General features: G+C 42.9%; 3 protein-coding genes across 5 annotated transcripts in view; 1 reads left to right on the top strand and 2 right to left on the bottom strand.

Moving 5' to 3' along the window:
• scarb2b (scavenger receptor class B, member 2b) overlaps positions 1 to 18,830 on the bottom strand; it is a 22,473-nt gene extending 3,643 nt beyond the window's left edge. The window contains exons 1-12 of one of the 2 annotated variants that reach the window (XM_076283525.1): positions 18,361 to 18,830; positions 12,608 to 12,768; positions 11,205 to 11,352; positions 10,864 to 11,058; positions 9,058 to 9,149; positions 8,393 to 8,512; positions 4,248 to 4,426; positions 1,657 to 1,775; positions 1,235 to 1,308; positions 1,097 to 1,148; positions 749 to 901; positions 137 to 184 (exon numbers count right to left, since the gene is read on the bottom strand). In XM_076283525.1, the coding sequence (XP_076139640.1) occupies positions 137 to 184; positions 749 to 901; positions 1,097 to 1,148; positions 1,235 to 1,308; positions 1,657 to 1,775; positions 4,248 to 4,426; positions 8,393 to 8,512; positions 9,058 to 9,149; positions 10,864 to 11,058; positions 11,205 to 11,352; positions 12,608 to 12,768; positions 18,361 to 18,483 (1,464 nt within the window). In that variant the 5' untranslated portion in view covers positions 18,484 to 18,830. The remainder of the gene's footprint in view (positions 1 to 136; positions 185 to 748; positions 902 to 1,096; positions 1,149 to 1,234; positions 1,309 to 1,656; positions 1,776 to 4,247; positions 4,427 to 8,392; positions 8,513 to 9,057; positions 9,150 to 10,863; positions 11,059 to 11,204; positions 11,353 to 12,607; positions 12,769 to 18,360) is intronic. The other variant, XM_076283526.1, reaches the window with a different exon arrangement.
• A 31,713-nt stretch (positions 18,831 to 50,543) lies between these two features.
• Positions 50,544 to 51,503, top strand: LOC143122339 (liver-expressed antimicrobial peptide 2). Its single transcript, XM_076283155.1, has 3 exons — positions 50,544 to 50,609; positions 50,948 to 51,084; positions 51,467 to 51,503. Exons 1-3 carry the CDS (start codon positions 50,544 to 50,546, stop codon positions 51,501 to 51,503), a joined length of 240 nt encoding a protein of 79 aa, XP_076139270.1.
• Positions 51,504 to 52,170: 667 nt separating this feature from the next.
• scarb2c (scavenger receptor class B, member 2c) lies at positions 52,171 to 68,056 on the bottom strand. 2 transcript variants are annotated; one of them, XM_076283524.1, is made up of 13 exons: positions 67,935 to 68,054; positions 67,632 to 67,839; positions 67,216 to 67,373; positions 66,659 to 66,803; positions 66,053 to 66,244; positions 65,526 to 65,617; positions 65,303 to 65,422; positions 64,534 to 64,712; positions 64,129 to 64,247; positions 62,715 to 62,788; positions 56,767 to 56,821; positions 55,127 to 55,279; positions 52,171 to 54,875 (listed from the first exon to the last, which is right to left on the bottom strand). In XM_076283524.1, the coding sequence occupies exons 2-13, from the start codon at positions 67,749 to 67,751 to the stop codon at positions 54,837 to 54,839; spliced, it is 1,446 nt and encodes a 481-aa protein (XP_076139639.1). In that variant the 5' UTR covers positions 67,752 to 67,839; positions 67,935 to 68,054; the 3' UTR covers positions 52,171 to 54,836. The 2 variants fall into 2 exon arrangements, with proteins under 2 accessions (XP_076139639.1, XP_076139637.1); XM_076283522.1 differs by having other exon boundaries at positions 67,632 to 68,056.
• Positions 68,057 to 72,089: the final 4,033 nt, after the last annotated feature.

Here is a 72,089-nt window from a genome sequence, read left to right as displayed (position 1 = left end):
AACGATACCCAGTGACACCCAGAATCTACTGCATTCATATGCATATTATGAACAATGTGCTGTTCAAAAAGAAAGGGACAGAGGAAGAGAAATTCACACCAACAGTTGTCAAATGTAGCATTCAGTTAGGACTTACAGGTAAGTAAGGGTAAGCTTCTGAAAAATCAAAGCGTTTCACTTCAATCTGAAAGGACATAGAAAGGAACCAACTAAGAAGCATCAAAACATGACATTTAGTCTACTGGCAAGTGACAGTTAGTACACAGGGGTTAGTCATGTAATTGACATGCTATGAAAAAAGCTGTTAGAATCATGAGGAAAAGACATAACAGCCATAAAGGAGTGTTACATGCTATTGTTATAATGATTAAGTTAACTGAATTGAATATCACAGAGAATTAGTGTTTGATAAAAGAGCAATCAAGAGTAGCCATACATTCATGAAAAAAGATTAGGAAACATATGAGTATAAATTAGGACAAAAGCTACTTTTAACCACTTCCACTTACCAGTGTGATTGCCACCTAACGTCTATCCCAATAATTCCTTAAAAGTGTGATAACTAATCAGCCTGAAACTGTAATATTCCTGTCATAGAAAATCTAACAGGAAATGGAACAAGCCACCAGGGGGTGCTCTTAAGTAAAGTATAAATTTCCATCCAAAACTTGGACACTTCCAGGGGCATAACTGGCTGTCCTGAGCATTTTACCCATTTTCCAACAGGACCACTGATGCAGTCACTTACCTTCTTCTTGTGGAGACGAATGATGAGGATGAGGAGGATGATGACCAGCAACGCGCCGAGGGCAATGATGAAGATAGGGAAGTTGGAACCAATTTTGACGATCAGTAACAGCTTATGCAGCCTAGCTGCTGAGGCGTCATCAACCACCACAGTCTGGCCAGAATGAACAAGATTAATTTAATTGTAGCATATAACCTGAAGGACTGAATGTATGCCCCAACAACAGAACAGGACACCGAAGACAACATTTGTGATTAATATGTGAACATGTTCCTATTGATCTGCACAATAGAATACATAGCAACAGAATGGAGACAACAGTTTGTCGGCTAAATAAGGGTCATTTACCTCATTGAGGAAAAACAGTGGGAAGACTGTTCTGTCGAGTCCACTGGTTATGCTGTGAGAGGGAGAGAGGAGTGTGACGTTAGTTGCACTACCCCATGCTGGGTCAGACTCAGCCTGCTTACAGAGGTCACTACTTACGGGAAACTACTCAGTCTCTCCACCAGGATGTTAAATTGTGCCCTCTTGCTTGCACGAACGATGATTCCAGTGGTCTGTTCAGGGCAAACATACACAAAAGTGACAAGGTGACTTAGGCACTTAGGCAGGGAATTAGGCATAATGCAACCAGTCATTGAAACCCTCCCTTTAAACGGATGGAAGTTAATTATTAACAGCCATAGACCAAACAAAGGACATCTACAAGGGCACATTTTAAAGTCACAGAGGTTCACAGGAATAGCAAGTCACTCTGCCAACAGAAAGCAGTTTTCAACTGTTCTAGCTAATAAATAATCATATTCATAGGTAAATGGAACAAAAACTATTGTACTTCAAATCATACAACACTAGGGGGAGCAATTAGATCTTTTACCACTCAGTCAGAATATTCAGAATCCTACCGGGTTGAGGTCCAAATAGGTCTGGTGGTGCTCCTTCACTGGTGAGATACCATCAATGGCATTGATGTAGTCGTCAGCCCCCAGGTAGAAATGGGGGAATGACACCACTACTGGAACCCCTGAGTTAACACAGGCACAAACAAATATGTCAAACCATCACAGCAGCCAAACAATGTGCCTCAATGGCAACACTTTGCCTTCAGTCAAGTTGCAGTAAAAACTATGCTATTTTACAAAGATGGACGGTAAGTAAGTATTTTATTTTTTATTTATTGAGTGCAACACAAAGATGAAAATGTGGATGATGATGATGGCCTACCATGTCTATCCATGAGTAAAATATATTGTAGAAGTTGACATGTAAAAATAGATGATGTGGAAATGTGAAACCACAGTAAGGGAAGGGCTTTGACGGGCAATAGAAAATAAAAATGTTAAGGAATCTTGTTTACCTTTCTATCTCGCCACAATACTCAATTTCTATATACGGAGGTGGACTGACACGGCAAAACAAACCCCTTTCTATAAATTCCCGCAACATGGCAATTTATGCTCCTCCCTGATGTTTAACTCATAAGCTCAGGGGTACTAAGCGGACTCCTCTAATGGCTCTGTTGACAAAGATAGATACTCAGTCATCGGGTCACAATAAAAATGGATGTCCTACACACTACAGTTCCTTCCTGAACAGATATACAAGCATCCACAAGAATGCTCACGCCCGTCTTATCACAGGGGGCCTTCCCTTTATCCCAGAGGTCACTCTGTGCTCAGTGCGGTCATTTAAAGAGCACCGCGGAGGGAAGCCGAGTGAGGCAGGGGTGTAGATAACTCAGTCTGGCTTATCCATTACAAAAGCAACAGCAGGACCTCTGTACATGGTTTTCCCACAACACCGGTCACGACATGGGCTGGCCACCAGTTCCGAACATTGTGGTGTAAGAAACATTCCAACCTTGCACCCCATGACCTTTAGCCCAGAGAACGCTGGATCCCCTGAGGGGAGATAAAGTGGTTTGAGGGTTACTTAAAGTCATCGCCCGCTATTCTGGTGGAGTTAACCACCAGGCCAACCAAAAAAGGAACTTTTTAAGGACATTTTCAGGAACTGAAACTAAACCACACGGGGGCAAAATGCAAATATGGCAGATTCATAACTAGAATTAGATTCTGCATCACAAATTTGGTGCATGCCCTGTGGCACGTCATGACGAAAAATATGGCAAAAAACTTTGCAACAGCTGAATATAATATAATAACTATGTGACAGGTCCCAAATAACAAAGAGCCTTGTCTATTTCCAACATGAATCCTGAAGGTCATGGCTCTCAGCTGAGATAAAGTCATACCGTCACATGGCTATGTCTGCGCATCTGTGAAACACTCAACATTCACAAAAAATGCTTTAGGGAGTGGACTTCTCTCCAACAGACTTGGTATGTATTTGGACAGTTATTCAATACTTCTCAAATACGGGCTTCAAAGAGCAACAGGTGCTCTGTGGCTCCGCAGGCTGGCGGCCATCTGCTATGCCGCTTCACATCTTCCTTCTCTACCCGCACAGGTGGGGAAAGTGGAACAGAGGTGAGAGTTTTCCCTCCTGCTGTGTTTGACAACAGTGAGTGTCACGACACTCCTAGCATGGTCACCTGAGTGATGTTTCTCTGACAACATCGCTCAAACAACGTCTAGTCAGCAACAAAGCTTAAGGTAATGGTGTCAGTAAGAGTTCAAAAAAGGGTGAGGACCACGATAGTCACACACCGCTGAAGACATTCGGCTCATAATTGGGCGGCTAGGGGGTGGGGCATTATGGCCTTGAGGTAAAAAAAAAAAACAGATTTTCTATTTCACAGACTCTCAAAGTCACATAGAGGCAAAAGCAAAACGAACAATATCTCATTCTGAGGGTAGGTGTCAAGTTACACCACATCATAGAAACATGACTGCTAAATTGTTTCTCTTGTTCTTCTTGTTTCTAAAATAGGTCTCTCCCACATATAAAACACGGGACTGTTTAATAGGAAGTGTTTAATGTCATGCTTCCTGTTTTTCAAAGGAGTTGTATTTCAAATGTGGTGTATGTACCCTTAGATAGTCAGTGGTGTCTTTCAAACACAAAGTTGGCTTGCACTGCTTTATCAGGATGCATTGCTACAGAAACATGGAACATGGGTAGTCAGTCACAACACTGGCATTTCTCAGCTAAAATATTAAATAGCTTATATTAATAGCTATCATAAATAGCTATAGTATCTTCAAAATACACGGCCCCACGTTTGGAATCAAAGAAAGGTGCTATGGTCAACTTTAAAACCCACACCCACACACACACACACACACACACACAGCAGCGATTATAGCGATCCCAGAGCTGAGCTAACATCAGGTGATGGGGTTTAGCATGTTGAAACGGAGCCAGTGGGGCCTGATCAGTTAGCAACGACCCAAATGGCCAATCACATGCGTGGACTCCGAGCAGCAAAGGAGCTCAAGTTCAAACAATTAAAGGTGCAGGCCCCTACAGTTGTTCTCAGTGCTCATGTTTTTCTTTAAAGGGGTCGGGAGGTTTGTGTCCAGACTTAACCTACCTTTCTTACACACGTCCACCTTGAGCACACCAGAGCCCAAACAGTTCTTGGATGACAGGCAAAAGCCTGCGTTGTCAGGGTTCTCCTCGACACTGGCCAGCACAGAACGGGGAGGAGTGAAGCGGTAAGCAGGGATACCCTTCACCTCCACATCCTTGTCAAACTTCATGTAGATGGACCTGTTGTACATAAGATATACAGGACTTAAACCATGTAGCCACATAAACACAAGGCATATCCAATGTACATCTAAAGTAGAAGTCTATGAACTTTCATTCTGCAGAGCTGGTAAGTACCCCTTCCATACTCACTCGGGGAGGGTGAGTAACCCCCAGCGTTGATAAACAAACAAGTTATCTATTATATCTGTGAGATTACCAAGTGCCGACACCATGAAATATCTCCCCATAGCAGTAATGGACCTGAAATATCTCCCCATAGCAGTAATGGACCTGAAAGAAAACAGGATCCAAACAAGGCCCCCATCAAAGCGCTCTCTCCCAACCCAACCCACCACAAGGTCATTACTAGATATAATCTGCTACACTGCCTGGCCTTGCACTTTTGAGATTACCGTGCCAACTATGTGTTCATAAATGCCTTTGGCCGAGTGATTAAGCCTACATTGCATGTACCAAAAACTGGGTTCTCCCACATTATGTCTAAAAAGGCAAAACAAGGGGAAATGTTGTTCAGTACAACAGTCAAACATAGAACATACTGTGTCTGCAATACCATTTTTGATGAAATGAGAGCAAAGGTGAAAATTGACAGGAAATCTCCCGGTGGTGATTTGGCTGATGACCTTCCTCTGAGTACACAAGACTAGGCTAAAGTATTTGGGGGGGGGGGGGGGGCTTGACCAGCATCCAGAAAGAGCAAATATGTATGCCATACCAGCAGAGCAGATTCCTTCCACCTTGAACAAAAGAGGGAGGGTGTGTACGTGTTCAATATCATTGTCAGTTTTTTAGGTCAAGGTTCGCACTCAGAATAGACCCCACCACCACACTCTACGCTTGACCAATAACATCACAAGCATCTTCCATGTAGGTGAAAAGTCATACTGCGATTAGAGGAAGCGATACGTTATGATCTGACATGGAGCACGTATCAAACTCAACTCATGTCTACTAAGGCTAAGCCATGGTAGCAGAGGGACGACCAATCAGCACTGAGCCTGGCCGCTCTTACAAGCAGGCTGCCCAAACAATCACCACACATGATGTCACCCCGCTGTTTTTAAACAACAGATAGCATTTGGAGTCAAACAGTGCAACTACCACTATTACTTTTCTGATATAATATCCATTGAATTATTCCTAGAGAAAACAAATGCACACACACTAATTCTGGCAATGGGCTGCTGCCACAAAAGTATTTCTGCCGTTGCCTCAGAATTAGGGCAAGTGCACACTATTGTCCCATTTGCATTGTAAGTCATCATGCCAAAGTGTCCTCCTACACTGGTGGATGCTCCTTGTGACATCCAGTTTTGCAATAACTACCAGAATTACAATAAAATTATTACAATTCTCGTTTATTGCAAAACTGGTTGCAAAATGTGTGTTTCCAACCAGTTTTGTAATAAACCAGAATTGCAATAAAATATTTTCAATAGTAAAGAAGTCAGTTGGAAATCACTAGTCGATAAAATAGGGAATCTATTCATCATCTAATTATATATCATTTATGGTTGTTTTCTCAATCATTTAGATTTGTATATTAACCGTCCTACACAACTCTAAATAGTCAATATTTCAATAATTTCAATAATTCGGATCTGTTTTTCATATGTCCTGTCCTACGCAGTAACATAAAAAGGGACATCTGCATACATTCTACAAACTCTGAAATAAAGTTATGAAATCTTGTTTATTGCAAAAATGTTTTCAACCCACTTTTGCAATATACCATAATTGTAACTAAATATTTCTTTCAGGAATCACTTATGCAACTCAAAAAAAGCTGTGTTAGGAAGGGTACAGAAGAAACAGCAAACACAATCAAATTTAAAGGCATATGACCATGTTGTCTGTACAATGACAGACCTATATTCCTATATTCTGTTTATGTAGGCTAATAATTTGTGAATGTAGACGGCACAATGAAAATAAATAACTTATAGAAATTAACATTGTGAGACACTTATCTCTTCTATGATCTCATTCCAGAAAGATTTTCTTTGACTTGTTAGTTTTTTGAACATTCATATTATCTAATGACATAGCAAACTAATTGAATCCACATATCCTTGCACTATGCGAAACTATTTTCCACTAGCCTAAAACCGTGAGACTGAAAGCTAATTGCGTTCATGTTCTTCTTAAAGTGACAGGCACTCAATTAGACTTACACACCACAAATGTAATGATATTAAAGACAAGTGTAGCCTAATAATTTAAATATCAATATGATGTATTCAAATGACTGAATATTTTTTGCTATTCGTAATTATGCAGATCATAAAATACTATAAATAATAAACAATATATATAAAGTGTATATGAATTCCAAAATATGAAATAGAAACCTATGACAACCATCATTTTCTGTGTGTGTGTGTGTGTGTGTGTGTGTGTGTGTGTGTGGAGGGTCAATCAAATTCTATGATTGCCAGTGATGTGAATGATCACACAATATTCAATATTACTGATAGCGTCAAGGTGGTAGGGGCCCCCAAACCAAATAAAAAAAAATTGCAAAAGTATTGAAATCGAGATTCTTCACTTCGTATTGATATTGAAACAATAATGTTGGTATTGTGACAACAGGAGTGTCCCCACCAAAGCTTAGACCAAACCTACGCCCTTGTGGCATAATACATCGGGTAATTAAATTTATCTATTTCAACTTTCATAAGACAAATATCAAATTCTGAAAATATCAAAGAAGCAAGATGCTTCAAACACATCTTGAAGCTAAAGAACCATTTTATTCCATTATATTAAGGTTGAAAATTAAATGCAATGTAAAATAATAATGTAACTGATTGATTAATATGTAATAATGTAATTTATTTCCTTTGACAAATATTTTGTTAACAATATTTGCGTAGTCCCTCAGAGTGTACAACAAAGATATATATCACTAGCACATTACAAGCCAGGGAATGCTCTGAGCTGTTCAACAAAATATCTGCATGTCCTTATCCTCCTTGGCTGTTCTGGATTAAAAACTGCAGTTTTTGCAAAAAATCATGGGAGACAGCTGACATTTAACATTGAAAGATAAAACTAGCGAATGGAAATCCTGGGAATGGCCTTCAGTATATTTAATGAGTATATTTAATGAGTCCATCAGACACATCTTGCCCAGGCTTTATTGCTTGCAAAAACAACTTCCATGAGCCAGGTTTGTGCTTTTTTAAACAAGATCATAGAGATAGTCTACAGGCTTCCGAAAAGTGTTTAAATAATTCCCATGCGTCCAATAAATGTATCCGTCTCAAAACAAAAGAAAGGATGTTTATAGAATAATCTGGCCACAGAGCTAAGGTACCTTTGACACCATTCACTCTCTCACCGGGTACAAAGTGATTTCCATTCCATGGAAAACCCTTAAACTGAACATTTGCTGCCAAGTGTCAGAAACACCCATCAGTAGCTATCAGGCATGCAAACTAGTCAGGGGTGCAAAAGGTGAGAAGGGCACGCAAAGAGGGAAATAGTCGTTTCATAGCATAACAAGCGCGAATGACATTGTTGGCAATAGTGCATAGCTTCCAGTGGCGCTCTGACAACACCAATATGTGTTTGCGTCTGCGCGTAATTTGTACAATAGTAAACTCAGCTCACGTTGACCCCCCCAAATATTTTCTCTTCGTATTTGCACAAACCACGTAAGTCACTCATTTTGAATTCAAAACGCTGAATTTCGCCGAAAGGTGAGGAGTTTGCATGCCTGAGCTATGGTGGTGACTGAGATCCTCAGTACATTTATGACGGTATGTTAAATCTGCTAAATCTGCTAGTCTGCCCTCTAGCCAGTTTCAAATTGGTTACAAATGTTTTGGCTTCCCATGCAGTATCGGCCAAGCAGTTTCAGTCATTCAGTTCTGAGGAAATTGCTGGACTGGAGCAGCTGCTCGCAGGTCCAAGATCAGCCTCTGCGCTGTGTGATCACGTTTATGAGCCCCAACATACCTGCACAGGTCTGGGGTGAAAATATTAAGGGTTTCCTCCTTGGTCAGGTACGCGTGGAAGGCACTGCCATCTGAGCCCTGGATCAGGTTGCTGTAGTTTGATCCCCAATATGTCAGCTTCCTAGAAAAAAGATTTATACAGAAAGGCAGATTCATGTAAAAGAGAAAAAGTGCAACACCCGTTTAATAGCTACAAGGCCACACATAACTATCCAACAATGGATACAATAATAAATAGACAAAAGCGTATTAAAGATCACAAGGACAAAGTATCAAAAATAAATCCCTAAACTCAGAAGTAGGCCTTCATGCCTCTTGATGACTCCCCTCCCACCCGACTTCCAACCACCAGAGGATGTCTGGCCATTAATACCATGGAGACTGGAATGCTGAGGCCATTAATACCATGGAGACTGGGATGCTGAGGCCATTAATACCATGGAGACTGGGATGCTGAGGCCATTAATACCATGGAGACTGGAATGCTGAGGCCACAGCCTAAGGACCTCTGGCCTCAAGAACACTAGAGGCAAGAGTCATGGGAAACAGCACTGACCCTCGAGGGAAACGCATTCCACACTGATTTTATAGAAAGATTGTAGCACAAACTGTGCTCAGAGTGCACTGATGTTAAGATGCTCAGACGACAGATGAAAGGTCATTTACCTTTGACCTTTCCAAGTGTCTACACGACCATAGTCCAGATAGTCTTCCTCTCCAGTGAGGTACACAAATTCTCCATCATGGGATCCATTTTTCTGCAGAGTGATGAAAGAATTGTGCATCAGCATTATACATGTGCATGTACATGTGTATTTCTTATGTTCATTTGTGCTTTTGTACTCATGTGTACTGTATCTCTTGTTTCTTTATGCGGTGCATTCTTAGGGTTCTAATCGAATGATTAGAATTCAATAGGAGACTTTCCAGACACCTTTGTTTATTCCCAGGTGTGGCTCTTTGTCTGTATACTACTGTAGGTGAGCAGGGATGTGGGGGCTTTCACACCCCCCACGTATGGCTGCTAGCATTGGCCCTGTGCAAGTTGGGGTGCTCCTAATTAAAGACCGTCTAGGAGGCTCAGTTAGAAGAAGGAGTCAAGCCCCCCTTGTTTGTAACATCCTTAAGTAGGGATGCACGATATATCGGCGGCCGATATATTATTGGCCGATAAGTGAAAAAATGAAAATATTATTATCGGTCCGATAACAGAATATGCGTTCATTTGGGAATCTGTGCATCTCAAAATCCTCTCGTGAATGATCCGCCATTTAACCTTACCAGAGCAGAGCTCAGGCCTATCTAGAGTCATCTTGTGCTGATGTGTTTGCACTTTACCGCGCTGGTCGGGGAAACAAATAGCCTAAACAAACTCGTTAGTGGGACGAGTAGGCCTACATAAGTAGGCCTAGTTCTAAGTTGTGTTTTAGTATTATATTTGCATTACTTTAGCTTGGGTTTTGTATTATTACCTAGAAATATGCTAACCATTCCTGCTTCAGTTCCAGACAGGTCATCATTATTAAAACCTTCGGGGCTAACCCCTTTCATTTCTGCTGCAGCAGGTTGTGCGCAACAGAGTAGACGGACATAAGATACAGTCTGAGGAGTTGCAGCTTTATTCAGTTACCCGCAGTTGAAACTAAACCTAAGTTTACCTCACAAACTCTGATTTGGTCGCTATACTGTAGCTTATTCCCAGCTGAGCCGTTTATGAGTGTTTAGTCCTAAATGAAAACAATTCATACTCTCTATCCACTCACTCGCAATTCACTGATGTCAGGTTCACTTAAAGGAGCCACACATACTGTAGGGCTAGGCTACTGTTATGTTGACTGCTGTACTATTGAGGACTATTATGAGTTCTGTCCATCATTTGGTGGTAGGTAAAATTACTGCAATAAAATTATGCTTATTAAATGCTTTCCCCAAATCACTTTTCACAATTTTTTTTCAAGAGTAATATTATCGGTTATCGTATCGGTATCGGCCACAACAAACCAATAAATATCGGTTATCGTTATCGGCCCTAAAATTCCATATCGGTGCATCTCTATCCTTAAGTTTAGGATTTCTCATGTATAGTTAGAGATGCTGGTGAATCTTTAGGGTGAAGCTTGTGTCTCTCTCGATGCACATCATTGAAAGAATAAAGCCTGTTTCCTGATTCACCATCATTCTGACTGAGTTTCCAGACAACTGTGGTACTAGGAAAATGACCATCAGTGATAACACACACACTGTGCAATACAAATGTGCAATGGATAAGATGGTTCAGGCACTCTTTACACATCATAGCTTACACATCATAGCTTATTCAGATTTTCACAAGAATGTTTACGCAAAGGTCACTTGTTGCAGTAAAATTAATGCATTCTCAATATCTGCCTTCAATATGAATTGAAACAAAGATCCTGTGATTCAAAGGCTGAACAACAGTCTTGGATGAGATCTGTGAAAAAAAAACCTTACATTTATCATGAAGCCGAAGTCCTTCTCAACATCTTTCTTTAAGGCAGAGACCTTCTTCAGAAGGGGGTCTTCATAACCCCACAAAAGCTCGCTGACAGTGCGTGTTGTAAGTATTCCAGTAATATTAAGCATCTTCATCCAAGCTTTGACTGCTGGGGTGATGAAGAAACTACCTTGCACTTTGTTCATCACGGCCTATTGAAGAGCAGATTTCAAAAGAATCATAAGTAAAACCAGACTAAAGAGACATAAACTGATGGGTCAGAAATAATACCAGGAAGAGATGAAAGCATGCACACACACACATACACAGTTGTAACAATGCTTATTACAGGTCTTACCACAGCCGGGACATTGACAGAAGTAATGAGATCAACCTCAGGGTTCCCCTTTGATTTCTCAGGCAAGAACACAAAGGTTTTGGGGGTATAGGCTGCCACTTTGGTCCCATTCGCCACAAACGTGACATTTTCTTTGGACCTATACTCCCTAGTGATGAAAAGAGAGGGGAACTATTTGAGGCACCAAGAAGGGAGGAATGTGTGTGCATTATCCTTAAAAGACACAGAGAACCAAACCATGTAAGGCATACCTATATCCATCCATCCTTTCATACATACATGCATGTATATGAAGAGTTTGGTTCCAAAATACTATATTCTCCATTTCAATGAATTTTCATAAATCATTTTTTTACATTTTGTTTTCCAGATAATGTCAGTGGAACTGTAATTGGGTTATTGCTATTGATTTCCTCTACTCAATCAAAACAGCATAACTGCAATTTTATTGATATTACCTGAAATACACAATTAAATAACTGTCTTGACTAAATGACTTATTAATGTTTTTAAAAAATGGAGATATAGTGTTTTGAAACCAAACTCTTCACACGTATATTGTCTGTAAAAATTAACTCATTTTGTTTCCCACCAGTTACTGTGACTGTCAGCTCACAGCCTTGTGGGCACAGCACAGGCCTGGCTTTTCAGAACTTCGCCATAGAGCAGGAAATGACATGTTTATTACATGCCTGGAGTTACTGCGAAAGCATATTGCCTGCCAACTTATCAGTGGTGTAAGCTAAGCTGCTAGCACCAGGAATAAAAGGATTAAGAGACAGGTCAGATTGCATAACGTGTAGCAGATCCTTGGCATGACTCACACACACGTAGAGCTCAAACAAAGTTGGGGGAATGTCCATGTTTACACAGAGGGCCATGCGTGAAGAAGTGAGGCATGAACCTGTACCCCTAACTGTCACATATCAAGTTCTTGGCTTGCATTTTCCATACCAACCACTAATACAAATGATATATAATGCCAGTATGTCCTCTAAATTGCAGAATAGTATTTTTTTTTTTTCAGGACGATTTCCAGTATTTACCTCGGCACGTTCCTATTGGTGTTCACCAGAGGCAACAATGACTCACGAAAAGGAAGCTAGAGGGTAGATTATGGCTGTAATACCCGATGTAAGACGGCTTTGGCAGACGCAGCACCTTTTCACCAGTGCTCCTTCACAGTTCTAGCACTTGTATACCTCATCAAAAAAACACACTCAATACATTTCTATGATGCATCTCAGAGAACAATCAGAAATGTACAGTCTAGAATTTTCAGTGACTGACATCACTATGAATGGACAGGCCATGACAAAGTACAAACAGTCTCCTTTGACCTAGGCAGACATCAATAAGTTGAGAGGTTGTTACTATGACGACTCATGTGTTGTCATGCCTACCTGTAAGTATATGGTCCAACCTCAACAACACGTGGCTTGGCCAGTCCAGCAAGATATTCATCCGGGTTGGTAACATTGAAGAAAAAGAACTCCATGAAAACTGGGGGTGGAGGATTCTTCCAGCTGTCAAACACCTTGCTGCCTTCAGTAAGGGTGATCTCCTTTAAAAGTAGAAACAAACAACAATTCATGCTGATGACTTGTAAGGCTGTATTTCAGTTTGAACTTCAGGTCTTTTACAAGACACCAACAGGGACATGATCACTATTGGAAGTCCTGGTGCCCACCTGTAAACTATATATAAAAAATGAAGACAAATTGAACAACCAATATGTTTGCAAAATTATATGAATACTTTATGAATGGTTTGCCAGACAGTTTTATGAATGGCTTGCCAGACAAAGTCGATATGTTGGGTTCTGTCTACAAGCATATTAGGTGAAACACAGCATGACACAGTACTACACTGCACAGTACAATACTCTGATACAGGCTGATGGAGTAAATACTGGGTGCAAACCATACTTTGTTTACAGTGATTAATAGAACAGTATTTTTAAGCCATTGTCATTATGCGAATGGCCCAATAAAGCCGAGCGGCATGACTTACACAGCAGTGGCATAAACTGCCAAGTCAAAGAAAACTCTGGTCATTGGAAACCCATATCCATAAATTGAAAGAATAACTTCATAATCCATTTGGACACAAATGACTGCACATATAGGCCTACTGTATAATCTACAAAATCCAAATACTAACTAAATACCAGTCAACAATATAACAAAATACTACCTCTGTATGCCATTGGCAGCTTGATATACGTGACTTTACCAGGAATCTATGTTTATGACACAAAATGCTATAGATTCTAAGGAAGAGCAGTTCCTTAGGGCTAAAGATATCTTCTTTAGGCCTGGTGTAAGCCAGAAGTTTAAATAAATTCACCTCTAGGCATTAGTAAGTAGACAGGTCTTCTCAGCAGACACATCATTTGCATTGCCATATACCTGAATTATGGTTGAATGTGGGTCAAGAGTTCAAAGCTGGCATCACATCTCCAATGCCAGTCCTAAAGCCAGGCTGTTTTAAACAGTGGCATAAGACCCACCGTCGAGCTACAGTAGCCTAAAAAACTTGAAGAGTGATTGTGAATTTCAGTCTGACATAGCACAAACAGAACTTATTTTAATGTCTAAAGCCAAGTGGGCTGTATTCTAATAAATAGTCTGGTCCAAAATCCAAAGTTTGGTGGGGGGCTGGCACACAAATAATCAAATACAAAAAGTAGGGTAACCAAACATTACATAACCTAAACTTGTTTTAGCAGATAATGACCAAATAGAGTAAACTCTGTTTTATATTTTTTTGACAGGCACGCGTGCTCAGCAAATGAACGAATGCAGCGATGAGCTAACAAAACCTGGTCAAGTGAGAGACCAAAGCGTTTCACAGACCATGACATGCACCATCTACGTGGTGCAACTCACAGGTTTGCCCTTGACTCTTAAAGTGAATGAGCTGGACATTGATCACAGGGGGCAGTTGCCCCTGCCAGCTGCCCCACCACGTGGACTGCTGGGCAAGAAACACTCTGAAACTGGGCCAAAAACTATGAGAGGTAATGATTGTGACATTAGATTGCTTGTGTTGACATACTTTGTGCCCATTTATTACTACGCCACTGCTCCTCTGCTACTTGAAAGGAATGCAAATGCACACACACCTGACTTAGTTTTGACTGAAAACTTTGAATACAGTGTGCTACCATTGGTAAGCTGTCTTTCAATTGCAAATTACTAGTATCGCTGTAATGATCTTTGCAACATCCTTTACAGACTAGAGGTAGCAGAGAGGAATCTTACTTTAAAAGCATTTCAGCAGTTTCAGGAGTTTCTGGATGTTGGCTATAACCCAAATACATTTCTGTTGCTGTCAAGCCTGGCTTTTTTGATGAATTAGGTGAGTTTCACGGACATGGATTAAGCGTAGATGTAAATTAAACGAGAATGTAAACGAAGATGTCCACAAAAAAAGGCTTCAGCATGGGAATAAATGGGGGAACTCTGTTCCCCGTTGGTCGAAAGGGGTGTTCCTCTCTTCAAAACCTCCTTAAGATACCAATTCTTCTGAGAGTACACCTCCTCTCCTAACCCTAACAACTGTACTTCTTCATGCCTTGATTTAACTTTACTTGAACGGCCATTCTATTGTATGCCTTGATTTAACTTCACTTCAGAACGCTCATTCTATGTTATGCGAGTAGTACTTATTGCTGCACTAACATGTCCTAGTCACACTGTAAATTGACTGTCCACTTTTTTGTAAGTCACTTTGGATAAAAGCATCAGCTTTATTACTAAATGAAAATGTAACCATTCTATGTTTGATTTCATGATACAGTAGGACTCTGAGATCCGTCTCTTGACTCCATAAGCAAGCCTGCCACAATGGTTTACAAATTAAGAGCAAGGTTATCAAGCGGCAAGGTTATTAAGCTGCAATTGTTAGATTTAGCCATTTTCACAACAAAAAATGTCAAAACAACTAATCTGAAGACTCTCACAACTTTGGCAGCATTCATTTCTCTCATCAGGTGACAGAAAAAAATCCCCTTTCCCAATCTGCCTTTGGTGTTATAGAGGAGCCTATTAAGCTACAAATCTATTATGCAGCTCTGTCAGCTCTGTTGTGTGAGTGCAAACCCCATGCCATGCCTTATTGCTGTGGTCTCAGCTCAAGAACACTCTGTATCCAAAAATATAAGAATGAATACCCCTATTGTAACCTATAATAATATATCTGACATTCATCATAATCACTAACCATAAATCGATGTGCCTTTGTGTTTTGGTTTGACTTTTGGTGTGCTTTGCCTTTGGCCCAAAAAAGGTTGAGAACCTTTAATGTTTTTATTAAACAATAAAGTTACAGCCTGGGGCCTTTATGATCTGATGAAACACACACATGATTTCCACCAGTTCTGTGATTTGGGTTGGACAACTCGGCAAAAAACTTAAAGGGACCATATGTAATATTGTGGCCAAAACTGGTACTGCAATCACTTTCAAATTACTGTAGAGTGGTGTATCCCCTCCCCCTCCCCCCAGACTCGAGGTTGCCAACCCGGATGCCGAAACACTACTGACTTTGTGATTAGTAGATAGGTAGAGGGTGGCGCATCAGGCCAAAACTCAACATGACATGACAAAACACAACATCAACATCAGTTGAGGGCTGCAACTTTACTTTTTAAATGACAATATCCTGGCCGGACTACTGTTGTCAGTGATATAAGTATTTGAAATTTACATGATTTCTTAATGTCTAGTGACATATCAGGGCCATTTTATGAGGAATTGAAATACATTTCTTACATACGGTTTCTTTAAGAAAAGCTTTAAAAGCATGACATTTCCAAATATATTAAAATACATAAGTTAGCAGGCATGGCAAGTGTTTGGCTGTGCTCTTGTGGGTGTGTGGGTGCTGTTGTAGGTGTGGGTGTAAGGTTTTTGCAAGCCTATTGGATGGTTAGATTACTAGTTTTTGACCAAACGCCTAATAGCTGCTTTATCTACTGATTACTACAAGGCTATGACGTCTCTATACTTTACCAGAGATACAACTTCCAACAGCCAATGATAATGTAATACAATTGTTGTCCTTCCTGTTTTCAAAGAGGACACAGGCCCTTTCTTTTTTTCTTTTTCTTTTTCAGGAAGTATAAGGCCAACAGCTAGACCAGAAAATCAGTCTACAGTACCAGCCTACGCTTTGAACACACAGACTGACTTTGCCACTGCCAGTCAGTAAGCAAGTTTTCCATGAATGCTGATTCTAGCGTGAAACCTGAAATTAAGAATGTACTATGGATTGCACTCACTCTTACACAAACATAAACTCAGCAAGTTTACAGCCACAACAGTATGCTAAAAACAACTGTCCCAAAAAGAGAACAGAGAGCCAAAACAAGTCTTTATTTGATGAACATACAAGTGTGACACTTGGAACTTGGATGAACAGATGTGTGTGCAACAGACTAATACGTGCAGGGTAACCAAGTTGAGGGGGACAATGAGGATGAGAGCTAACTTGGTAGAGTATACCTTACAGTAACAGGCCCGATGTGATTATGTGATTACACTTCATAATCACACTGTGCATGCAGACATTGTGAAACACACTAGCATTCACTCTAAATGAGCATATTACAGCTCTCAGGCTTCTGAAATGGCATAGTTAGCATTACTTTATATGCACCCATTGTCCTGAGATCACATGACACTGTGCACCACCATTCTCTGATAAACTAGGCTTACTTTGCTTTTTGCTTCTTCCATGTAATTTTCCTGGAAGGAAAGTTCGTCCAAACAATTGCCTTTACTCTGTTTTTTTATACAAACTAATCTATTCTAATTTCTAGATCTTAGGGCTTTCCTACAAGACCTAAACAGAGCTATAAAAAGCCTGTAATGACAAATGAAGGCACAGAAATAACCGGCACCTGTGTCATTTCCTCAAACCCTAAACTACTTCTTTGGGAACTCTAACCAGGTTGGCAGGAAGGTGGCACAACAGCAGCATTCTAAGACCTCTGTACCCAATGAATTTACAGAGCAGTAGGCTAGGGTCTCAATAAAATTAAACCAGAAGTTGAATCAGTAAATGAAAAATGGCAAGTTAATACAGGGTTTACTTGAGCAACATGATGGTAGCGTAAAGAAAAGGGCAGAGTTTTCTTCAGTGGTTATATACAGTGAAGTACTAACCCTAGTTTTATTACAGGCTGCCTTCACTTGCCTTTGCAGCTATTCCACCGCAAAGGACTTGAAAGAACCAAAAGAGGGCGGGGAGACCCCCAGATCCCATTTTTGCAGATTAGAAAGCAGCAAAGAAAAGCGAGTCATGGGGACAGGGCAATGGGAGGATGTATTGAATGCATAACAGTGAGTAAACCAAGAAGGTCTGCATAACTACATTTTATTTGCTTGAAAGTCTCAAGGTAGCCAACAGAAGTTATTTGTCCATCGGAAAGTAGCCTATGTTGGGAAAAGTATACAAATATGTGATGTAAAGATGTGTGCAATAGATAGGAACAAAATCACTGAAGTTCTCCACAGGGACACTACCACATAGCTGATGCTCATCCAGATACATTATTGCCTCTCTCAAGCTGGTTGTCTTGCATGTGCTATGCCTACTAAGTAGATGTAGCATAGCCTAAATATCACCCCACTTGCACACGCCTATGCACATGGCAGAAGAGGAAGAGCACTATCTCTGTACGATGTGTTGTACGAGCAGGTGGGCTCCCTACGTACAGGCTTATCTCAAGAAAGAGGTTTGATATAGGCCTAATGGAAATTGAACTCTGGAACTTATCACCATTCATCCACTGACTAATTTACGATTAAGGATATACTGCCGCACACCTACCCACTCCAATCTGATTAGACAAACCAAACCAAGTTTGGCGAAACCACGCTGCAAGCGCTCAAGTATGTTTACACATCTCGTTTAAGACTGCACCAAATGGGCTAACATTAACATGCTGAGTTAAAACAACAACGGATGAAACAAATCTCTCTTTATCACATTAGTGATGGATAACAAATCAACAAGCAAGCTCAATATTATATTGTTATTGTGACTAACATTATCCGTAGGCTAGCATTCTAAACGTTAACGTACAGTGGGTCCTACAACCTGTTGATCAGCCCACACATGTGAGTTAATGTTTCATTCAACTTACCCCCTTCAGTCGCTTGGTCATTAATCCTGGAAACACATCTGCGATCATCAGAGCAATGCCGACTATTAACAAATGTGTTGCGATAATGCCAGTTGCATAGATGCAACAAGATTTCCGCATCATGGTTGAATAGCTGCTAAGTGTATGTTCGAACTTTTTTAAAACCAGTTAATGGTGTCTAACATAGGCTACTATGCTTAAGTTACAACGTGTATCGCCAGAAGTCTGTTAGTTCGAAAAGTTTAATTTGGTGTTCAGACGTTGGGTGGAAAGGGGAGAATATAGCTAGGCTACGCCACTGAACTGAAATGAATTGGTTGCTCTAACGTTATTCCACGTTGACCTAACGGTATCTTTTTTAATAGTCAGCTATCTCGCCCGCCGAGCACCAAGCGTTCGCGCAAGATTCAGCCGAAGTTAGCCGAAGTTATCCTCAGTCCCCCTTCACTGAAAACACAACTGACAGGCACGGCCGTTTTGTCAATGTAGAGTCTGTGGGCGTATAGTATAATCCAGCATGCCAATGAATGTTTGCAGTGGGCTGCGAAGGTCATACACTGTGAAAGAAGGACTCTGATTGGACTTGACGGCAACGTGGTTCCTGCCCCCAGAGCCCTGTAGTGGACCGTAGTGGACTCGTGCACTCAGTCAGTCATCTCTCTCAGCACATAGACGGTATAACCAACCCATGATGAGAATGTAGGCTACATAAGATAAGAAGAGACCCACCTCATATGAACTGATTGTTCGTGGAACTGACTGTTTAATTAATAGTAATTTCACTGTAGCCTATTTACTGGTGTGTCAAACTTTTGTAACTCGCAACCACAGTTTAGGAGCTGCTGAGAACAACACCTAACCTATTAGTCTTGCAAATTTGTTGGTTCTTCAGACTATTAAAATAATACTTTTTTATTTCCAGAAAAATAATTAAATGAAAAACAATTTTCTTATCTGCAAGTATTTAGTATGGAAAGTTTATGAAAAAGAGAGAAATTTGTCCAAAGATGACAAGCATGTTAAAGGCTATCAGACCACCTCCAAGAAGTCATGTTCCTGTGACTTCAACACGTTTGTTCAAACAGGACTATAGCTAAGTGAAGTCACGATCCTTCAAGGAGAAAGTACCTTTGGACTTGAAACTGGAATTTTGGCAGGTCACATAGACCTGGACACAGAGATGGGCAAAAATACATCAAAATATATTTTCAAATAAAATAATATCCTAATTTTAGGTGTATCAAAATAAACTACAAAATACAGTAGCCACTATGTATCAAAATAAAATATTGTATTTTGAAAATACTAAAATTACCCCCTAAAGGGAGCACAAAATCATTTTATAATCGTTCCATATCTGTCTTAATCTATTGTTTCATCACTACAGTGTGAGAGAGCAACAGATTTTCTCTGCCTACAAGACATACCATAAATCTGCAAACAGTCAACAGATCAACTACGCTGACCTGCCTGTATACCTCAATATCTACTGTATCAGAGATACTCAAGAAGTCACAACTGAACTTAAGTATAAGTATATTATAGTATAGTATATACTCTTTTGATCCCGTGAGGGAAATTTGGTCTCTGCATTTACCCCAATCCGTGAATTAGCGAAACACACTCAGTACACAGTGAACACACATGTGATCGCAGTGAGCTGCCTGCTACAGCGGCACTCGGGGAGCAGTGCGGAGTTAGGTGCCTTGCTCAAGGGCACTTCAGCCGTTTATTGGTCGGGGATCAAACCGGCAACCCTCCGGTTACAAGTCCGAAGCCCTAACCAGTAGACGCCCTCTATGGCTTGCACTTTAGCGCCTCCCTGTGGCATAACATATAGGCATACACAATACAGAACAGTACAGAATTACATACAACTGAGGACATAATGAACATATATTTACACCCCTACTTGTACTCAGGTTGCTATACTCTAAGCAAAAAGAAAACAAAAGCAGAATAAATATGGACCCTTGTCATACACATATTCATCTCCAAAAAGAGCACCTGCAAACCTCTTCAGTTTCAACTTATTTACAGGTTTGGTCATTAAAACCCTTAAACAGGCAACGTGCACATACTTTTTAACATCCTGTGGGGGGGATTTCTAAAAACAAATTCTAAATCAAGTTATGATTGATCAAAAGTCCTGTCTGTTATCAGTCTCTAGGTCACATGACTTGGTTCAGGTTGTTTGTCATTATGTAGCTTGGTCAGAAATCAAAATGGCCGCCAGCGGTAGCCAGATGCTAACCAAGTGGTGAGTAATTACATATAAATCATAGTTATTTTCAATAAATCAATCATATTAACTCATATACCTGATTATGACTATTGTCTAAATATATTGATAAAGAAAAAAAGCCTAACTGTGTATGTGGATTTAGTTTAGTAACTTTGAAATGTATGTATCCCCCAAGATACTGTAATGATCTGAGCCTAGCTGTTATGACTGTACTCCCATAATGCTGTGCGTGTGTGTGTGTGTGTAATGTTGATGTTGGTTTTAGTATGAGTAATGGCGTTTACCTTGTCATGTATGTGTTAGCTGGTATAGTCTTTCTTTATGTTGTACCTCATGTGTTTACCCCGTGTATTGTATGTGACTACCCTGTTTGTGTATCGTGCTTGTTTAATTGACCTCCCTTGTGTTGCCTGTTTAATGACATTTGTGTGTTTTTGGTGCGTAACCAATAAAGACCATTTTGAGACAACCTTGCAGTTTGTTACATTGGTGTCAGAAGTGGGATGACGACCCCTAATGGACGGGAGGAGAAAGCTGCAACTGATTGCGCCACCATCTCGCTTGTGCGCCCCGGTCTCTTACCCGGCACGATGGTAGCCAGACCCAGAGGCTGGGAAAAGACAAAAACGCGCATCACAACAGTTACCGGAGAGCGAGCGGAACTGTATGGACAAAAAGTGGTGTGCGTGTGCATCAACGGTGAGACGTCGAGCCGCCGGCTTTGGTTGGCTAACATTCAGGATGATTGCATTCTCGGCCTGGACGTGCTAGAGAAATGGGGGGCTGTGGTGGACATTTCCCGGTTCACACTACACTTGGGGACGAGCAGCGTAGTGTTGCACACGGCGGGGAAAACAGAGCATGAAGTGCGGAGAGCTGGCGCGACGAAGAACTCTCCAACTCGCTCCACACAAGTCCGCAGGAAGCGAACTCGCAAAGAGTACTCGTCATCCCAGACTCCGCCCCTCCCCACACAAGCCCGCGAAACTCAAGCCCGCGAAAACTACAGGTCTCATCCAGGTCCGCTCGCTGAGGCCGCCACTCCTCAGCTTACGCCAACCAGGGAGGAGCCAAGAGAGCGGGTTGAGCAAACACCACTCTCCGCTCAGAGAGCGCGGCCCTCTTTAGAGACAAGGCAAGCCGTAAATGAACTCTGCACTCGTAGCTGTGAGGGGCTGAGTGAAGCACAGGGTAGCCAGGTGCGGAGACTACTAGCAGCGTACACTGACATCTTCGCTGCAAGAGATGAGGACTGCACCCGAACGAGCCTGGTCCAACACGATATCGACATCGGAAATGCTCGGCCCATCCGACTTCAGCCTCATCACTTACCGTTCGCCAAACGACAAGCAGCTGAAGAAAAGATCAAGGAAATGGCCGCGGCAGGAGTGATAGAGCCAAGCAGTAGTCCCTGGGCTGCGCCGGCTGTACTCGTCCGGAAGAAGGACGGCTCGTGGCGGTTCTGTGTTGACTACAGGCGCCTCAACCAGGTAACCCGGAAAGACTCCTACCCGCTCCCTGCATTGACGATGCGCTGGACAGCATTGCCGGCTCCTGCTAGTTTAGCTCGCTGGACTTACGCAGTGGCTACTGGCAGATTGAGCTAGCCCCGGAAGCTCGGCCGAAGACAGCGTTTACCATCGGGCAAGGGCTGTGGCAGTTCCGGGTACTTCCGTTCGGCCTATGCAACGGGCCAGCGAACTTTGAGCGGCTGATAGAGCGTGTCCTGGTGGGCATTCCACGAACATGCTGCGTGGTTTACCTGGACGACATCCTGTGTCATGCAACAGACTTCACCGGTGCCATAGGACATGCTGGGCTCAAACTGCACCCGAAAAAGTGCCACCTGTTCCGGAGGCAAACCGGATTCCTGGGGCATGTCGTGGGGGCCGCCGGAGTGGCCACCGACCCAGCTAAGGTGGAGACGGTGAGACGTTGGCCTGTTCCGCGCGATGGTGCTGAGCTGCGGAGCTTCCTGGGCCTGGCGTCATATTACCGGCGTTTCATCCGGGACTTTGCTACAGTCGCCAGCCCGCTGCATCGTTTGGCGCACAAAGGCCAGCTCTTCGAGTGGACGTGAGAGTGCGACGCGGCATTCCGGCGGCTGCGGAGGGCGCTATGTGAGGCCCCAGTGCTCGCTTTCCCTGACCCTCAACTGCCGTTCATCCTGGACACCGACGCCAGCGACGTCCTCTCTCAAGCAGGCGAGCAGGGCGAGCAGGTGGTCGCATACTTCAGCCGCTCACTGGACCGAGCGGAGAAGAACTACTGCGTGACTCGCAGAGAACTGTTGGCTGTGGTGGTGGCAGTGCGCCATTTCCGAACCTACCTCTACGGCAAACGGTTCATGCTGAGAACGGACCATGCATCGCTCACCTGGCTGCTGAACTTCAAAGAACCAGAGGGCCAGCTGGCTCGCTGGCTGGAGGCGCTCCAGGACTACCGGGCGGGTCGCCTTCACGGCAACGCGGACGCCCTGTCCAGGCGTCCGTGTGCAGCAGACCAGTGCCAGCACTGCCACCGGAGGGAGGAGAGGAGCCTGGCCGCGGCTCAACCGGAGCCCGCTCGTTGGCTACAGGCTGCATCACCGCTGGCAGAGAGAGAGAGAGTCGCTGTTGTCAACGCTCGCCAGCAGCACGCCAGCGAGAGACTCAATGCTCGCCAGCGCCGCGCCATCAAGAGAGCCACCGCTCGCCAGCTTCACGGCAGCAAGAGAGTCAACGCTCGCCAGCAGCACCCCGAGGTCGTCTCGCCGCCTTCCGCTACCAGCTACAGTGATCAAGAGACCGGAGACAACGCACCGCAGCCCAACGCCACAACGCAGCACTGCAGAGCGGCAGCTGGGGCCATGGACGCGCAGTCGCCGGTGGACGTGATGTCAAGGGAGGAGATCCGGAAGGCGCAATCGGAGGACGCCACGCTCGGCCGAGTGTGGTCATGGATCGAAGCCGGTCAGCGACCGCCATGGACTGACGTATCAGCACTCGATCCAGAGACCAATGCGATTTATTCACAGTGGCCGGGAATAGTAGCACGTCAAGGACTGTTGTATAGACACTGGCGAGCCCCCGATAGACAATCTGACATTTTCCAGTTGTTGGTTCCTGCTGGATTACGAGCCCGTGTACTGGACGTGTGGGGGCGGCTCATTTCGGCATCGCAAAAACTCTTCGTCGGCTGAGAAGCCACTTCTATTGGCCCGGGATGCAGGCTGGACGTTGAACTGCATGTTCACTGCTGTGACGCCTGCACAGCGAAGAAGGGCCCCACGCGACGCTCGCACGCTCCGCTCCAGCAATACGCAGTCGGGGCTCCCATGGAGCGGGTAGCCGTCGATATCATGGGCCCACTGCCAGTCACAGAGCGGGAAAATCGCTACGTGCTCGTAGCTATGGACTATTTCACTAAGTGGCCGGAGGCGTATGCAGTGCCAGATCAAAGCGCCCACACGACAGCGGACAGACTGGTCACTGAGATGTTCTGCCGGTTCGGGGCACCGGAAGAGCTCCACAGCGACCAAGGGCGGAATTTCGAGGCGGAGGTGTTTGCTGAGGTTTGCCAGCGCATGGGCATCCGGAAAACGAGAGCGACACCTCTGCATCCACAAAGCAACGGGCTGGTCGAACGGTTTAACCGGACGCTAGCAGTGCAGCTGGCCATATTGGCCGACCACCGACAAAAGGACTGGGACTTACACTTGCCCCTGGTGCTCTGGGCATATCGCACAGCGGTGCAAGAGTCAACGAAATGCACACCGGCAGCTCTGATGTTCGGGCGAGAGCTACACATGCCGGTGGACTTGGTGTTCGGTTCGCCTCCGGAAGCGGAGATTGGAGGTAAGCCAGGGCTGGAATACTACAAGCAGCTACGCGAGAGACTGAAGGGAGTACACGAGTTGGCCCGGCAGGCTATGAGTGAAGCTGGAATACGTCAAAAGCGAGCTTACGATACGCGCTGTCGCGGCCAGGAGTTCCAGAGCGGCGATAAAGTGTGGGTGTACTGCCCGGAGAGAAAGAAAGGCATTTCCCCGAAACTCACTAGCCAGTGGGTCGGCCCGTGCGATGTCTTAGAGAAGCTGTCTGATGTGGTCTATCGTGTGAGACTGATTAAGCGTCGGAGAGTTGTGGCTCTCCACCGTGATCGACTGGCCCCGTATCGACCCCTGGCCTCAGCTGAGGGTCGTGGAGACTTTGACACTGACTCTGTGAAACTTGGTGACAATGGAGCTGTGGCTCTAACACCGATCACCGTGCAGCCTTCACCGGAAGTCACCGCCGCGACAGCGGGGCGCCCACAACGCCAGCGTCGCGTCCCAGCCAGGCTCATGGACTGACGTAGGGTAAGACTTGAGTCAAGGGGACATGGACTAAGTCTCGGGGGGCTGTGTAATGATCTGAGCCTAGCTGTTATGACTGTACTCCCATAATGCTGTGCGTGTGTGTGTAATGTTGATGTTGGTTTTAGTATGAGTAATGGCGTTTACCTTGTCATGTATGTGTTAGCTGGTATAGTCTTTCTTTATGTTGTACCTCATGTGTTTACCCCGTGTATTGTATGTGACTACCCTGTTTGTGTATCGTGCTTGTTTAATTGACCTCCCTTGTGTTGCCTGTTTAATGACATTCGTGTGTTTTTGGTGCGTAACCAATAAAGACCATTTTGAGACAACCTTGCAGTTTGTTACAATTCGTTGCCAGATTAGGGTATAAAATTTGGTCAATGGGTATTCTGTGTAGTATTGAAAATTAAGTTTCAAACAGAAAGATATACACTGCAAAAACACAAGTGTAGAGGTATGTACATTATGACAGTACAACCATACATTTCCCTTCAGGGTATCACAGTTAGCTCATTTTATGGCAACAGAAAGATGAATAGAAGAGCGAGAATGAGCGTGATAGAGGAGATCCCTGAACACTCTTCAGACATAGGCACTAGTGATGAAGATGAGGATAATCTGGTAGAATTGAGATAGAACTAGAGACTGTGAATATTTCTGCTGAGGAGGAGGAGGAGGAAGAAGAGGCGATGGAACTTAAAGGAAAATTCCGGTTTTTAGCACTTTAAGGCCCTTTTCTGGTTTGTTTTGGATGAACTAGAGTGGTGGACACCGAAATTTTGACTATTGGTCCTGTCTCGACTTTTCTGACTCGTTTTGAATCGCCTTTTCACTTCTCAGAGGGGCTGGCAATGGGCATACTGTAGTAGGCTACTCAAACATGTCCTAAAACAACCCTTAACATTCGTTTTCAAAACTGTGCAACTCACCGAGTGGTCACCGAGTAGGAGTTCGTTGACTATTAAAAGCAAATATATCGGCAAATATATGTAATGTATGATTCGTATTTGAACCTGAAGCATAGACGGTGGCGCAACGTGCAATGAGTCTTCCAACAGAAATCAATGGGATTTTACAAAATGCCAAATAAAAGACGACAGAAACTGTATTTCGCTACGCTACTTGTTTTGGAACATCAACGAACACCACTAACCACTTGGTGAGTTGCACAGTTTTGAAAACGAACGTTAAGGGTTGTTTTAGGACATGTTTGAGTAGACTACTACAGTATGCCCATTGCCAGCCACCCTGAGAGGTGAAAAGGCGATTCAAAACGAGTCAGAAAAGTCGAGACAGGACCAATCGTCAAAATTTCGGTGTCCACCACTCTAGTTCATCCAAAACAAACCAGAAAAGGGCCTTAAAGTGCTAAAAACCGGAATTTTCCTTTAATGCCTAAAAAAGCTAAGGAATTTTGGTGCTTAAAGGAGAATTTCGGTGTGATTTTGACCTAAAGTGTTTTGAAACATGATACCGAGTGTGAACGTATGTCTCATAGCCCATCTCGGCTTGTCCCCTGCACTCCGAAATCTGGCGCTAGTTAGCCGATGCTACCAACAAGGCGGTCAATGGTGGTGCCTCGGGCATCGGCATAAATCACTGTTTTACACCATTTACGAGGCTCAATGTATCTCCACACTTCATTGGTAGACTTCCGAGGGCCCTGACATTTAAAACGAGACATTGAGAACTTTGAAAAAGCACTGGTAGTTTACTTACTAGACGATTTATACAGACAGTATCTTCACAAAGTTTAGCGTTTGCAGCCATCTTGAATTTAGTCACGATAAGTCGAGCGACGAGTAAGAATGAACAGGTATGATAAGGGATCAGATTCCAAAAATAATTCTGTGGAAATGCATGGATTACAGTTTCTTCCAGTAGCAGCAACTGGAATCCATGCATTTCCACGGAATTATTTTTGGACTGTGCTGAAGTGAGCAGGCCAACCATCTTAACCAATGAGCAGTCCCTTATAGAACTCAACAGTCACCACCTACCTCCCCAAGGGGTCAGGTACTGGAAGTTCCCCATTAATTTCTCCATTTGATGTCTGGAAAAATCTGTATGAAGTGTTTTAGGCCAGGGGTCCCCAACCTTTTATGTACCATGGACCGGTTTGATTCCTATTTTTTTTTCACGGACCGGGGGGGGGGGGGGGGGTTCGGGGGTTCCATGTTCCATATGTGTTGTGTATGCATAACTTGAAAAGAACTAGCTCCAGTTAGGAACAGTGAAGGTAACGATCTCTTGTGAAAAACGTGAACTTGAAGAAGTGAAAATTGAACAATATGAACTATGAATATTGAACAACTTGAAGCTACATCTATAAGTGTGAACATGCTTAACAAAATATGGGAACAAAACATGGGCTATGTGCGCCACGGTGGGCTTTGCCGCGATTATGGACACGTACCAAATGCGTCATGTGAAACGCCTGTGGGTGCATTGGAGAAAGCCATGAGCATCCCTCTCGCACGATAAAGGTGTTGAAAACGGCCAATAAACTCCTCTAAGCAGGCAATAGATGGCATGGGCATGTCACATATTATTGTCTTTTTGATTAGGCCTACAAAGCACAATATTCACGTTTAAATGAAGGTGGATAATTTAAAACAAAAGCAAATTGTCCTGAAAGCATCCGATATGTCGCCCTTGGATTGAAAGTCAAAACTTTGAATGCGTCTTATGAAGCATTGGAGAAAGCCATGAGCGTCTCTCTCGCAAAATAAGTAGGCCTATAGGTATAAGTATATGCTCTTTTGATCCCGTGAGGGAAATTTGGTCTCTGCATTTATCCCAATCCGTGAATTAGTGAAACACACTCAGCACATAGTGAGGTGAAGCACACACTACCTGCAACAACAGCGGGAAAAAGATGGGGACTAAACGTGCATTATGAATATAATCAGTGGGAGCCCTGTGCTTGTTTCCCTGCAACAAGAAGCTTCCATCTGGGGTGATAGAAGACAGTGACACCCTCAGTGTGTTTGAAATGTCCAGTCGATTGCGCAATTTGGTCTTAGTTGCAGTCATTGCCGAAAACCCGGCCTCGCATAGATACGTGGTGGGAAACGTTTTCAGCGCTTTTACGGCTATCTCGGGATATTCTGCTTTGGTTTTGATCCAAAAACCCGCCAGAGAGGTTTCCTTATACACACTCTTAAGACCACCGTCATTTGCAATTTCGATCAACTGCTCTTCCTCCTGCGCTGACAAGTTAGGACTATTCGGGATATTGACATGGGTTGCGGACCCACTCATTGGTTTGCCAAAACCCCCACTACTGTTTGGAACATATCAAATACACCCCGGTCCACTCGTCGTCCCCACAAATCAAGCTTAACTTTAAATGCAGCGACTTTATCTGCCAGTTTAAAGACAGTCGTCATTCTCCCCTGGAGTGACAGGTTGAGGTCATTAAGCAACCCGAATATGTCACACATAATCCTCATCACTAAAATGTGCAGCTAACGGTGACTTTTTTCTGTGAGAAATCTCTGCAGCGGCTCTCGCAACTCTGGCCAGTGACCTGCTAAAGATGCTTGTTTTTTGTTGTTCATTCTAGCAGTTTAGCTAAATTCGTGTGACACTACCGTTCGCCAAGAACTGATCAAGTGAAGTGAGCTGACCTGAGGCTGCGCAGCGCTGAAGGCAATTACTGTATGTAAAAGTGTTGAAGGCGGGACAGACAGACGTAAGAAAATAGACCTTGCATAATGCAAACATGCGTGCAATCAAACAACTGCATATAGGCATATGCCATGTAAAAACGTGACATTATTGCATATTAAATTTAGTTTAGTTTGCATGCATTTTTAAAAAAAACTCATGTCGTAGGCTACGGCCCGGTTAGGAATGTCCTGCGGCCCGGTGGTTGGGGACCGCTGTTTTAGGCCTTGCCTTAGGCTGACCAGCTATGGTGTGAATCGTGATCGTGCAACATTTAATTTTGTGCGGAACAAAACGCTGGTTACAACTGTAACCGTGGTTCTATGAATAGTGGAAGACCGCCAGAGGCGATGAAAACATAGTGGAAGAGATCATGCGCTCGCGCATTGGCTACGAGAACTTATTGATTGGTTGTCATCTGGTGACATCATGACGCTACAATATATAAGCCTACAGATTCGTCATGATCTTTCTCCAAGGTCATTCTCGCCATCCGAGTGACCAAGGACTCTGGCGGTCTTCCACTATTCATAGAACCACGGTTACAGTTGTAACCAGCGTTCTATTTCATAGTTACAGACCGCCAGAGGCGATGAAAACATAGTGGAAGACTTATACCACCAAGTCACGAGGAATAAAGACCCACAAGCATCACAGTTCAGTTCAACAACTTTATTTAAAGCACACAGGTTAACGCAACAACCCTAGTCCTCACTAGGGAGTACTGCTGCAGAGACCGGAGGAAGCGGAACCACGTTCAACCGGTAAAACCTTGAAAAAGTGCAGGGTGTAGACCAAGCAGCCGCAGAACAGATGTCGGCAAGAGTTATGCCCTTCAGAGCTGCCCAAGAGGTCGCGATAGCACGCGTCGAGTGGCACCTCACAGATGTGGGAGCCGTTTTGCCAGCAGAATGATGCGCAGAAACGATAGCGTCCGACACCCAGTGCGCCAGCCTCTGTCTCGAAATGGCCGCCCCTTTCTGACAGGCCCCGAAGCGCACAAACAGTTGGTCTGTCGTGCGCCACTGCGCAGTCACTGAAAGATACAGCCGTAAGGCTCGCACTGGACACAATGGTAAGCGTGATCCTTCATCAGGCTGAAATGCAGCCAAAGTAATAGGCTGATTGGCAAACTGCGGGGACAGCACCCCGCACCCTGCAAAAAAGCAGGGTTAGGCCACAGAGTAACCTGGTTGTCATCTGGTCCCCATCGCATGCACAGAGCACTTACTGAGAGGGCGTGAAGTTCCCCAACTCTTTTGGCAGATGTGATTGCCAATAAAAAGGCTGTTTTCAATGAGATCCATTTAATGTCAGCATGTTCCAGCGGCTCAAATGGAGGCAAACATAGACCGTTGAGAACAGTGTGCAAGTCCCAGGAGGCAATGGCAACTCTCGGCCGTGGGTGCAATCTTTGTGCGCCTTTCAAGAAGGCCACCACTAATTTGTGAGCGCCTAAGGAAGCCCCGTCTATAGGAGCCCTATGGGCTGACAATGCAGCGACATACACCTTCAACGTGGCTGGAGTCCGTCCTTCATCCAGGAGGTGTTGTAAGAACTCAAGCACTGCTGCCACAGAACACTCAGCAGGGCTTAGATTGTGAGCCGCGCACCAAGCACTGAAAAGCTTCCACCTGCTAGCATACATTACCCTCGTGGACTGAGCACGAGCATTTAGAACAGTGTGTTGAACCCCTTCTGAACAATCCATGATGCTCTGGTTCCCCCTAGCGGCCAGACCCAAAGTTTTAGCCTGTCCGGGCAGGGGTGCCACAGAGAGCCCTCCATCTGAGACAATAAGTCCTTCCTCAAGGGCAGAGGACTCGGTGGTCCCATTGTTAACTTTTGCAACAAGTGAAACCATGGCATGCTCGGCCACCTGGGAGCTATCAAAAGCACCCTGTGGCCTGTTTCCTGGACACGACTCAACACTGCCCAGATCAGTGGTATCGGAGGGAAGGCATAAAGCAGGAGGTTCGGCCACTCGTGGGCCAGAGCATCCCTGCCCAGAGACTCTAATTGTTCCCCATACCACAGGGGACAGTGTGTGGTCTGTTTCGAGGCGAACAGGTCCACTGCTGCTGCACCGTAAGTGTTCCAGATCATTTTCACCACCCCTTTGTGTAAACACCAATCCGCTGGCCTCGGGCCCCCCCGGGACAGAGTGTCTGCCACGGTGTTGAGGCGGCCGGGAAGGTGTCTCGCACGCAGAGAGAGAAATCGTGTCTCCGCCCAAGTCAGAAGTGCCAGTGTCAGCTGAAGGGAGGGGAGGGACCTCGTGCCGCCCTGATGATTTATATGAAACACTACTGAAGTGTTGTCTGTCCTGACCAACACATGCTTTCCCACCAGAACATGCTCGAAATGTTTCAGAGTCAGGAAGACTGCCTGTAATTCCAGAAAGTTGATATGGCATCGTTTCGTGTGAGGACCCCACTGACCGCTCACTCCTCGATGCTGCCACACGCCGCCCCAGCCCATGAGGGAGGCGTCCGTCGTGATTACCTCCCTGCGTGCAGGAGGTGGGCCCATAGTCACTCCAGACAGCAGGAAGTCCTCCCGACGCCAGCGAAGTAGACATGAGCTGCAACTTTCTGTCACTCGTACCAAGGTCTGCTTGTTGTGCACTGCAGACAGGCGTAGCGCAATCAGCCACCGTTGAAAAGGTCGTAAGTGCAGTAGTCCCAGCTGAATGACTGCGGTTGCTGCTGTGAGCAGCCCTGCCAGTCTCAGTAGTTGAAGGTAAGGTATCCTGCATCCTGTGCGGATTCTTGTAAGGGCATGTTGAATTGAATCCAGTCTGGTTCTGGTGAGAGTGGCCCGCATTGTCCTGGAATCCAGGTGCATGCCCACAAATTCACCGATTGGGAAGGAACAAGGCAACTTTTCTCCCAATTGACCCTGAGGCCTAGGGCTGTGACATGGCGTAAAAGGCGATTGGCATTGGCTGTCGCCTGCTCTGGGGTTGCTGCACACAGTAGCCAGTCGTCCAGGTACGGTAGCACTAAGATGCCTTCCTGTTGTAAGGGTTCTAGAGCCACCTGGATGAACTTTGTAAAGACACGGGGCGCAAGGGAAAGCCCGAAGGGGAGTACTTTGAACTGATACGTTTTTTGCAGAAAACTGAACCGAAGAAACTGCCGGTGCTCCCCCGCAATGGGCACATGAAAATAGGCCTCCTCTAAATCTATTGTGATGAACCATGCACCTGGTTCTATGGCTCGAATCACATCTGCTGTTCGCAACATGCGGAATGGCAAGCGCTTGAGGAACATGTTCAAGCGTCTCAAATCCAGGATGGGTCTGAACCCCCCATCCTTTTTTGGAACCAGAAAATAATGGGAGTAGAATCCCTCCATATGAACCTGAGGGTCTACTTCCTCTATCGCACCCTTCTGTAACAGCTGCTGAACTTCCGCAGTAAGGGCAAGAACTTGAAGAGGGTCCTTCACTATGGTGGGACGAACATGAACACACGGTGTAGGTCGGCGGCGAAACTGCAGGCGGTAGCCCTTCTCGAGAGTCTCGAGCAGCCAACTGTTTGTTGTTATTGCCCTCCAGCATTGCAGCTGAAGTGTTGAAAAACAAGCCACCGCCGACCTTGAGCAGTCAGTAGCGTCTACCTGTGGATTCATTGGCCTTGGGGGGGCGCCGAATGGGCGGCTGCCTTGCAGGCGGTGGTTGTGGTCGTGCGCCCATAGCTGCACGGGGTGGCGGCGGGGCGGACCTGCGGTGTTGGCCATAGGGGTGCCGGCCAAGATTGTGCATTGGTGCACGCCGCTTAGTAGGCATCTGGTGGGGTGCTGATATGCCTACCTGTGGCTCCTTGAAGGGCGGCCGGCGCTGAACATGTTGCGAACGCGACTCGGTCACCCGCGTCCTCCTTTCCAATGCCTCCTGCGCAGCTGGCCCAAACAGGTGGCCAGGCAACAGCGGTAACTGGCGCAAGTTGTTCCGACACACTTCTGGCAGGGGTGACTGTGCTAGCCAGACCTGTCGTCTCGCATGGACAAGGAGACCCAGAGCTCGCCCGCATTCGCTGGCCATTGCACCAAGTGCCTGTAGAGAGACATCAAGCAGACCAGACGTAGCAACGTCTGGAGTGGCTGTGTCCAAAGTAGAATGTAAGGCCAGGAGCAAATGCCCCATTGAGTTGCCCACACGTCCAAGTCTTGCAACCGTGTTGTAGGTTTTAACCAGCATGCCATCAGTGCGCCTGCATTCCTTGTTGGGGCATCGCACATCCTGGCGTAGGGCTTCATCGGGCGACACGATGAGAGAGGCTACACAGGGCTCCAATGCCGGCATTGATCCAAGACCGATGGTATCTGGCGCGCTCATGGCCGCCAACGTGCGAGCAGCACGATCAGGCCGAAAATTCAAAGCTGACTGAAATGCTGAAGACACAACTTCAGTGAAGTCTTTGCAGTGAGGCACTTGCACGTCCTTTGGCCCTGGCACTGAGCGGCACAGGAGGTTGGTAGGGCCCACTGGGGCCTGGGGCAAGTCCAGTTTCAACCTGGCAAGCGCCATTTTGATGTTGTCACGGATTGATAAGTGTACGGAAGATGTGTCACTTTCATACTCACTGCCACTCGCTGAGTGCAATGAGGACCGCTGTGATGGCGTTAGCGGTGTGTCAGTGGGTGGCTGACCATTGGGATCAATAAAGAGAGATTCTGAGGCTGCCACCGACATAACATCCACTTCTTGTGGCTGCCGGTGAAAGGAATCATTAAGCAATGGGAGAGTGTGGGCACTATGCTGTGCTACACCGCCAGTCTGATCGGTGTGGTCTTCAGCGGCTTTGATGACAGGATCCGATAGGAGTGCCTGCAATTTCAGAACAGTAGTAGCAAGCTCATCCATTCGCTTTTCTAACTTAGCAGAAGAAGATCTGCGCTTGGATGTCGTTTGCTCCAGGTCTTCAGAATGTTTACGTTTGACACCACGCATATTGCCTGCAGCTTTAAGCGAAATCTCCGATGCCTTTGGATAGGCAACTGACAACCGGATTTGCCGTTGTTCAAGGGGCATCATGCTACACTCAGGGCAGGGGTTAGATAGCGCCTCCATAAGATGCTCCATGCCCAAACAGGATGGACAGCGGTCATGGCCATCCAACATGTCCATTCCAGCAAAGCATTGTGTGCAAAAGGCAGAGTGCTCCATGTCACGGAGGTTCAGCGCTGACACGGCGGGTAATCAAGAGTCGAGCTAACTTAATTCACAATATCCACTGAAGCTAGGCGGGGCTAGCAACTAATAGCAGATGTAATAGCTGTGAGCTATTATCTACACCAACAAAGGAACCCTGGAAACCAAGGGTGTTCGTTGGAATAGAAGTAATTGTTGGCTTGCCCGATAATGTAGCTAGCTTACTCACCTTCGTTGCAGCTAGCACTGGTCATAAGTTAGCTACTACTGTCAACAAACGAAGTGACCCTGGACACCAAGGGTATTCGTTGGGAATAGCAGTGAAAAACCAAGCGAGGGAACCCTGGATACCAATAGGTACTCGCTGGCCGAATAGTGTACTTACCAGAGAAAAGTTCAGTCACTGCTACTGTATATCCACAAGCCGGTAACGTTAACGTCTCCAACCAGATCCTGGAAGCTGAGGGTAGGCTATCCGTCGGGAGACGCGAAGATTCCGAATCTGATTGTGTTGATAAACAACAGCTAATGGGGGAGCATGTACTACTCAACCCAAGTTCAAGTCAAAAACAGTTCTCAGCCAGGCGAGAATGAAAAAGAGAAAGATCATGACGAATCTGTAGGCTTATATATTGTAGCGTCATGATGTCACCAGATGACAACCAATCAATAAGTTCTCGTAGCCAATGCGCGAGCGCATGATCTCTTCCACTATGTTTTCATCGCCTTTCAAGGCTGTATACATTTAATTTCCAATCGAAGGACTACTAATCCCATCAGCTATTGCGAATAATGCATTTTCCAATGTTTGCCAACCTAATGATAGTTTAACACACTTATTTTTGAATGTAGGACAAGATGACTTACTCCACAGTTTTCCACTTCAAGGTAAGCAAAACAGTTTTCACTGGATGGCCACACATAGACCTGTGAAGTTCTATATGAGCATCAAGGCCGTAGCCATGATGTCAACATTGGGGGGGACCAAATCTGTGGTGCGGTGTGAATTTCAATAACAGAATTTTAATACATTTCCTGCCATGCAAAAATATTATTAAAATCACAAACAAGTCATTAGTTAAGTCAGTCAATTAGGATATACCAAACTTTTGACGGACATAGGCACGGATGGATTATGAAGCCCTGGGCATAGATGCAAAAAAACCCTCCTCTGTTAAGATAGGGGGGCCCGGGGGCATACTTCCCCGGAAGACTTTAAAAAAAAATGACCCTTTATATTATGACGACTTGTGAGTTTTGTGGAAATAGAAGAGAAGGGCGGAAGCAACTTCACACAGTCTTAGGCTTCAGGGCCCCCTGAGCTCTTGGGCCCCGTAGGTCCATTCAATAATTGATCCCTGGACATAGACCTGTGGTATGACTCCATTTGTCTCCAAAATGTATATTTTAAAAGAAAATACAAACTAGAGTATCTTTGATAACCTCTATATTACACTGAATGCTTACTCATTTGTTTGGACCTAGCCCAATCATATTTTGTATTTTGATTTTATTATTCTGGCGGCTAATCACACAATTTTAAGGTTGTTTGAAAGGGATGGGATTCAATATAGGCTACTAAGACAGGTCCCTCTTCTGTCTGACTCACCTCAAGTTACCCTATGCATTATAGGCTGGTTTCTGACAGAAATTACGTTTTGTGTTAAAATGTAGAAACACAGCCTTTATTTGGTGAATGGAGGTGGAAATTCCTTTCTTTGGTTAAGGTCCGCGATTTACATGAACTGTAGGCTATCACCGCCATTGTAAACGTTTTTTCAACTTTTGTGCCGTCGCCACATTTGAGTGCTACGTTTTGCCTACATGGATGCGCGATTGTGTGCGCATCTAAATGCAAGATGCAACAGCCATTTCTAAGAGGCTTATAAACCGGTTCATTTCTGACATTACTACTAGCATATGAATGCATTATTTATGTTGTAAGACATGTGAAAGAAATGAATGACACAGGCACGCACAAATTCAAATGAAAGGACACTACGTTTCACTTTCGCTATCATTGCGAGAAAATAGGCTACAATATGGAAAATGCTTCAAAGTTACCTTTGAGTCTGATCAGCTTCAAAAATGAATGGGGTTTCCTTAGACAGTGCTATACCTTTCCAACAAGTTTTGTGAGAATTGTACCGGTATCTTTTGCGATGTTATTGACAGCCCGCACCACAGTAGGGTGCAGAAAGCTTTTGATAGCGCACGCCTCAAACGATAAACGCAAAACCTCCAGGACAAACCACTCACAGTTTACTCTCTGAACCCATGAATAGGTCACTAATTTGTGTGTTATTTACGTTTGATTGCATTTCAGATGGCGGGACTTGTTGGTTTCCTGTAGTAGCCTATAGCGTTTTTTTCTTTATTTTTTTGTATGTCCAAATATTGGGGGGGGGGACATTTTGGTCACATCTGAATATTGTCTATGGTGACTACGGCCCTGATGAGCATATATAATCGCTTGATCATGCCATAGCTGATTTTAACCATAGATTGTATAAAATAGTTTTTAAGTCTACCTTGGATGGTTACGATTTTATGACTTGTAATCAGTTATCAAAGGAGAATGTGAATTAGATTGTTTCTTCCGGAACCTGAGTGGGCTGTGACTGTTAAGGTCTGGAACAGGCGGGTAGGCAGGGGCGTCACTAGACCTTATTCACTGGGGCACGTGCCTTAGCAAAAGTCTCCAGTGCCCCAGTAAAATTCTAGCGCTGCTCTCACTGGAAACGGCATTCATGAGCGCATCTTCGTGCCTGCTGACTCGAGACTGTCACTTACCAGCCAAGAAAAAAAAAAAAAAAAAAAAAGGGGGGGGGCCATAATAGCCAATCAGGAAATAGCACCTCTGTAGCTGGGTAAGATTGAACGCAACAACCAATTAAAATCGGTCACATGATTCTTCCGAGTGTTTCGTTGTACAGTGGAGTCCGCTGGAGCTCATCACATCGCTTTGAGCGCAGAGTAAGTCGTCCCCTGTTTTGATGTTACAACAAATTCACAACTTGTTTGACAGAAAATATGACAAGTTGATCGCTGTTAGAGAATGTTGCCCACATAATTAGCATCTGTTTTTCAATGCTTAGCGTCATTGTAGCCTAAATTTAGCAACAGTTTACCAGCTTGTGCTCTCTCCCTGACACACACACTCACACCATGCGTAGGCTGCATGCACACATGCGGACAATTAATAATGATTTACGTATACTGTAGAGAGAGTCACTGTAAAAGTAGTAAAAGTATACTGTTTGTGAAGCTGTCCTACTGTAAACATAGCCTTCTGATAAACTATTCAGAGATGGACATCAGAAAATTCTTCCTGAACAGAGGCAGAAGGAGAGGAACAGTGAGGAGAGATGAGGAGGACAAGGGAGGTATGATAATTGCCCACATTAACGGTAACATTAACATTTATGTTGGTAATAGCCAGTGCTGTGATTTGATCAATAGTTTAATGGCAAACTTAAATAAGTTTGCTGCATTTGCAAATGTAGCCTATAATAATCCACAGACTCTGTGTAGATTATAGGCTACATTTGGAAATTATCACCAAAAGTCAGTATGAAGGCTTTAGTAGGCTATTTAAGCTACAAAGAACTGCAGTATTGCCAAGATGACTATAGAAACCTTGCCTGGGAGGGAAGTATATCTCAATTTTGACTAAAAATAAGCTTTCCCTTGTGTTAGTAGGAAAACCTATTAAATTAATGCAGTGAGTATAGGCCTACTTATGCCTATGTGTTTGGATGTTGCTGGATAGTGACTCTTACAACAATTGAGGGAGAGAGTGCTGGTCCTACAATTTGACAGTGACAATAATGATTTTGAAGCTTGTAGCCTACCCGTAGGCTATCCATTTGTTTCATATTGCGCGCACATTTAATTATTTTATTTTTTTAATGTATTGGGAGTTGGGGGCCTGTGCCCCAGCAGAGCTCTAGGTCTAGAATCGCCCCTGCTCATTTCCAAGTTAGCAAGTGTGATATTTATCAGTGGAGACTGTTTTCAACACGTTTCATCCAGTCCTTCTAATTGCAGAGTTTGCAGGTGCTAGGCTAGCGCAAGGCATCGGTATGTGTTAGCCTGCCACTAAAAACAGTCTTACCCACTCCAAAGTACACCTCCACTGATAAATATCACACTGGGATGTACAAGAATTGGCTGCTTGATTGGGACATTTCGCTCAAGTTCTCTTCTCTGCCATGGACATCTTTGTAGGCTACTTCACTACATACGTTTACGTTTACTACATACGGTGTGATGGATCGCGTACAAACAAATAGGGTGTCGATATGTTTATACTTCTCGTCCAACCACAATCAAATTCTCTCTATCTGGATGGGGCAATTTACCTGGATAGGTTTTCTTTTTAATGATGACAAGCTGGAAAGAATGAAATAGAAGTAACGAGGCTATTTTTTAAATGTAAGGAGTAGAAGTAAAAAGTCGGCTCAAAATAATTACTCCGGTAAAGTATAGACACCCAAAATTTCTACTTAAGTAATGTAACAAAGTATTTGTACTCCGTTACTTGACACAGACACAGACACCATAATCTTTTGAAAACAGCTAGGGGTGGAGCTAAGTCCAAAAGGCATACGCGTGTAGCGGAACACACCTGCATGAGTCACAAAGGCTGTGAGGTTTCTGCTGATGGGGTGAAGCATAGACATAATATACATAGACGCCGCATTGGCTGGTGGAAACAAGAAATGCGGCCGCCATCTTGGACCGGTCATACTCCTCGTTGCGTTGCAGCAGAAAACACAAGATGACAGCACTGTGCAGCATGTTCCTGCTCAAATCGGCGGACCATACTCGGGGGATTAACTTTTCACAAGTAAGATTTAACATTACCGTACTATTGGTTGTATTTTGTATTTTCGAACAATGTGGCCTGTATCATAGCTACATGTATGACCTTTGCAGCAAAAAAAAAACGCGTGAAAATCTGTTCGGTATTCAGTGAGATATGATTAATTAAGTGCGCTGACAGCTCATTGCACCGGCCAAACAGATTACACTGAGTGGAGTGGATGACCGGTCCAAGATGGCGGCTCCAAATCTCGTCAGCACTAGTAGGGAGCAACGGTCGATGCGGCGGCTATGTATATTATGTCTATGGGGTGAAGGGGCACCTGGAGGTAGCCCTGTCGGAGGTCAAGTTTGGAGAACACTGTTGAGCCATGGAACTGAGCGGCAGACTGATGTAAAGTGATTCTGCTTACCACAGTTGCGGCACGTCTGCCCACGGGCTGGGCAGTTCTGTGCTTTTGAGGCGCGAGACAGAGATCCACAATTATCACAGGGCTGTGGCACGTGTGGGCGTGGTCGATGACATGTTGGCACCGCAGTAGCATGACTGCTGAAGAGTCGGCTTCAAGCATGTCGCTCTGGCTGGGCGGCAATGTCAGACCCAGATAGCAAAGGGGCGTTGAGGGGCGTTGAATCCACGTTTGTTTGAAGCGGCGGAGGTTGATTCAACGTGGATTCAACGCCCCTGTGCTATCAGGGGAGCGGGGAAAGAGAAATGGCTGGGCTGGCTGGTACTACTTGCTGTTTAGTTAGCGCTGATGCATACTGAGCTGCACTCTCTAGCTGTAATGCAATCGTAACTGCTCTGGACAGTAATAGATCATCAGGTTCGAGTAAAAGAGTCTCCCGTACTTTTGCATTGTTGGAATGTTCGATTTACTGGTCGCGGATCATCTCATCCTGCAGCGCACTGAACTTGCATGTGCTTGCCAGCCCCCGTAAGCTATCCACATATGTTGCACAGACTCACCAGGCAGTTGATGTCGTTGGCGGAATAAAAACCGACACAAGAGAGCACTCTGTGGGGCAGCAAAGTGTCCGGTCAGTAATCCCACAGCTCTGTCATAAGTGGTTACGGCGCCCGATTCAAGTGTCCCAAGCACATGCTGACCCTCGGCTCCCAATCAATGTAGCAGCAGCAGCGCCTTTTTGCGGGCTGCACTCACATCGGTGAGGCCCACTGCCAGCAGAAACGTTTCAAAGGCGTTTAAGCAGCCAAACAGCTCTGGTTCGAGCATAGTTGCTCCACAACGGAGCAATGCCCATGGAGGTATTATATATAACTGGAGAGTGTGATTAAGTCCCGCCCTCCATACAAACGAATGGCGGAGGCTAGGCTAGTAAATCCGGGCAATTCATAGTCAACGCCATATTGAACACTGGGGCTCGGATCCAGCGCCAGTCGACTCTGACCATGCGCCAAGTGCCAAAGCTGGAAATGACACATGGGCCAACGTCGATTTTTATTGGACATTCTGTAAAAAGAGAGGCGTCCTCCTATTCAGAGGGTGGCGATAATGCACATACCTTGCTTGCCATGTAACAAGAAGAAGAAAAAGTTGCTCGGGAACGCGCGCATGGAGTCCAAGTGGAGTCGCCCGTTTGGCTGAAGCCGCCGGATAGGTATCCGCCCACCAAAATGAGCTCGTGCCCAACATGGACTATGTTGCATGGAGCTGGTTCCAAATGCTCCATGCGGCACCATACTTGAAAATGGTGTATGCTAACATGCCGAAGGATACTGTGATCTCCGGTACGTGAAGGTGGCACACTTTGATTTTTGCTACCCCAGAACTAACTTAATGGCAAGTTACATCGCAAGTTAGCTCTGAGGTAGCAAAAATCAAAGTGTGCCGCCTTCACGTACCGAAGATCTCAGTAGCCACTCGAAGGCAAACGAAAAAAGGAAGTTTGGGAAAAGTTTAACAGGGATCCCAGACGAGGAAGGCAAGCTTACTTCTCAGATCTCATCATTAAAAATCTAAATAACCCCAGGGTACTCTTTTCCACTATTGACAGTCTCATAAATCCAGCTCCCAAACCTCATACTATCACCTCCTTAAAATGTGAGGAGCTCGCTGCCTTCTTCAGGGATAAGATCCTTAATATTAGGCTGAATCTTAACCGTACCACACTGAATGACATTGAGCCCCAGTCTCTGGTCACTGTCCCTGGACCCAGAGCCACTATGTCTGAGTTTGCCATGATTGACAAAGACATGCTCAGGAAAGTTGTTATGCAATTGAAACCTTCTACATGCCTGCTTGATTCCATACCCACCAACTTTTTAAAGACAGTTTTCAGCTGTTTTGAAGATGATGTGCTCTGGGTAGTGAACTGCTCTCTCAGCACTGGCGAGTTCCCTCAGTCGTTGAAAACCGCAATTGTAAAACATCTCCTAAAAAAGAGCACCCTGGATCCACAAATTCTAAATAACTACCGTCCCATCTCAAACCTCCCTTTTCTTGGTAAAATCCTTGAGAAAGTTGTCTATGAACAGCTATATGACCACTTAAACTTGAACAGCATTTTTGAGAAGCTACAGTCTGGTTTCCGCCCCCACCATAGCACAGAGACAGCCCTACTTAAGGTAGTCAATGATATTAGATTGAACATGGACAACCTTCCCTCCATTCTTGTACTCCTTGATCTGAGCGCTGCCTTTGATTCGGTAGACCATGCCATGTCTCCCTTAGTGACCACTCCTCTGCCACCACTCCCATCACATGCGGTGTCCCTCAAGGGTCCATTCTCGGGCCAGTTCTATTTAGTCTGTACATGCTCCCACTGGGAAACATTATCAGGAGACATGGGATTGACTTCCATAGCTATGCTGACGACACCCAGCTTTACCTCTCTGTCTCCCCCAACGACACCAGCCCTATTGCCAATCTCATTCAGTGTATTGAACGAATGAATACTTGGATGTCTAATAACTTTCTACAACTGAACAAAGACAAGACAGAAGTTTTAGTCATTGGCCCTAAGCCTCAGAGGGAACTTATCAGTTTAAACAATTTAAACACCCTGGCACAGAACATCAAACCCCTTGCCAAAAATCTTGGTGTGCTCCTTGACCCAGATCTGAACTTTGAGTCACATATAAATCATGTCACCAGTTGTGCTTTCTACCATCTCAGAAATATTTCCAAAGTGCGGCCTCTGCTCACCCAGGCTGACACAGAAAAGCTGGTACATGCTTTTATTACTAGCAGGCTTGATTATTGTAACGCCCTCTTCACTGGCCTATCAAAAAATAAAATTAACAAGCTGCAGTTAATTCAGAATGCAGCAGCACGTGTGCTGACCAAGACCAAAAAGAGAGCTCATATTACCCCTATCCTAAAATCCCTTCACTGGCTCCCTGTCAGTTTTAGAATTGATTTTAAGGTTTTACTTTTGGTTTTTAAAGCCCTAAATGGACTTGCGCCTGTCTATCTATCTGATTTGCTTTCACCGTACCTTCCATCATGGCCACTCAGATCCTCAGACTCCAGCCTCCTAGTTATTCCCAGGGTGAGGACCAAGACACATGGGGAGGCAGCCTTCGCTCACTATGGTCCTTCCCTGTGGAACAGCCTGCCACTTGCGCTAAGGATGGTCCAATCAGTTGAACTTTTTAAGAAACATCTTAAGACATACAGTACCTTTTTAGCCTTGCCTTCTCTTAAATCCCTGACCGTTCTGGAATTGTAGGTCTTGATGTGTCTGTTCTGTATGCATATGCATGTGTGAAGATAGTTTACTTCATTGAACTCACTGTTCCTTGGGAAGACAGAGTGGAAGTGGCCAATGAGCTGAAGAGAGCTAAATATACTGAAATAGCAGAGGAGGCAGCTAAGTGAGGTTGGAGTGCACGATTAAGGCCTATTGAAATCGGTGCACGTGGGTTTGTGGCCATTTGTGTTGTGTTTGTGATGGACTGTGCCTAGGTTGATGGTACTTGGCTAAGGTTCTTTATGGTTTATGGTTCAGTCCGCATCAACGGGACGGACCGACCTAGCCAACTTAGACCATGCCTAGGTTGGTTAAGGGTATTTGGATGCTTGTTGTGGTAATATGGGACAGCATGGGGCGTAAGCTAACTGCTAACTGCTGGCTAATTTGTTTTGTGTTTGGGATGGGGCCTAAGCTAATGGGCTAAGCTAACTGGCTAATTTGTTTTGTGTTTGTGATGGGCTGTGCCTAGGGTGATGGTTGGTTGGCCAAAGTTTTTATGGTTATGGTTCAGTCCACATCAACGGGACGGACCAACCTAGCCAACCTTGACCATGCCTGGGCTGGTTAAGAGTATTTTGGGTATTGGATATTTCAATGTGGTAATATGGTGGCAGCATGGAGGGGAGTGTCTCCAGGACGCTGGTTTCACTGTTAAAGGACAATTCCGGCGCAAAATGAACCTAGGGGTTAATAACACATGTGTACCGAGTTCGACCGTTCGCTGGGATTCGTTTTCATGCTAGTCGAATGTGACCAGTTTTATTGCAAACCGCTTATTAGCGTTTAACGCTAGCCTTCGGGGCACACGTACAGTAGAAAGAAATAGCTATTTCTATACCACTAACAAGGCTCAAAATAGCACCACACTTACACAGTAGCATAATGAGGGTCTCTACATCCGGTCCTTCTGGATCGCCGCCGCCTGTGTGGTATTGACTACAGGTAGCTTTTAGCTCTCTCTCTCATAGCCCTTTCACGGAGCTCCCGCAGCTCTTCGTTGGTATATTCCGACTCGAAAAGATAAGGACGTCCAATAAGGGTTCATCCTCGATGTCTTCAAATTCGTTCAAATAACCTGCCATCTCTTATGTCTCCTGTTGCGTTCAGTGCTTCTCTTTTGCACAGTCCTTCTGCAACAACTTTTCACCCGAGATTCACTTCACATCCCAGAGTTGTTTAACCAAGGCGCCTGCCTGTATGTGAACCAGACGTCAACGGTAATGTGTTTCTTTTTAATAAACTGCCTGTACACTTACAAAGTTCTCAATGCTTCGGTTTACATGTAGAGACCCTCATTATGCTACTGTGCAAGTGTGGTGCTATTTTGAGCCTTGTTAGTGGTATAGAAATAGCGATTTCTTTCTACTGTACGTGTGCCCCGAAGGCTAGCGTTAAACGCTAATAAGCGGTTTGCAATAAAACTGGTCACATTCGACTAACAAATCCCAGCGAACGGTCGAACTCGTTACACATGTGTTATTAACCCCTAGGTTCATTTTGCGCCGGAATTGTCCTTTAAGCCTTCATGAGGTGTCGTGGGCCTAACTTAACGAAACATCGTGAATGAGGGTGCCCACTTGATAACCCCAATGACATGCCGCATACTATATAGGCTACTGCTGTTGGATAGGCCATTTGTATTGTGCTTGTGACCATTTGTTGGCGGATTTGTGGGTAGTGTGCTTTTTAAAGTTAAACTTGAGCAGGGGCTTCTGAATGTGTTTTTACCTTGGATTTTGGCACAAGGGATTTTAACATCTAATCCTGTGTATTAATGTAATGTGTATACATCTCTTCATATTTTATGACTTTTGCACATTGATTTTTATTTTTATTTTTACACTTATTTTATTGCTTTTATAATTCTTTTTGTTTTATCTTATTTCTAAGTGCTGTTGTTAAGCACCTTGTATTGCTGTTTGCATGAAAGGCGCTTTATAAATAAAACTGAATTGAAATTGAATGGAATATTTTTGTGTTATATTTTTTTGTCGCTGTGTTTAATTTTTGTCCTTGTTGTGTTGTGCTTTATGTTGCTGTATAATGTGGTGTGAATTGTGTGGTGGTGTCATAATGTTATGTAATTGTGGTGTGCTCTGTTTGTTGCTTTTTGTGTTCTTTGTCTGTATTTGCTGCTGTTTATGTGTGCATGGTTTCTGTTTGTTGTTGGTTCACTGTTTGTCTTTTGCAGGCCTAGATGAGGTTTCTCTATTTTTACTTGCCTTACTTGGCCAGGGACCATTTGAAAAAGAGACTAGTCTCAATATGACCCCCCCCCCCCCCGGTTAAATAAAGGAAAAATAAAAAATAAAATAAATCATGTCTGACCTCAACAATAATGACTCCCTGTATGCCTATACAGTTTTCTTGCATAAAATGATTCCGCAGATTTTGCATCAACAAGCCAACAAACACGGGTATGTGGCTATTCAAAATTAGATAAAAAGTAGCCTAGGACTATGCAATAAACAGACGCTTCAAATAGCCCAGACTACTTTGGACTCAAAACTCTGAATAAACAAACGACAATTTCGACTGCAAGGTCCCAAATTGAAGAGCAATAGGCTAATGGTCCCGTTTAACGACGTTTCAAAAGACCACACAGCTAGACAACAAGTGGCAGACAGGGGGCGACGGCACTCATGTTGCCTGTTTTTGAGTCACATCGTTGCAAATCTCATATGATGATGCACCTTTCTACAGAATGGTTTGTCTTCTGTATCGTTAAGCTATTCAACAGGCTAAACAATGCCTTACATCAAAGCTTTAGGCTTATGTTATTTCGATCAGAAAACAAGGGGCAGACAGAGCGTGATGTCGCCTAGGCCTACCAGAGAGTTGCAATATCGTTGCAAATTTCAAAAGAAGTTATTCAATTAAACCTCATCTACCTAGTTCAGTCATTCCAACTATATTAAACCTCATCTACCTAGCAAATAATTTAACCTTTTAAACTATCCACCTAGGTTCAGTCAATTCAACTATATTAAACCTCATCTACCTAGCAAATAATTTAACCATTTAAACTATCCACCTATTTAACTGTCCAGTCATTCCAACTATATAAAACCTCATCTACCTAGCAAATAATTTAACCTTTTAAACTATCCACCTATTTACAGTTTTTCTCAGTCGCTTTGGTGCTTTTCTCACATCACTATTAACATTTGCACAGCAGTTAGTGCATTTCTCAAAACAATTAGTGCAAACTGCAAAACCTAGTGGATAACCTGCAAAAGCATGCCACTTGCTCAAAATGGATAGTCCATTCCTCAAAAGCAAGTATTCATGTCAATGAAACTGTCAGTGTCATCAAAATGAGAAGTCTTGACACCATCGTTTATGAACAAGATAGTAAAATGGCTTTGTCATGTTTTCATTAAGACAGTTTATTCTGTCAGTTCCAATGCAAAAAAGGTCAGAACTCGGTGAACATGCTCAAGACAGCACTATACACTTGTACAGCAATTTGAAAACTACAGTAAAGTTACACATTGCTGTAGTTAGGAGAGTAAGTGAGTACAAGACACTGAATTCGTACATTTCATATTTTTACTGTATATGCTCTTTGCAATTCTACAGCATTGAGACAGAATTTGATAACTAGTTCACCAATTTTGTATGAAATGACTCAAGCAATGAAATGAAGACTATACGTTTTATTGGGAACGACTATTCAGCATCCATAAGTATAGTTCATTTTGACTGACATGACATAAGCAAATGATAATGTTATAAAACAGCAGAGAATTGTATGAAAGCAACTGATACATGTCCAAAAGCATTTGCAATTTGTTCAGAGGAAAGAGAAATTGCTACTATAATGTGCACAAATTACTAAATGTTGTGGAGGTTGAACTAATAGTTATGAGAATTTTCATTCTGATCTGAGAAAAGCACCAAAGTGACTGAGAAAAACTGTAACTGTTCAGTCATTCCAACTATATTAAACCTCATCTACCTAGTTCAGTCATTCCAACTATATTAAACCTCATCATGTTGGTTGCCAATTAGCACATCATCTGTTTTAACAATATATTTCACACCATATGTTTTGCATTTTCATGCACTAGTAATTCCCTGGAATTGCGTTTTCTAGTTTAATTTATATAGTATATTTAGTATTTAGTTTTGTTATTTTTCTTATCTCCTACTGTCTCTATTGTACAGTAGAGTTTGGTTATACTTATATTTACCATTTCTGCTGGTACATGGTGCATGTTGTGTGTGATGTCTGTATGCTACCGAGACCCTTTGAATTTCCCCTAGGGATCAATAAAGTATCTATCTATCTATCTATCTATCTATCTATCTATCTATTTATCTATCTATTAATGGATGAAGATGCAGCAGGTCCATCCCGGGAATGTGCCAATGACTTGATTTTACTTTCAATTCCTTTTACATTCTCCAAGGTATTAACATTAACATTTTTCATAACTCCATGTAGGACGTTTATGGGGTCTCAAACACCCGGCCCGCGGGCCAAATCCGGCCCGCGTCCGGCCTAATTCCGGCCCGCGACGTATGTCAAAATAATAACGTAATCCGGCCCTTGAGACTTTTTAATTGCGACAAACAACGATACTGATTAAAATAGACGATAGTTCCAAGTACGGTGACGCATCTCATTTGTACTCTGCTCCACTATGTGCTAGACATCCAGAGCTTCATTCAAACCCAAAATCGCTGCGCAAAGTTTTCAGGAAATACTTGTATTACACGCGAGAAACACAAAGATGTGCGTTTGTAATGATGCGGAAGCGATGCAGGCCATAGTGTTGCATAAATTGAAGCAGAAATTAAGCAGAAATAGGCCTACACCAAATGTTGAAAAACGTTTGAAGGAGAATATCCTTTTGGAGATTATGATCGATCGTCTATTGAATGGAGGTGCGTCTGCGTGTATACGATGGTGTCCACTAAGCACCATGCTCATTTCGACCCTCTGCCCAACATAGCTTGGGGGTTGCAGTGGTAATCGTGATGATAGTGTCCGTAATGGACGTGGTACAGACAGCAGGGCTAGTAGAAATAGGGCTCTAAACTACAAAGTCACCCGCAATATGATGCAAACTTCTGGGTACTCAGATTACCCGCGATAGGAACTGATTTGACCAGAATACTTTATTGTAGGCCTTGTGGTTTAGAAAACATATACATCTTAGGTGTTGGTATACATCTTAGGTGTTTTCCTGTTAATTTGTTATGTGGGTAATATGAAAAAAGGAAAGTAAACCTGCTCAAATATGTTCATCCAGTATTTACTGAAAGGTGCATAATTTGAGGTGCTTGCCATCCAGTGGCAAATTAGATGGGTAAATGTACCCCCTTCATAAACTTTTGTTTTACTCAAAGATTTTTACATTTACAGTAGGACTTTATCTCTGACCACTTTCAAGCCATGGTCTTTTGAAATTTTGATATGAAAATCCAATGGTGTTGCTTTCTTAACCCTGACGCCTATAGTTTGCCAGGTTTAAAAAAGTTATGAGAGAAAAATATTTTTATTTGGTGTGAAACACACACATACCTGTTTTTATGCTTTTCATTTGTTTTATAATTAGTATTGATATTTATTTTATCAATATTTTATTTATAAGCTAAGGTTGCTAGCACAGGTGTCTAAAACTAGATAAAAACACTTGCACTTTCTGTTTGCAGTTTTGTGTGGTACTTGAAAAAAAAGAACATTGCATTTTCAGAATTAGCCGGCCCTCCAATCAGATGACGTTGGCAGAAGTGGCCCCCAGCTCATTTGAGTTTGAGACCCCTGATGTACATAAATGTAAGCACTGTGGCAGTAGTAATGCAATATTTAGAAAATGTACTCTTGTACTCTTGATACTCAAGTACTTTTAAAAACAAGTACTTCAGTACTTTACTTAAGTAGACATCTGACTGTTGTACTTTTACTTGTACTTGAGTAAAATTTAGCCAGGGGTATCTGTACTTTTACTCAAGTAATAAAGCTGTGTACTCCGTCCACCTCTGGCTGGAGTTATATACAATCTAGTTAGACATTTATACTGCAGTATAGTTTTGAGTTTGTATTGATATATTGGGTCTGAGCACTGAGACATGCATCTGACCATTCCTCCTCTGTTAAATCCTCCTCTGTTAAATCCAAGTCTGTTTTCCATGCTTGTAATAAGTCTGTTTTCCAGGCTTGTAATAAGCGTTCAGATGACTCTTTAGACTTACAAACAGCTTATACAACAATGAAATCTGGCCCCTGGCATGTAAAAAAGCCAAAGTGTAGTCTTCCAGGGAAGATAGGGGAGGAGGTTTCATACTATTGCTCAGTTTGGAGAGGATGAAGCTCCTTAGATGCAACTATTTAAAAAAGTGCTTCGCAGGAATATTTTGACTTAAGCTCTTCAAATGAATAGAATGCAGCTGTTCAAAATCACTCCAGGACTGGTATGTCAATGCAGTACAAGTGTAATTATTAAAACTTGTTTTCTTGACTTGTTTTCTTGTGATCTTCTCTTTAATCACAGGTAAGTTATTCAGCAAAAAGAAATACAACTGTTTATGCTAAATGTAAGACTTTAATAGCTAAATATAATGTCCTCTCGCTCTTCCATAGTGAAGCCTACTGACATGCTCCACATTCCAAACACATCTGTGGTCTACACAGCACCCACAGTATCAGTTGGGAGTACCACTCGGAGCCTTGACCCTGGGGTTTCTCAACCTCCAGTCTTCTTTGAGTCCAAGTAAGCCATGGCCCCAGTACCGCACAGATAGCACAGTAAGATGACACAATACATAGTCTGCTAAGTGTCTGCTAAAAGTAATGTAATAATATGTCTGAGGCCACAGTTTTTCAACCTCAGAGGCTTGCCCACCAGCTTGGGTTCCTTTCTGATGAATTTCCACAAAGCATTTCTGCCTTTAATATACGAGAGGTTTTTGTCTTGTTGGGTAGTCATGCAATTCAAGAGATAGTGTACAAAGCACAGTATCAAGGAAAATCTCTAAATATATCTCTTAGAAGTACTTACTCATCCTCCCCCCTTAACTGCTCAACAAATGCAACATACTGATATCCAAAATATGCAACTCACATCTTTTATCTAAATTATTTCCGTATTGGGACTTCTTTGAAATTCCCCTTTCTTCTCAAAAAGAAGTAAACAATCTTGAACAAAATGCTAGTGTTTGGAAGAGAGGTCATTGAAAAACAGCACCCAGATATTCCCAGAGGTTTTCCCAACTGTAAATCCACAACAATATTTTAGTAATTCAATGTCCATCTGCAGTCTGTCATTGAAATGTCAAGGATGAATGAAATAGGCAATGCAGTTAGCATGCAAACCCATGTGGTAGCAGTGTGGAGGTACAAAAATGAAAGGACAACATGCAGATATAGAAAATGTATCAGTACTAGATTAAATACAGTGAGCGGAGGAGTCTCATTTATTTGTCCCAGGCAAGCTACTGTTACCACTCCTCAAAAACTAGAGATTAACAGCCGGCGAATATCACACAGTATTAGAGGTTGATTAGCACCCCCTACTGTAATTATATCTCAATGCAGATCTCTCACATACATTGCATATCTTCTGTCAAACTCAGACACTAAGGACATAGTAATTAGTAAATACATTAGGCTTGTTGATGGTAGGGTGTCATTAGGATAATGATATTTTGTTATTGTGCTGCCACTAAGGCATCATGTTGAGATCAGAAGTGGTGATAAAATTTATTTTACTTTTTTTTTACTTTCATTTTGCATCTCAGCTAAAAAAAACTAAGTAAAACAAAACTAGCTGTTTATGCTCACAGAACACAACATTAGCCTTACAGATGACAGATTTACAGATTAAGATTTATGAGCTGGTGACATATTTTATTATTTTCTCAAACAATACAATCATTATGGCCGCTCAACTCAAGTTTGCAAAGATTTTAAAACCTCTCCAGTGCAAATCTGTCACTTCACTCGATCATCTGGACTGTCGGCACGCCCTGGTCCTCTGGGCTGCCTCTGTAGGGCACAGAGATGTCAGGGCAAAAAGAGCAAGCGGGGACGTGGAATCACCCTGGCTACCCCACCCCACAGATGAGGCGGCCTTTGCTCACCTACACACCATGTGTTCAGTGCCCTCACAGAGCGCTTATCAGAAGATAATCGCCACTAATATAAAGACAGCTTGCCTTTCTCACTTTGTCATTGTGGTACACACGACATTGCTTCCCAGATCCTGCGCTAACATGAAGACCATCGATCAGAGGGTGATTGCCCTCTGTTTGGTCCTGACCCTGATCGCCGCTGTGCAGGTAACAATCAGCACTGCATTTCCAAAAGGCCATGAACCAAATCAACAGTGGAAGTTGTGGATGCCATTTGATTTTTCATAATATTCTTTTATGTTTTTTAGAATCTGAATGTTTTTGGGTCAGTTTGTATTTTTTGCACTCAAGTTTACAGCACTTGGTTGCAAGACTGCAATCACTAATAGTTGATTAGCAGCACTGTGTACAAGTGACTTGTAGGTTTTTGCTCTGCTTTGTTGCATGTGATGCTCTTCAGAGTAGCTTTCTGTTGGTGGTGAACTGTGCAAATGAAATATAAGGCTACATGTGAAACGTGTGTGTGCGGTGTGTGGCAGGTGAAGGCGGCTCCGGTGGCCGAGGACTGGGCAACGGGTATGATCCACCGAGCCAAGCGCTCGCTGCTCTGGCGCTGGAACATGCTCAAGCCCATGGGGGCCAGCTGCAGGGAGCACTCTGAGTGCGGGACAAAGTACTGCAGGTAAGAACTGCCCCCAGCGTCCAGACCACCATCTCTTCTGCCCCACAATCTTTCCCTCCTCCCCTTAGTGCCACTGCACTGCCTGGCGCCATTTACATGTACGTGTGCTAGACAAGAAATGATCTGCATTATTGTTATTCCGGGTAAAGGTTGTAAGATATGGCAGGCTATAAAGTGCATAATCAACTCCTGTTTGCGTCTTTTGCTGTTTCCTATATGTGTATGTTTAGTCAGCTTTCTTGACTTACAGTATGTTGAGTCAACATCCACTGACATTACTTGACATATACTGTAACAGATGTTACAGCTATTAATAGATTTCAAGTCTGAATGTCAATTTATATACTTTTTATCTTATCTTTTTTACTTTTTATCTTCGCAGGAAACACACCTGTACATTTCGCAGCTATTCCTCTTGAATATATGAATTTCACGACTACCTGGACAGATACATTTTTTGAACATTCAACCACATATCACACTGAGCTTTTAAAGTTTGCCAGTCATAATACCAGTGGAGCGGAGGACCTTTGTCATCTAAATGGACATCTAAGATAAGGACCATACCCCCTGTTTTCAGAATCTCCCATAAGCCATATTGACTGTTTTGAGAATATTAAAAGGGACAAAATGACAACAGTATTGCAAGAACCTTGTAAACACATGCAGTTGACTGAGACCAATGCAGTAAAAGCCAACCATGAGTTGGAAACAATTTGTTATGTATACTAAATAGTAAATTTTAGGCTACTATACCGCCTGGAAACATTTTAAAGTGAGAGCAGTCACATATTTGGAATATGAAACACAGTCTCTCTCTTGATGGTTTATGTCCTTATTAGAGACTTTAAAAGCATTTTTATGAGACACTGGTCACATCTAACTTCTATGAAGGAGTGCTAATTAATGTCTTTTGTGCCATATTCTAAATTACAAAACTTAATCGGTTGACAAGAGGTTAATTGTATCTTGTACTAAGCACCAGGCCTTTCCGTGCCAGGTATGGACAACCCAACACTTCTTCTGTTCCAGGACATGTTGAAGTACTAAATACATTCATGGGAATTCAAAACAAGTCAAAGCACATTTGGTTCTTGGAAAGAATTTATTTGTGATATCTGATGTATTTGCTGTTATTTATTTGTAAATATGAGATATGGGTAATGTACATAGTATCTTTTATATTGCCACAGTTATGGTGTTTACATTGTTTGTTTTTTTTAGAAAAGAGCAAAGAAAATCCAATTTTGCACAATGCAATAAAAGAAAATATCAATGTCAAAATGTAAAATTGACATAATTCATGAATTGATCACAAGTCAGTTTTCTTCATTAACACTAGAAGCAGTATCCCATATTAACAGTCTGCTCATAACATGTAAATCTTTCCATATGCATCCTATAGTGTAATTACTATGTGCACATAAACAATCATTTACACACATTGTTACAAAAAAATACCTGATGGAACTGAAAGCAAAACTCAAAAAATGTGGCTTTAAGTAATTTAGGCCATATTGTGCTAAACACACATGTACTTGGAGAATGTAGTGCAGATTAAAGTAGGTAAATAGACATCAGACATGTACATCAAGTCAGAACACAACCTCAGTTGCTACACTGAAACATCTGTAATACTGCAATGCACACAAAAATGGATGTATGACTTTGACCAACTATTACATGTTCTTAGTCCTATAGCACAAGGGAATGCTGCATTGACAGTATTGTAAATGAGTGCGATGTCCGACGCAGATTAAAGCATGAGAACTTGGCAACAAATTTGACTATAACATAAAGAGCTCCCATTCACTACATACTGTTGAAAACAAGAGCAAAATCCAGAGCAATGTTTCTTTGTTTATTCCTTTTTTGAAGATTGCATCTCTTAGTGGGAGTTGACATGGGAGTTCCCTTTGAATGTGAGGGTTAGTGTATGCACAGGAGAACTGTGTGCTGCACTCTGGAGAGATACTGTCCAACACGCCCACTACCTACTCCAGTCTTCCTGATAAGATAGTGGAGGTCACTCATGGGCAGGTAGGTGTAGTGAGGTCAAATGAGCAGAGTAGCAGGGTAACAGTAACTGAGCTCATTGAGCTCACACCAAGCAACGCAACATAAAGCCATCAATCAGTGGGCACAACTGCGATCACTTGGAACACAAACTCTTACAAAACAAAAAGTCATTAAAAACTACATGTAAAAAATAAAGCAAAAATAATATAACTCCTGAATTACTACAGGGGACAGAATGACTAAGTGTAGTCTGGGAATGGTTTCCTATACTCCTTCTCCTCTAAATCTAGAAACCTGTGTGGGAGAGAACAGTGGGACGAAACGCTATGTGTGAGTGACCTATTGCCCTTAACTGTGTTGTCCTGCTCAGCATGGGGTGACATTAATCAGCATGTTCACACAGAAGGTGGAAGGAAGCTCAAGGCTTCAAAAGAAATATCCAGCTGTACATGGGAGTGGTTAACTGTTACATCACGACTGGTAAGTCATGATGCTTCTCAGTAACTGATTCCTGTGAGTGTGTGAGATAACGGAGTGTGTGAGTACGAGCACAGCTTCTAATGTATGTAGTAAATAAGTCATTGACACTGTAACCACTGACTACAAGAACTCCTATCGGCAAGGCTATTGTAAAGATGGGTCAATTGACATCCTTCTTGCATGGACATGCTATAGAAGTAGGACATCCAAGTTATCAGTGACTAAAACGTGAAAGAGAACTGAGATCTGATCGTGATACAATCGGGCATAAAATGTTTGTGCACTTCTTGTAGCGTTGAAGAATATCTGTAGTACAAAGCCTAATCACGTTTCATGTCAAACAAAGAATGAAGCAGCGAACACAAGAGACGAATTTATGGGGTTCCCTATCTCTGGTCAGCACTGAATAATGCTCTTCAAAGGAGATAGAGGGTAAAAAAAAAAAAATAGAAAGTAGATTCTTACAAAAATGGCTCTATATAAAAATAAAGAAAATCAGAATTTTCTTTCTTTATCAGCCTATCTAATTAATAAAGTTAGTGGCAAAGGACTGTACCTTTTGCTTTCCCCTCTCTACGACTAGTGGGTGAAAAAGGGATTTAAGGATTCCTTTCTGCCCCAGATACAGTATGTCACAAATACGTCACATAGTGCATTATTGCCTCATACCTCGTGGACTATCTGTCCAATCATTCACCTCCCTCTGTTCTGAAACGCTGCCAGGTGAGGAAGACCCTGTTAGCCAAAGCCAATATCACAGGCCTGCAAAACTAACAAAGCCACTCAGGATTACTGTGTCCTTTTTTAGAACTCAAGTTAAAGGCTAAAATCAGTAGAGTAACAAACATATTCCTTTCATTCTTTCCCAAAGCGTGGGTTACTTTCATAGGATCTTAATTTCTCCCTCTTGAAATAAGCATAAAAAGCAGCTCTTTCAATATACAGTGATTGTTAAAAACACATGATTGAACAAAACAAGACAGGGTTATTCATCAAATTAAAAAGATAAAAAGAACTACTGCACTATTACCTTCCATCCGCCCATGGACCGCTTTCAAATCAGTGGTTTGTCAGAATGGGACAGGACCTCTGGGGACGTGGTAAAGTGCCATGCAGTAAAGCGTTGAAAGATGAAGGGGGGGGTGAAGAAACCATGCTCGTTTAAGAATGGTGCCGCCGACGCTGGCCTGCTAGCTGTGAGGCACGCTCAGTCAAGTTCGTCCAGGCTCCCCCGAGGACCAACTCCACCATGGCTAGGGCTTCAGCAGGGGCTGGCGCTCAGCAGGGGAGCTCTACAGAAGCAAACAAACAAACAAACCAAGGAGGTCATGAGCTTCTCCACAACACCAGCACCACCACCACAATCACACTGACACACACTCACAAACATGATAGTCATGTGAACATGATAAGATAGATAGTTCGATACTTTATTGATCCCCAAGGTATCTATCTATCTATCTATCTATCTATCTATCTATCTATCTATCTATCACTATCATGACATGTGTGGACAGACACGTCGTCACCTGACAAGGCTCACCTCTGGAGTTCTCTGTCTGCACATGAGCGCCATGAAGACCACGCCCAAGAGGATGCCCAGGCCGATGATAATGAAGGGGATGTTGATCACCACGTTGCCCTCGGCCACCACAGCCAAGAGCTTCTTAGCCGAGTCGTCATCAATGACAACGCTCTACACAGAGAGAGGAGCAGGACACAGAGGTGAGGGGGACAGCAAGGTGGAGGCCTCACTCAAGGACGCCAGAAGATGGGTGCTCAGGGTGCCGCAGGACACCCAGACTGATATGAGGTGGAACACATGGTGTAAATAGTTCTTTATTCTATTAGCACTAATGTACACTGAGCACTGAACATACATTTTTTAATATAATATAAGGTATACATCAGAAAAGAAATTTGAAATATATGAAATATATAAATTATTTGAAATGTTTCAAATGTGTATATTCAAGTGGATCTATCCATCCATGTGATGTCAGAAGCCAGATGGGAAATTGGCCTTATTACATCAAAACAGAAAGAAGCAAATATACCATAACAAATATGAAAACACAATGGATAATAAAGGTGATTATTCTCTAATGAAAACATATTAATTATCAGTAGTACATTTCTGCTAATAGAGCCCCTATATAGGCCCTGCTGTATATTTCTACATTTACATTTAGCTTCATTGGTCAGTTCTGTCAGAGTTGCATGTAGCAGCTGCTTGATCATTCAGTGTGTGCAATATGCCATCACTGCGCCGCCTTCTCAAGAGAACTCATACATGACCACTCTGGACATAAGGCAAGATCATGTTTTTCCCAAACCTCATCCAACACTAAGAGACCAGAGCAGATATCCTGGTATCTGTGTTTGCAGATGGCTGGGAAAGCAGAGACCCTGAGAATCACGCCCAGCCCATCCTACCCGTGACAAATTGGCTCTCCTCAACATCTGGCAGCCTATGAGGAAATGCTCTTGGGTGGGGGTTATGAACAGGTCTGGAAAATAACTTAGGCAGGTCTCCTGTGGTTTGATAAGGTCTGTTGTGGAATGAGGTGACCTCTGTTCCACTTAAAACAATGCTAACCTCTTAGTCCTCAAATCCTCAAAGTAATCCTCAAAGTAGCACTTTATTGTAATTGTTGAAAGTAATGACACGTATGAGACATTTGTGAATAGAAATAAATACAAAATGCAAATACTGAATGATTGATTTGTAGTTATATTGTAGTTTGTGGGATTAATACACTGTATACAATCAAAATACCCGTATCAAACATTACAACCACTGGCCAAGGGAAATATTTATAGATTGGAAATACATCACTAATACTGTAATTAGGCCAAAGGTGAGCAGAACTAGGACATTGCCAAGGCAGACATTTTGTTTTGTTTTTAGAGACATCCTTCTACTCTATTAATATTCAGAACCAACACTGCGTGTTATACAGACCCAGCAGGGATTTCCTGACCGAGTAGCAGGAGAGAACATCAATTAGTGAGACCTTCACCCTGCAGAGACCCCTAATGGCATGTAACAATCGCTACATAATTTCTGACACTGAACAATAACAGAGAGGGTAACAATAATAACAAATGACTTGAGGCCACATGAGAGGAAAGCCCCTTGGAGGTTTTCCATATGTCTAGGTTAAACAAACACGCACTTACTTCATTGAGATACATCACAGGGAACACCAAGGTCCTGACATCACCCGTCTGACTTCTGTATATAAAAGAACAACAAAAAGAACATTCAGACACACAAACCTTTGGAAACATGGCCATTTTGTATTCAACAAAAGCCCTCATTCCTATCCTTACTGTCATTAAAGAGTGTCAAGGAATTGGTGAAATACATGATGTAGTTACATATTTATCTGTAAAACTAGATCCCACAAGCTGCTGCTACTTAGAGGAAGGCAAAGATGTTTTGTGCCTTGGTCCTTCAAGCTTTGTTTACCATAATTCTATCCCTATTGAATAAAACCTGAATGTTTATTTGCCGTATTTATTAGGGATGTTTACAAAAATTCAAATAATTACTGTATCCTATAATTAACTATTCAAATACTATTTTCCCTATTTGGTTATGTTGTACATAGGGTGTTATAAGGAAATATGGAATACCAGATAAATAATTATAACAATTACAAAAAAGAACTATATTGTAAATTTGTGTAGATGATAAACAAAGTTATTGTAAAAGTACTGTGTCCAATTTGGGGAAAACAACATTTTTGAAAAACATGTATTCACCAAATCTCATACCCCCTTACTCAGTCTGACACAAACATATAAACAAGACAGGCAAAACTATAACCTGATATTGCATGTTTAAACGGCCAGAGCCACAATCGCTGTTTGCCACTTATCACTCACAAATGGCAACTCCACGGCTGTTTCAACTCAATAAGGAAGGGTGCCTGGTCCGCCCCACGCTTTGGGAACCACTAGTCTACAAACTCACAAGGTTGTACTTCTTTTGCAGATGCATGTCCATGTTCTGTAGCTTTATGGTCACAGTTACGATCACTGCAACCCAATAGCTGTTTGTAGACACAGTCAGATATTCAAATATCACAGAAGGCACACCCCTTGTATTTATAGACCTTTGCTACATGGCATCTAGTGGGAATGGGTGATTGAGTTGCAGAATTTAAGCATTCTGCTCCAGGTCCCAGCTTTCATGTGCCTGGCCGAACTTGAGTGACATACTATGCCAGTGACATGGATCCGCCACTCGTGCCATTCCTTATGGAGTTGAAACTGCCATGCCAAGACACCAGCACCACCAGCTGTGTAAGGGGGGTTAAATATGAGGACCTAACATAGCGTGGAGTCAAATTACACTTGCAAAGGCTTAAATTTGATCTCAAACTGGAATCCAATCCTTTCTGTTCACACTTTATCTGACAAGCCACTGAGAGATATGAAGTAACCTTTTTGATTAATGGCACACACATATACACAATAGACACAAGCACGCACATACACATTAAGTCTCATGCCCTCACCACAGGTGTGCCTCAGGGATCAGTATTAGGACCCTTGCTTTTCTCTATTTACACCACTTCCTTAGGTGATACTATTCGCTCCCATGGATTTGACCATCACTGTTATGCAGACGACACTCAACTTTACCTGTCTTTCCCACCTGATGACTCTAGTGTTTCCCACCGGATTTCTGCATGCCTTAAGGATATTTCAGCCTGGATGAAAGATCGGCACCTTCAGCTTAATCTCTCAAAAACAGAGTTTTTGGTGTTTCCAGCTAAAACAGCTATTCCCCAACAGATTAACATCCAGCTTGACTCAACTTCACTGACCCCAACTAGATCGGCACGAAACTTGGGCGTTGTAATTGATGACCGACTTAACTTCTCTGAGCATATAGCTTCTATTGCAAAATCATGCCGGTTTATGCTTTACAACATTAGGAAGATCAGACCTTATCTGACACAAGATTCCACACAACTTCTTGTTCAGACCATGGTCATCTCTAAGCTGGACTATCGTAATTCACTGTTAGCTGGCTTACCCGCTTGTGTAACAAGATCATTACAGCTGATTCAAAATGCTGGAGCACGCCTGGTCTTCAATCAGCCAAAGAGGACACATGTAACTCCTCTCCTAGTTACTCTCCATTGGCTCCCTATAGTAGCCAGAATTAAATTTAAATCTCTCACTTTGGCCTATAGGACACTAACTAGATCTGCTCCTAGTTATTTTAATTCAATAATCAAGCCTTACATCCCCAACCGCCCACTGCGGTCTTCTGGTGAGCGTATGTTGTGTCGACCAGTCATAAAAACTGGGTCTAATTCCAGACTCTTTTCTTCAGTGGTTCCATGTTGGTGGAATGAACTGCCCAGTGGTCTCCGTTCCTGTGGTAGTTTTGGGTCGTTTAAGAGGGGTCTAAAGACATTCCTATTCAACATATACTTAGTTGTTTAAGCGCTTATGTGTTATGGTTTATATAATGTTGTTTTATTTTAATTGGGCTGTTAATTAATTTGACATTATTGTTTATTATTGATATTCTCCTTAATGTAGTCTTAGCATGTTATTGTTTTATATTATTGATTGAATTGACATTATTGTTTTATTATTGCCTTTCCCCTTTTTTACATTGCTTTTTTATTAGGCTATTGATTGAATTGATATTATTGTGTACTACAACTATTCTCCTTACTATATTTGACCTAGATTTTAATCTGTTCCCTGTTCATTTTTAAATATTATTATGTTGTTTTTGTATTTATATGTCGCTTTGGACAAAGGCGTCTGCTAAATCCATAACCATAACCATAACCATAACCATAAGTCAAGCAAAATACAAACAGACGGGGTTAAACAATACAAGCAAATCAAAAACAGCTTACAAGATTAATTTGTTTTGTGACTAAATATTAACAAACGTTTATAAAACATGGCATACAGGCTTTGTAGGAGTGCCACCACAACAGTAACTTCCCTCTCGGCCCCGTGTAACCCAAACACCAGAGGACACGTCCCCTCACCTCTTGCCCCAGTCAAGCGTCATGCAGCAGCCAAAGCCATATTAAACCAGACTTAATAAATAGCTATGACGTTTGACTGGTGACCCAGGGGACGAGGGCACATACTGCACTGGTTCCCCCGTCACCTCATCACGAGGGTTTCCTGGCTTCTAAAGTCGGCCTATGGGATGATGACAACTGCCCTGTTGGGAAACCAAAGAGGGGTGAGAAGTGTGCCATGGCCCTCAGGCGGTGAGGGGGGCACATCAGGGGCAAAGGTTATTTAGGGCAGAGGTTGTTTTCCAGGCCATTGCCAGATTCGGGCAGCTTGAACAGGATTGTGGAGCCTAATTTCCTGAAGAAATTCTTCTGTGTGCAAAACAACACCGTGCAGCTAAGTGTTCCTGTTAAGATCTTTTACAGGTGGAGAGACTTAGGCGACCTCTTGTGCATTTACAGAAGCCTGTGCACACTTTAAGGGAACAGATGTGGCCATGCTACAAATGTTCAATGAGTAGATTCTCCTTCAACACATTTCTTCTGTCATGATGTCAACAGGGCAGTTATAAGTATGGAAAGTCCTCCATCCCCCATTCATATGTTAAGGAGTCTTTCTGCTTCCCTCTCCTGGAACCATTCCCTCGTTTTCCCTCACTCCAATCTCCCTTTCCCTCCCTCCCTCCCTCCCTCCCATTTCTCTCCGCTATACAACACAAAAAAACACACCCTACACAGTGTTTAAAGCATATCAATTGCCAACAAAAGCAGCCTCAGCCACACTGATAGCTGGTCCTGGGAAGGACACAATATTTATGGGAAGGAACTTGTGTCGACAAAACAACTCTTGCACGCAATTTACCGAGCAAGTACCAGGAAAATGAATGCAATGAATGCACTAGCACTGGCTTATTATTTCTCCAACTTTACTGGAGGTCATAATGAGAATAGGACCATCCATCCTTATGCAACTGGGGCAGCCCTGATTTCAACTCACATAAACACTTGGAGGTGGCTTATCAGATTTGGGATCGATCAGTGCTGAAGAACTTTGACTGGTCAAAGGTCATGTAGCACTAAATCTGACTGTCAGTACTCTGGACATCCTGACACTATAACAGATGTGAATATCAGATAGCAGAGGTCCCAACACAGTCCAACAACACTCAGAGTACAGTATAACATACCGACATAACACACAAAAACACGTCACAATGTAAGAGTACAATAATGTGCCAATACTGCTGTACTATGGATGATACATAAGACACCAAACACCATAAAACAGAATGATACATAATGATGATGAGACATAATGAGAATGATGCAAAAAATCCTAGAATTCAAAATCTAAGTGAGATAAATAAGCTTAAATCAAGTGAATATGTACTTATTTTTCTAATATTTACTTATTACAAGACATTTTTGCACTTGATTTAAGTTTTTTTTGCCTTGTACTAAGTGAAAATCTTCTTGTTCTATTGGCAAATCTTGCCAGATAATTATGCTTATTTTAAGTAGTATTTTTCACAAAACAAGAAACTTCCACAACTCTGTCAAAGAAAACTAGGCTATCCATTTCTCTTCAAAAGTTCTATTTCTATGGGTTTTTATCAAATGTTTCAACTACCTGAGTGAATAAAACATGACAATGAAATAAACGTCTAAACAAGCTTTAGGAGACAAGACCTAGTCACTCATTCACCTGTGGCAAATGTTGAGATTGATGGATGTTATTTTTCTAATATTTGCTTATTACAAGACATTTTTAGACTTGATTTAAGTGCAGACACCGGCACAGTGCACTCTGCTTTGGACATTAGCTTAATTAGACAATATTATCATCAATACAACCCCACACACCAGCAGAGGAGGCGGCAGAGTTCAACTCTGGTGTGTGGGGTTGTATTGAGAATAATGGGGTCTAAGTAATCGAATGTTGAAAGCGGAGTGCGCCACAGTTGTGTGTGAGCCGGTGTCCGCAGCGATTTAGGCTCACCCCAACAGATGAGCACATTTTAAAAGTGAATTAGGTATGTTCTACACCCCACAGTGCAGGAGAGGTCATTGCAACATCGGTCTGAAATGGGTCAGCAGACAACAAAGTCTTCTAGGTAAATACATGTACCCAACGAAAAAAGACTATCTGCCTTTTCTGCACTCGTTGACAAATGCGCCGCCATGCAATGGGGAGAGAGAGTGAGAGAGAGAATGAGCTAGTCAGAGGGCAAAGGCTTTTCCACGCTGGATTCATGCATGCCAAGAATATGGTCAACTATGACATCAGTCCGGCTGACAGGGCAGGGTAGGTGTGAGTGACCATGACCATGTGCACCCATAATTCAGTGCTTCCAGACAGAGTTGCGCTCAGGTGTAAAGGACACTCCAGTCGTAGACATCGCCGTTTTGCAGCTGCTGCAACATTTTGCGCTTATGTCTCAAGAAACACCGTGCAGTGTTTACAAAACACAGAGCACATACTGATATGGCCTAGACTCAACATAGCAGCAAGGCCAACTGCTTCTCAGGTTTGATTGGGTCACAAACCAATCACATAACCAACTTATTTCAGGTGTGACTATTCTTTAAAAGGTCTAAATGTAATGTAACAGGTGGCTGAAATAGAAGGCAGTAAAGGTCTGTGTCTGTGCATGAAACCCATATGTATTGTTTCTATATGAGGAATGTTGGCCTTCAGTGAATACAGCCAGCCTGCAGCCCAGAGGGTAGGGAACTAGAGAGTGGGGGTGAGACCTGAAGGTTGAACCTAACCACCAAAATGTTCAGAGGTCAACAGGTGGACATTTATGGAGCATGGTGTTTAAGGTCATCCAATAAAGGAAAAGATGGCAGACAGCATAAGGTATACAACCCTTTCCCAGCCAGCCCAGTAATATAGTGAGGAGGAGAGAACATAAAGCCTGTGAAGCAAGAACATTACACGGCAGAGTCCTCCATTCCCAGGCTTACGTTGCAAAACACAACCAACCAACCAACCAACCAACCAACGACCAAACAGGTTATACCGGCATCTCTGTTTACATCCATGATGTGTGATCTACCTGATCATTTGAAACTCTAGCCTTTTCACCTCTGTATGTTATCAAAAAATGCACTTACTGGAAGACTTCGATCTTCTCGACGAGCACGTTCACCTGCAGCCTCTTGGCAGCACGCAGCACAATACCTGTGAGCTGAGGAGAGACAGACAGGCCATCAACAATACATGAACACACAGACACAGACACACACACACACAGCTTATTACTTTTGACCCACTCACTCAATATCATAGTTGTCCCCAAATATTTCCACATATTTCCAATCTTTCCCTGTTTCCCCTGATTGAAATGTTTTTTAATCTTCCGCTAGTTTTTGATTTCCAAACGACTCTAAAGACGATACATATCCAGTTGGACCATTGTGCACATTATGTAACACAGAGAGCATTCTACTGCTCTCTCTTTAGCAGTCAACAGCAAAGGTCTGTGTGACATGTTTATATCTGTTTATTCACTCACTCTGCAAAGACTGCAATGACTGGACCTTGCAAGTGCACACTGTAGCCAGCCTCCTGACCTTCCCCAAAAGAGCAGTAAAAGAAGCTACTGGACTTTGACACTTATTGGACTATTTCCTACAGTTGACACTTGTCAGACAGGGCTATTCTAGTGTTATCTAGTCTCGTAAAGTCCAGAGGTGTCTAGTCAACATGATGGAGATGACTCATGTCATGTCTGTCCCAGCCCTGTAAACGGAAGCCACAACTGACAACCGAAGCGCACACAATGTTGACACATTGTATGGAAAGTAGAACTGTGCAGCTAACATGAACAACCACAGCCAGGTGTGTCCCTTTGATCAGACTGTTGACATGCTAATGCTCTTCCCCCCTTCTGTGCTCTCACGGAACCCCTCTCTCACATCCTCAGCTGTTACAGGCTTCTCTCTCAGTCGTGCAGATCTCTGCCACCACACAGTGCCACCACACAGTGCCACTCCACAGTGCCACCACACAGTAGCTTTAACAATGAGGTGAGGCCCTGCTGATGTGACACGGGGCAGACAGATAAGTTATCTGCCCAATCTCAGGGCCCAGGCAGCCAGTGTGTGACCACATCTCCCACTTCACAAACAACTCCATAAACCACTGCTTATCTCGCTACTAAACACAACCCGCCTGACTCACCTTCAGTGTAAAAATGCTCTTCTTATCCAGACTGATCATTTTATATCTTGATGCAAACAAAGCTTGACTTGATTTTGATATACTATTTTTTTTATCCTGAGCATTTTAGGTTTAGTTTTTTTTTTTTTTTTCAGATCACCTTTTTTTAACAGAAATGTTATCCAGTTTAATTGCAAAGAATTTAAATAATTTCAGTCCATATCTCAAAGTAAGTGTTTAGTTCATATTTTCTGCTATTCATTTTCTACGGAGTTTCCATGAGGTGCACGAGGTTACTGTAATGTTAATGCTACAATGCCCTCTAGTGGTCACATCATGAAACCAAAAGCCAGACAGGAACAGTACCGGGTTTATGTCAATGGCGGTCTCATGGTGCTCCTTCTTGGGTTTCATCCCGATGACATCCTCCACAAACTTCTCATCAGCCTGATAGAAATGTGGCGAGGACATGATGATTGGGGCGCCTGTGAAGTAAACACAGAGAAGACAATTCTGAGTTGCAGTTGTAGAGTAAAGGTTATCAGCATGCTTGAGTCATCTGAGCCCTGTGAAACACAATCTAAAATTGGAGAAGTGAAATGTCTGACAAATTTGAAGGGTTCCTATTTATAATGGTCTACAGATGACTCACTTCCTCTTACAGGGTTCCTACACACACACACAAACGCGCGCGCACACACGCACACACGCACACACACACACACACACACACACACACACACACACACTCTCTCTCTCTCTTCTGCTTACCCTGCTTGCAGACACTGACGTTGAGGAGACCAGACCCGAGGCAGTTCCCTTCAGGCACGCAGAAACCTGCATTGGCTGGATTGATGGTCATATTGGCAAAGACCTCGCTTGGTGGCACAAACCTGTAGGCTGGTAGGTACTTCACCCACACATCCTTCTCAAAGACAGCATACATGGACCTGGGATAAAGAAGGTGAGTTTTAAAAAAGTATAACAAGTGGAATAAAGTATAACAAGTAGAATAGCTCTCATTTGTCATACTGTGTAATGGAATAAAAAATAGTGCTTTCTGCTGTTAATGGTCATGCTGGACAAAACACCAGCCTACTTCAAAGCCACATCCAAATGTGAGTGCCACTGTGGTAGCTGCTTTACATGACCTGCTTCCTCATAATAAAATTGACCAGCCTCTCGATCACTTCCCTAATACTGCCCAGGGAGTGGAATGCCCACGAGGACTCACATCGTGATTAAGGAGGAAGTGGGAGAGATAAGTGAAAGGCACTTTATCCAGACAGGACCAACTTCTTCAATTGTGTCACACAGCCATCGAATTCATTTTTATTTTTGACAGCCTTACACTTATTTTCACTGAAATATATCCACATCACCATCCACTCCCCTCAATAACACCCATTTTCCTGTTGATATCTTGTAAAACGTTGGAACTGGAGTCCCAATGATTATCAAGGTCACAGAAAGACAGAGAGGGGATGGATGGCAGAACATGTCCAGCTAGTGGTGGTGATGTAATGTAAACAGTGAGTACCTGCAGAGGTCTGAGGAGAACATGTACAGGGTCTCGCTCTGGTTGACAATAGGGTGAAAGGAGGCTCCATTGGTCCCATTAATCATATTACATTCATCAGAGGTCCACCAGTTCAGAGAGCTGTGGGGATGCAAATAAAACACAGCCAGCTCAACAACCAGAAGACAAAGACAGCTGAGATTAGATCAGATAAGGCGTGTTTGTCCTCCTCACGTTGACATACCTTTGGCCTTTCCACAAAGCCACGCTGGCGAAATCTTGGTAATTCTGAGATCCCGTGTAGAACACGTAGTCACCATCATCTGTGCCATTCATCTGAAATACAGACCCCATACCATGTGTGCCAGACACTACTTTTAAATATACATAAAAGAATGAATAAATCACACTACAGAGGATAAACCATATAACGTGATGTAAAAGACCCAAACACCTAATTCATTGGTTTATCCAAAGCATCTCAAGCTAATTCAGTGAATTGCATAACACGCATCCAATTCACTGAGAGAATTGCATAACAAACATCTCTTTCAGAAAATAACCTAATTCAGCCTCTGGCCTAGTAAATCAGAAATGAGGAATCAAAACCTGATTGGCTACAGAAGAATATTATAGATTCCACATGGCACAGCTGTCTACTTATTTAATGGAGAGGTGCAAATGGAATGGTGGAGGCTGGTGGTTTCATCAATACCTCAAATGTCTCTTAACAAAAGAGCATGCGTCTGCCAGCACCAGGAGAGTGCTCACCTTATAAAAGAGTCCAAACTTGGTATCGAGGGATGGCTCGAATGTTTTTACCATCTCTAGCAGTTTGTCTTCGTAACCCCACAGCAGATCCCCCACCGAGACGGAGGTGAAAAGGCCGATCTCCTCCCCTGTCATGTACTTTGAGATCAGAGCTCCACCAAAAGGGCTGTTCTTCATCTTCTCCATTACGGTCTGCAAGGGCACCCAGAAACCCAGGTTAGGATGAACACCAGTACTACCTGACTGCTCCAGAAATGAGGGGTTTGGGCCAGTTTAGCTGCAAACCTGCTATGGAGCCAAACCAGGACAGGCAGGACGATATTCGAGCTTACAGGAAATTATAGTCGTGGGCTTTACGCCACCAAAATAAAAAAAAACATTTACTTCACCATTATCAGGCTGATAGCCCCTCCTTGTTGTCCTAAATGCCATCCACAATGCCCAGTGTAAAATATCTGGCCCCGAAAGGAATATCAAACTAGTGCTTATTTCATGAGGGTAATAACAAATGGTTTTGCTTATTCTAAGGAATACCTTCATATGCTTCACTGCAACCCCTGTGTGTGTGTGTGTGTGTGTGTGTAAATCTGTAAATAGAAGCTTCACCATTGCTGGGATATTGACGGTTCGGATGAGATCCTCTTCTGATCCACTCGACATGTTGGCCTCAAACACATAAGTCTTAGGATTGATTGCTTCAACTTTGGTGCCATTCTCCAAGAAAGTTACATTTGACATGGGGCGGTATTCCCTGAAACAATCACACAGAGAATTTAAACAGTAGCCTATGTCAAGGACTGGGTCTGTGGCTAGTTTCTGACAGGTGCTCAAATTGAACCACATTCCTGATCATGCATAATGTAGACACAGAAAGCCACAGTATGCACTACATGCCAGTGTAATCATTCAGGCACAATTGTGTTATACACACCAAACTGCTGTGTCCTAAAGATGACATTACATTCTCTATAGGAGGTATGTGACAAAAGTGGCTCTTCCTGTTTCCATCATAAGCTATGGAGAAAATCACTCATCAGCATAGGATGCAGCATAGTAGGCTACTCTAAGTTGTTACACAAAACAATAACCTACTTCTTTAACACTCAATCCTAGTAGGCCTAGTTGCATAACAAGTCTGTGACCTAGATGGTAGACAAACTCACCTATAGGTATAAGGTCCCAGTTCGACTACAGCAGGTTTATCCCCAGCCAAAACCTCTATGGGATTGGTCAAATTAAAGAAATAAAACTGCATGTAAACCGGTGGCGGCGGATTCTCCCAGGCTGCAAATGCATCTGTGCCATTCTTTAACACCACCTCCTAAAGTGCAAAGGATCACTCAGTCAGCCAGGAATGGTGTGTTAGTCATAACACCCAAAATTCAGGTCAATATAAGTTTAGATTGTGTGTTAATGTTAAGTACACCAAGTTAAACAGGCTATGTTCGTTCGATCTATCATGTAGCCGATACGCTCAATATTACGCTGCATATCTAACATGTTTAGTCTGACAAACGACTAACCATCTAAAAGATAGCCTATATGTATAGCAGCTCAAGCAGAAATGTTGTCAACTCACCGATTTGATTCTATTGTACACGATGTTTTGAAAGACCTGCGACAACACCAAGGATATCCCCGCAATTAAAAAAAGTATGCAAAGCACTCCCGTGCTGTATACACAACAGGACTTCAACATAATTTATAGATAAAACTAATGTACAATCCGTGAAAATGTTGCTTCTTTGTGATGAGATGACCACTGTGGCTCACTCCGCCGCCGCCGCCTGTCACAACAAGGCAAAGAAAGATATTGGCATGTGCGTTAGCTATGCCAATGCACCGCCTTCCACGTCTAACGTTGTACCAAATACGGACTTACAGTGAGATGTGGAGCTTGTTGAATTTTACAACATCCCAGTTTCATCAAAATGAAACTAAACAAATGTGGATTTAAAAGCAGCAAGTCATTCCGCATTTCTTTTAGTCGTCAACTGAGCTGTTTATCTCGGTGTATTGAGAAAGTCTTTGTAAGTCATGTGACGTTTACGCATGTGTGTTTGAAAGCAGAGAATGCAGCCCTCCCACTGGACGAGTGACCTCAGACTGCTTGTAAACAATAATCGATGTTTAGGCCATTGCCCTGATTGAGAGTTTAGCATTAGCTAAATCTCAAAGAGTCTCAAACAAATAGATACTTAGTTATTACTACACAAATGTTTTTTTTGTTTTTAGTTTTAATTATTATTTGGGGGATTAATGTGTGTTATTATTGAATAATCTTAAGCACCGTGCAATGGGCTCTGTTAGGCTATGACTTGCACATTTGGAATAGGCCTAGTATACTATAATATAGCTGGCAAACAGAATCTAGGGCTTAACATTGCGCCTTTAAGCCTAAAGAAGAAAGAAAAAATAAGTACAAATCTAGTTACAGTCCCAGGCCAACAGAGGGGCCATAGCTATTTCTCAACTGAACATTATTTACAGCTTCCTAGGCTACAGTTTTGCACTACCTTATCCCACCCATAGTGTTATATTTATTTACAAATATACTGTACTTATACATCCATATTCTACTGCTCTTCATACTATTCATCCTGCACATACACTTATTCTTACTACTCTTATAATGTTACTGTTTCTGCACCTCAATGGTACTGTTACCACACTGCACATACTGTATCTGTCTATATGATTCATTCTGTATATCCATATTTATTCTTTAGTTTTTCCTTATAATATATTCTGGTAATACACAGCAATCTATATTATTCTTACTACTATTATAATGTTACTGCTACTACCTTGCACATATCTGTGCATGTTGTTCATACATTGTTCATATCATAGCCATATTTATTCTGCTCTTATAAGGTAACTGCTAATACACTGGACATATTTATATTTCATTTATATTACTCTAAACCACCTTCTGTTAACCAACTGTATACTACGGTCTACACTGCACTATATTTCTTGTGCTGTCTATGCACCACCTGTCTATACTTTGTATATCGCATTACACTTTTGCACTTCTGGTTAGACTGCATTTCATTGTCATTGTAAGTGTATCTCTGCACAATGACAATAAAGTTGAATCTAATCTAAATCTGATCTACAGAAACTTCACCATTATGTAGACTAGAACATGTATAGTTCTCTGTGTAGCCTATTCCATTTTTGTTGACGTTATCAGAGTTTCTTTGTTAATATGATGACAAGGAAGCACTATCACCTGTTCAAGTCTGATGATTAGAGTCTTTGGTCATGGCTCAGTTCTACTAAGAGGATTAACTCACGGTAGTCCAGTGAATGAGAACCATTTAATCTTTTTTCCAAAATGTTTTTAGGGTTGTTTATAAATTGTCTTGGACAAACCATGATGGAGGGACCTCATGTTTTGTATTAGCTGAGTTTTGAAGAAACTCTCCCCCTAAGAGCATATGTTCCATACAATTTTTTTTTATTTTGTTTATTCTATATTATATTCTGAATTGTTGTCTGTCAGTAACTGGCAAACTGGATCTGAACGTTTGCTTTTTGTCCGAGACAAGACTGCTGTGATGGATGCAAAAGAGAGCAATGGACCAAAACATCTGTTTAAGTTCATTTTATTACTGACTATAAATTACACATCAATCATTAGCTCTTTGCATAAAACATTTCATAGATGTATTTTCATTTCAGCAGGTGCAGCCTGGGTTCAAATGAACCTACCCCTCATGGCTCAAGGCCTAAATATTGTATCTTTCATGGGTTCACAGTTCACACCAACACTTGTGGTAGTTGGAGAGTCATGAGTTTGGCCCAGGAGCTACTTGTTTTTCAGAGGTGGATGAAAGATCCTCTTGTTCCCATATGGTTGTAAACTGAGTAGCTTCGTATTATCATGTTTGGACAGAGGTTTTGTCATGATGTTGTGTAAATCAAGTAGATAAGTAGGGCCTACTGGTCATAGTTGTCTTCTATATAGCCATATATACAAAATTCTATTTTATACAGCCATGCAATGTGATTAATCTTTCTCTGAAGGTTCGTCTTCAGTGAAAAAATCCACAGACATTCCACATGGAGATGTGTTGCATTCTGTTGTAGTGACACTGGCAATGTGATAGTCAGAGTCCAATTCCTCTTCATAACATGTGGTCATTTGTCCTGGGTAAAGCCTGTATGAATCATTGGCATGAGCTCCTGTGGTAGTCTCTCCATCGTGGCGTCTGTGCTGTTTGTCAAGTTCTATGCGTGGACTCTCGTCCTCTTCTGTTGACGAGTCCACCTCATAGAGGTCACTTAGTACTTTTTTCATTGCAGGGATCTTTTTAAGACCAACTGGCCAACCTTCCGGTTCTATATTAGCAGGCACATGTTGCGCATGGCCACTTGCTGCTCCATAGTGGCTTGTATGAGATTCGTCCAGAACAGCTTCATGGTCTCTGTGGTCACGTTGAGGTTCTCTGTTCTCTTCACCTTCATAAGAATGTTCCGGATGGGGACCACACTCATCAGTGGGGTCCATTGCTTGGTTACTGTTGCTGCCAGGATGCTTGTACTCCATGCTGAGGTCCTTTCTGGTTTTGAGATCCTTTCTGATTTTCTGTAATGGTGTCCAACCAGTGTCTTTAAAGCTGTTTCCAATGGTGTTACAGTGCCACTGTAAAGCTAATCACCTGGGGCTTTTCATCACATGCACTTTGAGAAGTATTGAGATACATGTATATGATTTGGTAACTGCTATCTCTGATCTAATTAGATAGGCATGGTCTCCACTGAGAGCCAATCAGAAGAGGTGCGAAAGCACCTCATTTAGTCTGTGCTTTTCATTATAGATGTATATTATGTTGGGTATATCTGATGTCTAAATAGTACATTCATTTCTGCAATATTTCCATGTGTTTAGCATGATGTCTTATGGAAATGCAACAACCCATCTCATTTAGCTATACTTTCCATACTAGCCTACATTGTTCTTTCAGATACTGAAATGTCAAATGGGGGGGGGGGGGGTTGGGGGTGAGCATTTTTTTGTGATTTGGCTAAATGAAAATAAAGAGTTCTGACATTTTTATCAGCCTTTTTCAGTTGACAAGTGTTATACCTGCTGTTCTTAAATAAAGTAAAAGAGCTTAGTTGTGAGAAATTAAGCTTTTCATGCCAATTCAACACACACTTCTTAGATTCCACAGGATGTACTAAACCTGTTAATGGTTATTTATATGGATACAATATCATGTTTTATCTGTTGTCCGCTCTCTTGTATCTGTTCGTCCTCATCAAATGATGTGAATATGTGGCATATTCCTATGGCAGGAGAGAATCCTCTTAGAACTCCCCAGTCCCTGAATCTTTTGTTTCTCCTGAAAGATTGAAGAACCTCTGAGCTGCCTTCTGTGTGGATAGGAGTTTTTTTTTTATCATTTTAGCTCCCTGTCTTTTTATTCATGTGCCACTTTACACGGCCAGATAACCAACTCCTCTGGGTAGAAATCTCCACTGTACTTTTCCTCCAGCTGCTAGAAGGGACTGTTGTGTAATTTTGTGAATAGTTTTTATCCTATTTTATATATATATTACTGGTGATTCTCCATCATCTCCAAGCCTTTCTGTTCTGTCATTATCAGACAGCCAGTGTTGGTGGTCAATGAAAAGAGGGAGCTAGAATGCATGACGGCAGCATTTTCACAAACATTCTCCACAGTTCTCCACTGTGTGTCACTCTAGAGGCATTTGGTTTCTGATTCTAATACACATTTAGTTAGATTAAGTGAGTTGGTCCTCACCTCTAGCTGTCCAATCAATCAACTAACACACAAACACACACACACACACTGAATGTGTTCCTAGACAGCCCTAGCTAATGGGAAACACATACAGTATCTGACTGAGCACTTCCAACAATAAACAATTCCAGGAGATCAACACATTTCTTGAGCAGCATGGTCGTGAGGGGTGTCAACACATTTCTTGAGCAGCATGGTCGTGAGGGGTGTCATTCGAGGTGTCTGTTTAGCTCAGATATCAACAACTTTCCAGAATT

This window comes from Alosa pseudoharengus, unplaced genomic scaffold, assembly GCF_046254945.1.
Source record: "Alosa pseudoharengus isolate Yale_2024_CS ecotype anadromous, Long Island Sound unplaced genomic scaffold, YU_APseudo_1.1 YU_APseudo_1.1_scf_14, whole genome shotgun sequence".
NCBI lineage: Eukaryota > Metazoa > Chordata > Actinopteri > Clupeiformes > Clupeidae > Alosa > Alosa pseudoharengus.
The sequence above is the reverse complement of the archived record's forward strand: the minus strand, read 5'-3'. Positions and strand labels throughout refer to the sequence as shown.

What these genes read in the sequence shown, in the direction of transcription:
- LOC143122339 (XM_076283155.1), top strand. Translation starts at nt 50,544, where the DNA reads ATGAAGACCATCGATCAGAGGGTGATTGCCCTCTGTTTGGTCCTGACC. An exon ending in CCCTGATCGCCGCTGTGCAG is followed by an intron (nt 50,610 to 50,947) that starts GTAACAATCAGC and finishes TGGCAGGTGAAG; the next exon opens with GCGGCTCCGGTGGCCGAGGA. An exon ending in TGCGGGACAAAGTACTGCAG is followed by an intron (nt 51,085 to 51,466) that starts GTAAGAACTGCC and finishes TTATCTTCGCAG; the next exon opens with GAAACACACCTGTACATTTC.
- scarb2c (XM_076283522.1), bottom strand. Translation starts at nt 67,751, where the DNA reads ATGTTGAAGTCCTGTTGTGTATACAGCACGGGAGTGCTTTGCATACTT. An exon ending in TTCTCCTCAGACCTCTGCAG is followed by an intron (nt 64,713 to 65,302) that starts GTACTCACTGTT and finishes TCTTTATCCCAG; the next exon opens with GTCCATGTATGCTGTCTTTG. An exon ending in GAGAAGATCGAAGTCTTCCA is followed by an intron (nt 56,822 to 62,714) that starts GTAAGTGCATTT and finishes TTTTATATACAG; the next exon opens with AAGTCAGACGGGTGATGTCA.